At 47.6% G+C, this 64,357-nt stretch overlaps 3 protein-coding genes across 10 annotated transcripts in view; all 3 read left to right on the top strand.

Annotated features, from left to right (window-relative positions):
• Positions 1-14,530: 14,530 nt before the first annotated feature.
• Positions 14,531-49,992, top strand: MGAT3 (beta-1,4-mannosyl-glycoprotein 4-beta-N-acetylglucosaminyltransferase). 5 transcript variants are annotated; one of them, XM_032779899.2, is made up of 3 exons: positions 14,779-15,382; positions 27,892-28,116; positions 42,607-49,992. In XM_032779899.2, the coding sequence occupies exons 2-3, from the start codon at positions 28,064-28,066 to the stop codon at positions 44,111-44,113; spliced, it is 1,560 nt and encodes a 519-aa protein (XP_032635790.1). In that variant the 5' UTR covers positions 14,779-15,382; positions 27,892-28,063; the 3' UTR covers positions 44,114-49,992. The 5 variants fall into 5 exon arrangements, 4 of the variants coding, with proteins under 4 accessions (XP_032635790.1, XP_032635793.1, XP_032635791.1 ...); XM_032779902.2 differs by lacking the exon at positions 27,892-28,116 and adding an exon at positions 16,657-18,436; XM_032779900.2 differs by lacking the exon at positions 27,892-28,116 and adding an exon at positions 16,654-18,436.
• A 12,251-nt stretch (positions 49,993-62,243) lies between these two features.
• Positions 62,244-63,347, top strand: MIURF (mitochondrial elongation factor 1 upstream open reading frame). The gene is made up of 2 exons (XM_075068238.1): positions 62,244-62,596; positions 63,109-63,347. The coding sequence occupies exon 2, from the start codon at positions 63,135-63,137 to the stop codon at positions 63,345-63,347; it is 213 nt and encodes a 70-aa protein (XP_074924339.1). The 5' UTR covers positions 62,244-62,596; positions 63,109-63,134.
• A 79-nt stretch (positions 63,348-63,426) lies between these two features.
• The window catches only part of MIEF1 (mitochondrial elongation factor 1), a 19,450-nt gene continuing 18,519 nt past the window's right edge, over positions 63,427-64,357 (top strand). For all 4 annotated transcript variants that reach the window (XR_004373656.2, XM_032779905.2, XM_032779904.2 and 1 more), the window contains exon 1: positions 63,427-63,515. The gene's annotated coding sequence lies outside the window, so the exon portion shown is untranslated. The remainder of the gene's footprint in view (positions 63,516-64,357) is intronic.

Here is a 64,357-nt window from a genome sequence, read left to right as displayed (position 1 = left end):
TATTCCTGCACTTGGGTTGAGTGAACATAGGATCTCGGTTTTGTGCACTTTGCCTTCTTCACCCCATCTCACTACTCATCACTGCATTATCTCGGCTCCTCCCCGCCTTTTGGTTGTTGCATTTACTTGTCATGTCTAAAATTAGGGTCCTGCAGACACTTATTACCAGGCTAAGTGTTTCTTACAATGACTAATTGCACAGAAGACAGTTGGACCATTCATGGTAGCAAGGACGGTGGCTGGTCGTCTTTTGGCATCAGGCCCGAGTCTGGAAATTCTTTGAGGTGGGGCTATGACTTCCTGTGAGTTCTGTCAAGTGCTCTGTTTATATATTTAAAAAAACACCAAAACTCCTAATAATATTTAATGCAGCAATGGTGCATGCCACTGAAATGAATGTATTCAAATAAGCAAACACAATAGCGCTCAGAGTCACCTGTGACGTGGGGGTTCATCCAGGACAGATTGAGGCAGTGCCCTGACTTTGGCGAGTCAGGACTCACTTCCAAAACCTCTTGGAAACATGCCCTTAGCGAGAGCCAGCAATCAGCTGGCAAATGAGGCCCTAATTACACACTTAAAATGCCAAAATCTTTTGGGTCTGGAGCAACACCCGCTTCCTTAATTGTACCTAGGTGCAGCCCAAGTGGCCAGAAATCAAAAGCAGTTTGCCTCAGTTCTAGGTTGTGCTGCAGCCCCTTTCAGTTGGCTCTGCTGTCCCAAAGGGGCCTTAGAACCAGCCATCTGGGAGTCTCACTAGCATAAAGGAGAGGGGTCCTGAGGATACCCAGACCTTGAGGAATGGCGATTTGCCACACTCCTGGCAGCCCTGGTGCTGGAGGGCAGTAAGGGGAAGGCCAGGGGACTGGTGCACCTTGGTACTCCCTCTGTTTTTGGCTGCTGGTGCTTTGTGACTAGTTGCAGCTGAAAGGACATTAGCGTAGACTTTGGGCTACTGTAGATCAGGGTGGGGACTGGACGGATTTCCCCTACCCCTTGCCCCCGCAGATCCCACCAAAATTCAAGAGGCCACAAAGCTGGCATACAGCCATCTTCTTGCTCTTCCCTCTTCTCCCCCGCCCGTGAGTCTATGAACTCAGTTAAGCTGCAGCTTGGAACTGGGACATTGGAGACAAAAGGCAGGGAAAAGTGTGATTAAAACAAACAGGTTTGTTTGCTGGGGTAATGCCTCTTTATGTAACTGTTGTAAATGCACCTCAATTTCTGGGCCTGTGCACAGAGCCAAACATTCTGCTAATACATACTGAGAGTTCTCAAACCTGTTATTCTGCTAGAAACCCTGCCTTGTTATATTGTGGGAGACGTGCCCCTTAATCATCAGGTCAACAGCAGATAACAACACTTCGAGTATTAACAGCTGCAAGGAAATGCACCAGCATATTATGTATGGCTCATGAAAGAGAGCCACAGTTTAATTGTAGTGCTAAAGAAAAAACATGAACAAGGGAATAAATCCCAGCTGGACTCAGACGATTCCAAGACCAGTTTGGAGACCACTGAGCTCCAGCTAATATCAATTTCGTAACCTGCAAGAAGCAAAGACAAATAGGAATGGCCCTGAGCTAAAGTTACCCTGTGCTGCACCCAGATGAGACACCAGCCCCACCTCTGTGTGATCGTAGGCAAGTCACTTCATTTGTCAGTGCCTCATCTGTAAAGCAGGGATAATAATCCTTCTTCTCACCCATCCTTTGCCTATTCAGACCATAAACTCTTTGAGGTAAGGACTGTCTCTTACTACGTACAGCACCAAGCACAATGCAACTTTGAACCCAGTTGGGCTCACTGTATGTAACCATAATACACATACAATTGTTAAATGTATTTAATTCATCTGTAATATTTTTCTTATATGCCTTTGTTCTTCCTGCTTGTATATCTGCCTGTAGGTGTCTTTCTTACTGTACCTATTCATCTATGTATGTCTTTTGAAACATAAATCATTTCCTACTTTTTCCAGATTGAATCGCTTGCCCCTTTCCTGGTTGCTTTCAGTCCCTTTTGTATTACTTTTCTATGTGTTTCCAATTTGTGACTATCGTTAATGAGCTCTTTCTTCCCACTTCCAGATTATTAATTAACATAGTAAATACCATGGGACCTTGCACCAGTCCCGATGGCACCCTCTCCAGATACCTTCCCTCCCAGCTCAACGCATTACTGCTTTGTCATTCTTCTTTAGTTATGGCCCTCAAGTTAGTCCCCAGTCCTCACTACAGCCTCCGTATTCAAGCCTATACAAATGAATGTTTCCAGTGAGAGTCCATGAGCTCTGTGTCCGAGGGAGAATAAGGGGCTGATAAAAGAGGCAGATTGAAAGAGCTAAATGTACAGTAGAACACCAGAGTTACGAACTGGCCAGTCAATCACACGCTGCATTTGGAACTGGAATTTCACAGTCAGGCAGCAGCAGAGACCAAAAAAGGAAAAAAGCAAATACAGTACAGTGCTGTGCTAAAAGTAAGCTACTAAAAAAATAAAGGGAAAGCAGCATTTTCCTTCTGCATAGTAAAGTTTCAAAGCTATATTAAATCAATGTTCAGTTGTAGACTTTGGAGAGAACAACCATAACGTTTTGTTCAGAATTATGAATATTTCAGAGTTACAAACAACCTCCATTCCAGGGGTGTTCGTAACTCTGAGGTTCTACTGTAGTAGGAATGGGATGAATTGTTGATTTGGATGCAGTCCCTTCAAGATTCCTGCAGTTTATAAAAAGAACTGGAGTACTTGTGGCACCCTGGAGACTAACAAATCTATTTGAGCATAAGCTTTCGTGGGCTACAGCCCACGTCACGCGGATACAGACTAACACAGCTGCTACTCTGAAACCTGCAGTTTACAAAGTATTTGGCTCTGTCAAAGATAAACAGATAACAAGCTTCAAGGTCAGCCACCCAGGTGAATAGTTGGAGGAGGGTGGAATGAAAGACAGAGAAGCCTGGTCAATGGGACTGCAAAAGTATTAATAAAAGATCAGGCAACACACCTGCATCTCCTCCGAAGGCCTGATCTAAAGCCCAGTGAAGTCAATGGGAGTTTTCTATTAACTTCAGTGGCCTATATTTGACATCTCTGCACAAGTCAGCCAGCTCTTCAGCTGTTTGCATTTGCACTGCTGTGTTCTATAGTCTTTTGGATGGAAGTACAGGGGGGCAATTGTCTCAATCACTCGGCTTGCAGGCTCCTGCTGTTCTGGGACCATAGGCTCTTTTGGATACCCTCCTTGCTTCTGGTCCTCCAGCCATCCTCTCTTCTACCCAGGTGAGGAAAGATGCTGGTCAATCAACTCTTTTGTAGCAGACATTATTGTATGAATCAAGCAGCTCATAAGCTATTGTATTTTCTTTTTTTTTTTTTTATGGGAGAGGTCTGTGATGGATGGTCTCCCACACTCACCCTCACCAGTGTCTTGCCTCAGGTGCTGTGTTTCTTCCCAGTTTCCTATGCATCCAAGATGTTTCATGCTGCATTTAAGCCAGCTGCTAGTTGACTCCAAATCTCAGTCAGGAGAGCCTTTGCTATTAAGATTGCTTATCCAATCCTGAGAACCATTCCCTGGGATGCTATCAAAGGGTTTGTCTACACACACAACTTGCACTGGTTTAATTTAAATTGATTTAAAAACTGATTTAGTTACACTAGTGCAGACCCATGCGTGGACACTCTTATGTTTAACAAATTTATTTGGGCATAAGCTTTTGTGGGCTAAAACCCACTTCATCGGATGGATGCAGCGGAAAATACAGTAGGAAGATGTATATATACAGAGAACATGAAACAATGGGTGTTACCGTACCAACTATAACAAGACTGACTAATTAAGGTGGTCTAAGTTTTTGGTTTTTTATTCCTGCTGATAATAGTGAACCTTAACTGATTCGTCTTGTTATAATTAGTATGGCAACACCCATTGTTTCATGTTCTCTATGTATATATATATCTTCCTACTGTATTTTCCACTGCATGCATCCGATGAAGTGGGTTTTAGCCAACGAAAGCATATGCCCAAATAAATTTGTTAGTCTCTAAGGTGCCACAAGTACTCCTCATTCCTTTTGCTGATACAGACTAACAGGGCTACCACTCTGAAACCTGTCACTCTTATGTTTGTTGAAGGTGCAAGCATGACTGATGTCAGGTTAAAATCAGTGTAAGTGTGGTTGCACACAAAGTGGTACCTGTTTAGCTTAAATCAGTTCAAAATAACACCTTTTAGTTGAACTGGTGCCACTTTGTGTGGGGACCAAGCCAAAGAGTAAACAAATGGATTCAACCCATTGCTGATACACAGTTTAGTTAAACAACTGTCTGCAAGTATCCTCAGAGTGTAAACAAGGAGAGAGTAGAAGAGTTTGGGATGGATCAAGGTGCTAGAGCTAGGAGTAATGGGTTAATATTGTGGAAGGGAAATTTTGAATAGTGTATCAGGACAACCTTCCTGTTTGGAGGATCTAGACTCTGCAATAGGCTCTTAAAGGAAGTGGTGGAAGTTGTTGCAGATACATAAAACAAAGCATTGGAAAACATGCTGCAAGGGAACAATTTTGTAATGGCCAGAGAGGGAGGATCACTAGATAATCTAACAAGGCTCTTCCATTGATGACAGTCCTATGAGTGCAAGGATGGAGGGCCCCCAGCACCCTCCCTGTTTCTAGGGTGACCAGATGTCCCAATTTTATAGGGACAGTCCCGATTTTGGGGTCTTTTTCTTATATAGGCTCTTATTACCCACCACTCCCTGTCCTGATTTTTCACATTTGCTGTCTGGTCACCCTGTCTGTTTCCCATGCCATTGCAGGCAACCAATCATCTGAGATAAATCCACATGGTCCTAACAGGCAATGTGTGCTCAGTGGTTCAGAAGAAGGCAGGAAATGCCCAAGGTCCCTCCCTGCCAATGTGCCCTGAGGGAAAATTCTTTCCATTCCCCAATCTGGTGGTGATCATTTTAACCCTATAAGTGTATGTCTTCACTGCAAAGTTAACCCAGGAACCTATCCCTGTTTTACCTCTGCCTCACCTCCCTCCACACACACAACCCTCTCATCTGGGGTTTGGCGGTGCTTTAAACCTGGACTAGCTGATCCAGCTAAGGCTATAAGTTAGAGCTTGCGTTCTGCTTTAACTCAGGCTTTAACTCTGAAAATTGAGGCGTGTCGCTGCAGGCAACTCAACTCAAAGTGCTGCTAGTCCTCCAAAGCCTTCCCATAATTCCCCAGGACTGTATTTTCATAGCCTTATACCAACTGTCTTCTTCTGCACTAGAAGTCAGCTGGCAGTGTATAGATATTGGCTTGACCTCTAAACCCCACATTCCATGTGGCCTGCTCCATTTCTACACAGCACTTGAGCAGAGAAGCAGTCCAGGAGATCCCCATCCCAGCAAGCTGCTAGCTGGCCACGCTTCTGCCCCCAGGCACCGCCCCCTGCAGCATCCCATTGACCACAGGGGCACTTGGGGTGGGGGCAGCATGTGAAGGCACAGCCCCACCCCACCCCTGGGCTGGTAGCCACTGGAGCAAGCAGGCAGACGCTGCTCAGCTCTGCTGTGCTGCCGGGGCCCGTGAGGGGGGAGCACCTGGAGGCAGCAGGTGGGACCAAGGGAGAGACTCGGCCCCAAAACTGCTGGAGCCCCACAGGCCACACAGGGGAGACTTGCGGTCTGCAGAGGAGCCGGGAGTTTGAGACCCCTGCACTAGGTGATCATGATGGTCCCTGCTGACTTTAAAGTCTATGAGGCTTTTATTAAATGCTAACATCAGTGCCTGTGGTGCACTTCTTTACCTTCCAATTTTCTGATAAATAGAACTGGTGATCTCCCGTGACCTTAATTTCTTCGTCTTTGAGGCCTCATATCCAATGCGGAAGAAATTAATATTGTTTGCATAAGGTGTTAGTCTGGTGAGAGAGATGCCAGTTGGTTGCTGTTTTCTTAACGGTAATGAGCAGTTCATAGTGGATAAATGCATCAGATATTGAAATCCTAGCTCAAAGAGGCTTTGTTTCAAGATTCTCTCTCAAAAGGGCATTAAAATGGCTGAAATCCCAGAAGAAAAGCTGATGACCTTTTGGTGAGCATCAATAGCAAGGTCAGTGGTGAAAGTCCAGCTTTGGGATTTTAACTGACTTCAGAGGCCCCCAATGAATGAGTTATCCCACTTCAAGATTCTAGCTCATGGAGACCCAGGGTTAGCTAGACACCCCTTTTCGAGGGGCTGGTATTATGTTAGGTGGCGCAATAGCTATCTTACAGTGAAGGGTGGATTATTCCACTTCCCAAGTTAAGGGACCTGCACAGGCATGAGCTATGTGCAAATAAAATCTAGGGGCCAGCTCCTTGGGTGTGCCAAAACCGCACTCAGCACCCTTGAGGAGTGGGAGGTGTGACGGTTCTCTGTGAGTCACCTTGTTACCCCCTGCCTCCAGGATGAGGGATCCTTGCTTTTGGTAACTGTGTGTTAGCTCCCTAATACAATCAGCCTATTAGCCACTCGAGCACTCTAATCTGGGCTATGCCAGCCCTGTCTTCACCTTGCAGTTTAGCACTAGGTGCACCCCAGCCCCTAAGTCCCTGTGAATCGTTCCCCTGGCCTATCCAGCCCCCGACACTGGCAGAGTCTCTGCTACCCAAGAAACAGTGTACCCCAGTGTAATGATGCTGCCTCTGCTGAGACACAACTGAGAGTATCAATTCAGGACAAATTACTTAGGGCAGAGCAGTTACAGGCAAACCAAACCAGCCAAACACAGAGGACTTTAGTTTTACCTCACTGGCTAACCATAAGTCACACAAGCAATTCCATTAGACACTCCAGTTTCCCAGTATCACCACCAGCACCTATCTCATAAAGTAGGTTTTCACTTCAAAGTTCAGATTGTTGTGGAGTTGGCTGGCTTCAGAGCCACCAGGATCCAAACTTTCACATAAAGCACTCCTTGCTCCACAAAATGTTTCCTCAGTGACTGAATCCTGATTCTTTCCTCCCTCTGTTATATTGAAACAATCTTTTGTCTTTATTCCTAGGCAGGGTGATTCTCTGTCTGCTTTAATATTCCTTTTTTTGCAATTGTCTCTGATTTTCCATTGAAAGTCTTGGGAAAGAGCAAGGCTAGACTATGGAGCCATCGAGATATATTCGTTCCTGGTGACTACTCCAAGTCCACAAAAACACTTTCCATATAGTTACATTATTCCTTAAATATTACCCGTCCATACATCTCACAGTGATAACAAGTCTTGATAAGTCACAAGCTTTTTATAGATATCTTACATGTTACTGTGAAGTTGCACTCTATATGATTTTTATCAAAGTATTTTGATGATTGTGAATATAATGAAACTAAAATATGCTTCATGCAAAAAGGTTTCTTGTAAGGTATCATTACAAAGCTTGTAATCTACTGAGTGTGGTCATCCTATTTATATAAACGTACCACTCTTGTATCTGGGACTAGAAATATGAAATATTACTCTGAGGGCCTATTGTAATTATGCAAAGTGTGGGCCATTAATGGTGGTTTGGAATCTTGATGGCTCCCATTAACCAGGACAATTGACTACAGATGGCTCTGTTTACCTGTAAGTCTTCCTGTATATGTGTGTGCTAGCAACTGGGTAATAAAGTCTTACAGTGACATGTGATCATATCACCTGAACTGGAATCCATCTTTAACCTGGTGCTTTTTCATTGAGAAGGAGCGGGTGGGAACCCAGAGAGGGACAAAGGATTCCTGCCTTGTGCAAAAGATATAGAAGTGGGTGGAACAGAACAAAGGCGGGCTGCAATCACAAGAAATCCCCTAGCTACCACCTGAGCTGGAACAATGGCTGTACCAGGGGACAGGATTGTGCCCAGACTAGAAAGGCATCCAGTTTGTGATAGAAACTTATTGAAACATCTCTGAGGATGAGATTTTATCTGTGTTCAGTTTTCTTACTGGATTAAGTATAGGCTTGCATGTCTTATTTTATTTTGCTTGGTAATTCACTTTGTTCTGTCTGCTATTACTTGGAACCACTTAAATCCAACTTTCTGTATTTAATACAATCACTTTTTACTTATTAATTAACCCAGAGTATGTATAAATACCTGGGGGGGCAAACAGCTGTGCATATCTCTCTGTGTTATAGAGGGCAAACAATTTATGAGTTTACTCTGTATAAGCTTTATACAGGATAAAACGGATTTATTTGGGGTTGGGCATCTGAATGTTAAAAACAGGAACACTTCTCAAGCCGCTTTCAATTAAGCCTACAGCTGTTAGGGGATGTGATTCAGACCTCGGTCTGGGTTTGCACCAGGCTAGCGAGTCTGGCTCAAACCAGGTAGGGTGCTGGAGTCCTAAGCTGGCAGTGAAAGCAGGGGCAGAAGTAGTCTTGGCACAACAATTGGCAGCCCCAAGGGGTTTTCTGTGATCCAACCTGTCACAGTTACCTGTTATGGATAAATACCCTGCAATACATGTGTTTGGTGTAGTGAATTTGTCAGATCTGAGATAAGTTATTTGCAAAGAACAGGGACCCTTTACCAAGGAGTCTCTGTGTCACAGGTGGGGTTGGCGGCTTTCCACCCTTGATCTTCGGGGGAGCCTCAAAGCTGCTCTAACTTGTACCAGCAGTATTAGCTTTTGATCACTAGCGTTCAGTGTGCACCAGCCACATTCTCAAATGTTTCCTACGTAGGGGGGAACTGTGGCAGGAGAAGAGGGTATGCCATAGAGACAGCTAGACCTACACCACCAGGCCATTCCCCCATTCTATCACTTCTGCATTCTTCTGGCAGCATAAAAGGAACTGAGTGGGGCCACAGAATTGGCCCTCAGACTCCACAGCTAATATAAAAAAGAAAGTTAATATTTGTACTTCAAAGACTTCCACCAGGCTGGGGTTGAGGGTGGGAGGTGTCTCTTACTAACAAAGAGATGGACAATGTCTAGCAGCGGTGGGCTCTGAAATGCTATAGTGCTAACAACAGGAGAGAGAGGAAGGCCTTGAAAGAATGATGTAGACATGGTGAATGCTTGCTTAAACTTCTGTCAGGAATTTGCCTTATTTAGCTATGCTGTTATTCAGTGTGTTTGAGATGAACAGGCTGGTCTACACTATGGCGGGGGGTCGATCTAAGTTAGGCAACTTCAGCTATGTGAATAAGGTAGCTTAAGTTGACATATTTAGATCTACTTACCATGGTATCTTCACTGCAGTCTGTCAACGGGAGACACTCTCCCATTGAATCCCCTTGCGCTTCTTGTTGAGTCAATGCTAGAGTGATTGGCAGTTGATTTATTGCGTCTATATTAGACACAATAAATTGACACTCCCCCCCACACACACTGGATCAATCACTGCCCATCAATCTGACTGGTAGTGTAGACAAGCCTGAACAAAATCAACTTTTCCTCTCTGGGAAGGGGCAGACGGGGGCTGTCATGGGATAAGAGGGAAGGTCCTTTCATGGACTGGTAACTGGTTAAAAGATAGGAAACAAAGGGTAGGAATAAATGGTCAGTTTTCAGAATGGAGAGAGGTAAATAGTGGTGTCTCCCAGGGGTCTGTACTGGGATCAGTCTTATTCAACATATTCATAAATGATGTGGAAAAAGGGGTAAACAATGAGGTGGCAAATTTTGCAGATGATACAAAATTAATCAAAATAGTTAAATCCCAAGATGACTGTGAAGAGCTACAAAAGGATCTGACAAAACTGGGTGACTGGGCAACAAAATGGCAGATGAAATTCCATGTTGATAAATGTAAAGTAATGCACATTGGGAAACGTAATCCCAACTATACATATAAAATAATGGGGTCTAAATTAGCTGTTACCACTCAAGAAAGATCTTGGAGTCATTGTGGATAGTTCTCTGAAAACATCCACTCAGTGTGCAGTAGGAGTCAAAAAAGTGAACAGAATGTTGGGAATTAGTAAGAGATAGATAATAAGACGAAAATATCATATTGCCTGTATATGAATCTCTGGCATGCCCACATCTTGAATACTGCATGCAGATGTAGTCACCCCATCTCAAAAAAGATGTATTGGAATTGGGATAGGTTCAGAAAAGGGCAACAAAAATTATTAGGGGTATTGAACAGCTTCCGTATGAGGAGAGATTAATAAGACTGGGACTTTTCAGTTTGGAATAGAGATGACTAAGGGGGGATATGATTGAGGTCTATAAAATCATGACTGGTGTGGAGAAAGTAAATAAGGAAGTGTTATTTACCCCTTCATATAACAGAAGAACTAGTGGTCACCAAATGAAATTAATAGGCAGCTGGTTTAAAACAAACAAAAGGAAGTATTTTCGTCACACAACGCACAGTCAACCTGTGGAACTCCTTGCCAGAGGATTTTGTGAAGGCCAAGACTATAACAGGGTTAAAAAAGAACTAGATAAGTTCATGGAGGATAGGTCCATCAATGGTTATTAGCCAGGATGGGCAGGGATGGTGTCCCTAGCCTCTGTTTACTAGAAGTTGGAAATGGGGGACAAGGAATGGATCACTGGATGATTACCTGTTCTGTTCATTCCCTCTGAAGCACCTGGCATTGGCCACTGTCAGAAGACAGGATATTGGGCTAGGTGGACCTTTGGTCTGACCCAATATGTCCTTCTTATGGGTTAAGAGACACATCTGATCTAGAGCACTCAGTCAAAATGAAAAGACCATATCTGTGACTAAGGTCTGTAAAGCACAGGAGGAAATCTTGCAAGAAAGGATGGGGCAGTGATTAGATTACTAGCCTGAGACCTGGCTGAAATTTTCTCCTCTTCTACAGACAGTCTGACTGTAGTAGGAAGTTTGCCTGGGACAAAATTCCCAGAGGCCTGGTATGAGGCAGCACCTGCTCACAGAATCTGTCACAAACTGACCCCAAAGTCTGACTGGTATTACCAGGGAATTTGTTTACTTGATCTGTAGTTACTATGTAACCTAATTTTTTTACCAATTTGTTTTTTGTGAGGATTTGCAGGGAGGAGTTAAGGGGGTTCCCTAGCTCATGGTTTTCTGTCATGTTAGATCGCATTTCCTACAGAGGACAGCTTGGTTACTTACAGATCAGTAGCTGGGGGTCACCTGTGTAGTTAGGTGTTTGGCTCTGTGTGTGTGTGTGTTCTCTCTGTGTGCTGTCTCAGCTCTGCACAGACAGCCAGCACAGCAGACCTCAAGTAAACTGTCCAATGACCACAAGATTTGTAAAGGTGAAAAGGTGCCCGGCCAGGTTTATTGACAAGGAAGCATGGTAATAGCACCTGGCAAACTCTATGAGGTTACTAAGACATGTATGCCAGTGACAATGGACGCAGCTCAGTGAATGGCAGGATTTTCATTCCCCCCTCCTCAGCTGGCCGGAGATACTCCGTCTGAGATACCTCTTTATACCCTGAAACAAACAAGTTATGTACTGCCTCTGACATAGTTAGTTACTGCCCCGACATGGCTAGTTATCACCCATCACCTTGTACGTGTTTATCAAAATATTTCTATTACATACTGTCATCCTGACCTTATCTTTTAGAAGGGGTCAGTGTGTTTCTGTTATCCTTGGGGAATGTTCTGTACCATCCTTAATAGTGGGATGTTCTGGTACCACTTGATATCAGGATGTGTTTACATGAATACTCTGGGCTTAGCACTTCTTAGAAATGTGTATTTCTGCAATATCAGCCCTGTTGTTGCCAGATTCTGAGAGTGAGTCCTGCCTTATACCAGGCATCTGTGGCTTATGTCTCAGGCTCTCTTCCTACTACAACCTTCAACGAGCCATATAGATTCCCTCTGCTGTAGTGCCCCATATGTAAAACAGGGATAGTAGCAAGGGGATATTGTGAGGATAAATGCATTGCAGATTGTGAGGCACTCAGACGGTCTGGTAATGGGGACCAGATAAGTGCCACAAATAGATGGTCTAGTGACTATGAGGGAATGATTATTAGGAGCCTGGGACCACATGAATTTCTGAATAAAGTCCTGCTGAATGTGAGTTAAAGGTAACGGAATTTGGCTCAGTCTTTTCTCCCTTCAGGAAATTTTAAACAAACACCTGAACCACACACCCCACCCACAGGACATATTTCTGCCTCAAATGTTGTGGCTGGCTTTAATGTCCATAAAAGTTAGTAATCTCATGAGTAGTGTGGCTATATAGTCTGGAAAGTAGTCTTGTTCTGTATATTGTTGATCTTCTTCAGCCAGTCAGAGGATAGGGTTTTGCATGCGCACAGTCTCCAGAACAGTTCCTGATGCTGCTGTCATGCGAGCATGAGTGTCAAGGCATCACTTAATTTATTCGTCAATTTTTCCCACCACCAATTACAGCCATCCATCATAGAAAAGTTTTGAGGTTGGATGGCTCTGTGGATTGGGGATAGGATGTGGAGCCTTACACCTGCAGGTCATCTGTTGCAGTCTATCCCCAAGTTAATAGTAATTCATGAATGCCACCATCTGATGGGCATTCACTGGCCTATGTGAAATGAATTTGTGCTCTCTGTCCATTCCTACTGGGATTTATATTTGCATAGCTGAAATCACCAACATGAGCAGGACTAACTTTTTGACAAAAGAGCAATCGAGGATTAAATGAAAGGACCATGAAAACTGACTCCCCTCTGCCTTCCTAGAGGTCATTCCTACAAGCCAAAGGCTGATCTTAGTTCAGAATCCATGTGTGTAGAAAGCTTGCACTTCTGCTACCCATGATGTATCTCTGTGCTGTGCATGAAGGATCGAATCCTCAGTCAATAGAACAACTTCAGTTTACCACCATTGCTTCAGGTTCTCATCCAGAGATTCCAGCCACAAGACCTGTCAATGCAGCACCTTTCAGCAGCACTAATTCACTTAACATGAAGCAGCATATTTCCAGATGGAGGGTTTTTAATGGTGTGTTTGTTTTTTTGTTTTTGTTTTTTGCCTCCCCCACTTCAAGTATTCCCTCTAAGCAAAGGCTCCTTTTTTTTCAGTTCATCCACTTTGTGATGAAGAGTTTTAATATTCTGGAAGATTTGTGTCAATATGGCATTGTATTCTGCCACAGTATTACCTAAATAATTTTATATATAATCATAAATATTACCTAAATGCAGTTCTAATTCCTGGAGCTCACTTTCTCCTTTGTAAAATTTTAAAGGCACCTTTAATTTTAAGTTTCTTTTTCATCTGTTTACTGTAATCACCACAGTTGAGTGGGTGGGGTTGTCACTCTTTTAACTTATATTGTCAAGTTTTCTATTTGCACTCTAAGACTCTCTAGATCTTGCCTTTAAATCTCTGGCTCCTAACTGCATTTCTCTGGGAAGGATTTTGTGATGCTGGGAATGAAGGATGTTCCATAAAAAGACTCTTATTTGTCATCAGAACAGAACTGGCTCATGGGTCTTTTATCTATGTGCATTTATCAGTGTGCTATTTAGTAACTTCTGAAGAAAACAGGAGCAGGTACTTCACCAAATTCAGCCTCCTCCCTCCTCTCTGTCTCCTTTTTTCAACACTCTCCTCCACCTCCACCCCACCCCTTTAACAATAAGCACAATGTTTGATGGGAGTGCCTTGTTTTGTTTTTCAGGTACTGGTTATCTAAAGTAATGTAAAACCATAGAGGAAGAATATGCCCTTGTTTTCTCCCAACTTCACTTTCATCTGACCTTTAACGTTTTTTCATTTGCAAGAGGCATGATTAAATTACATTCTTACATTTCTGCTTTTTGGGGGCAGTTGCCAAAAAAAAAGGTCACCATGACAAGGGAGAAAAAGTAGAGGAAGCAGAATCTTGTGTTTAAGTCACAAAGACTGCAAGTCAGCAAAGCATGTTAAATTTATCATAAACTTCTTGTTTACAGTGGGCCAAGTCAGTTAGTGTATCTGTGTTTCATCTCGCCTCTCTGTAAAATGGAAATAATAATACAGTATATGATTATAATAACCTCCTTACAAGCCTGGGGAGAGAGCTAATTCATTATGGGCCTATGAAAGGAGGATGCCTTAAAAGCAGAGAGTTTTATTTATTATACTGCATGGAAAATTATTGGCATGATCTGTGTTTCATGGATTCTATTTAGGTCAGCAACCCTTTGGGGGACAGGACTCTCTTTGCATTGTTTATATGCATAATGTCCAGCACTGTGCAACCCTGATTCCTGCCTGGGCCTTGTAGGTGCTACTGCAGAACAAGTAATGCATTTGCCTGCATTTAGAGATGGTGAAGCCCTACTAGGTCATTACATACTCCTTCCTCGCCCCCTGTCAATACCAGATGGTTCCCTATAGTATATTCCAGGTGCAGGCAGGTGCCCTGAGACAGCTGTTGCCACCAATGCCCCAATCCCTTTTCTTGCGGGTTGTGCTTGGCTTGTACTAATGGCTGCTCATTTAAGGCACTCCCCAAAGCCCACCCATCAGTCTCCTCCTTCCACCCCTCCCTCCTCTTTCCCCTCTCCCCCTACCCCTCAGTTCCAACACAAGGCATTCCTTTGTATTCCCGTCCATTGCAGAGGGAGAAGGGAGCAGAGACAGCGCAAAGCACTCTCCGATTGCTGGGGGTGGGCTATGTTCAAACGCAAAACCACCCACGCAAGGAGGGGCCACTACCTGTAGTTTTAATCTCCAGCCCCTCCCCCCGGCCCTCTCCAGCTCAAGGGCTGCGTGTGCTCGTGATGATCGTGCCTGGGTGACTTCATTCCAGCACCACGATCTGGTCTTCACACCCTTTGGGGGTGGCGGGGGCTTCTCTTTGAAGAGGAGTGGGGAGGCGGGTTGGATGATGGTTTTGGTGCTAGATTTGGGGAGCGGGAGCCCTGTGGGCAGGGTGCTGAGCTGATGGGGACGCACACGGCTTTGAATGACTTGCTGCAGACCGCACAGACCTGCCAAATGTTGCCAGCAGAGGGAAGGAGAGACGCTCTCCCGGAGCTGATCTCTGCAGCGCGCTAGGGCTCGGGTCCCTCCCTTTGGCCGCAGGACTGATTCAGGGGCCGGGGGGGGGGGGAGTGTTGTTGTTAATTTTATTTTCTTGGCTGGCCGCTGCTGGCTCCCTCTGCTCTCTCATCTCCGCTCAGCTTTACCCCGCCCCAACCAGCGCGCACCCCCCCCCCACACGTCCTCCTGCTCTTCCTGGGCTGCCCCCTGCATAGGGAAGCGGCTGCGGCTGCCGCTGGGGGTGGCGGGTTGCAGGGGCGCCGCGATCGGAGCAGCGAGGGAGGGAGGCCGGGGCTGAGCCATGCCGGGGGGCGGCTGCCGGAACCAGGGATGGGGCGAGAGGCTGCCGAGGATCCCAGCATCTCCCCGCCGGGGGCCCAGGAAGCAGAAAAGCCGCCGCCGCCGCTGCTGAGAGCCAGCAAAGGGCGGCGATGGGTGAGTAAGAGACGCCCCCCGACTCCCCCTCCAAACACGCCTAACCTCCCCCGGCCTCCCGCTGCATCCCACCGCCTCTCCTTCCCATGCCCACCATCCTCCCCCCTCCTAGCTGCCCTCTCCTCTCCTCTCCCTTTCCGCCAGCATCCGTCCTCCCTCTTTCCCTCTCCTCATCTGCCCTATCACCTTCTCCTACATCCCTCTCCTTCCCCATCCCACCTCCCCCCGTTCCCCTTCTGTCATCTCTTCCTTCCTGTACCTTCTTCCCTGGTCCCTCTCCTCTCACCCTTCCCCTATCACCCTCTCCCTCTCCTGCATCCCCTCTGCCCCCCGCACCTGCCCCCAATCTGCCCATTCCCATCCCAGTCCCCACCTTCGTGTGTATGTGTTGGCAGGAGGTGGGGGGGGAGGGAGTTTAAAGGGCTGATCTTGAAAAATGAACAATTTAGAGCAGGGGGAAAGGGGCTGGGAAGTTGTTTGTTCACATGGGGGCTGAGAGATTACAACTGGCCTAGTCTCTGTCCAAACTGGGCCAGCTCCTAGTTCCAGCATCCCTGCTCCCTCCTCACTACCTATCCCGGGGCGGAGGTGAGGGCTTTACCATCCCTCTTGCTCTGCTTTTAGTCTTTCATTTTCTTTCCCTTTATGTGTGTGTCCTACAGCCCCTACCCCAACAACAGCTGTAGCTTCTGCAAGGGGAAGGAGGAAATTGCAGCCCCCGCCTCCCCAAGCATCCATAAAAGCAAAGCAACCTGTGTATGCAAGAATGTACAGTAATAATGTCTTATATAGGCTGCCAGCGAGAGAGATGCTTCCCCTGCAAACACCCGCTGAGCCCAGCATCCCACGCAACAAAGTGTCAGTGCTGGGGAGACAGAAGAATATGTCACAACTCCCTTAGCCATCTCTTTGCCACCCCCACAAAACACAGCCACACCAAGTGAGGAGGGGAGCCTGCAGCCCAGGCACTGCAGCAGGAGGCCCATCTGCTGCCCGTGTTCTCTGTGCCAGGAGGGTACTGACTGTGCATGTGTGTCAGCCCTGCAGCATGCTATAGGGAGGAAAAGGAGTATATGCAGGAGAGATGGGAAGGAATATAAAAAATAGATAATCAAACATCTCCCCTCAGTCCCCATGTCAGACTGATATAATCCCCCATCAAGAGCTGAGCACAAAGGGACATGGGCTCTAAGTCCCTCCCCAATTCTATAGGGCTGCTGGTAATGCCTGGGGATTTGTTAGCTATAAATATCTCTATATTTGTTCTAAAGCAGTGTATGTGCGTGCAATTTTGTCATCGCGAGATCTGTTTCTCCACACAAGCTTGACAAAGGTGATGGGGGACAGAGTGTGTGCTGCAGCTGCAGACCTGCTGAGACAGCTCACAGAGATGAGAGAGAGACAGAAAGAGAGGCAAAGCAGGAGGGATGGAGACAGTACTGAGCTCTGTCAGCCTGTGTTTTTATCAAGGGGTTTCTGGTGACAATGCTCGAGAGCAGAACTTGGGTCACCAGAAAGTCCTTCCACATCTACCAGAGCAGAATTCAGGTTACCAGGATCTCACCCTTGGGAGCGGAGCTTGGGTCATTAGGAAAACTGACCCCAAAAAGGGCAAAGCTTTGGTCACTGAGACTACCCTTCAGAGAATGGCACTCCAGTCACCAGCAAACTCCACACCAGAGCGTGAATTCAGATCACCCCAAACACCCACCACTACTGCTGCTAGGAGCACCGCTTGAATCACCAGGAACCACCCAGTCCTGTGAGCAGATCTCCAGTCATCACAGACTTCCATCCTGGACTGCAGAGCTGGAGTCATCACAAACCCCCATCTTCAGGAATGAAGCTGAAGTCACCTTAGCTGGAACTTCCACTCCCCCTCCGCACTCCCCCCCCAAGAGTTCGTGTTATCTGGGTTCCTCCCTCAGAACACCAGTTCAACTCTGAACACCTCTCCCATCCCCCAAGAAAAAACCACTTGTAATTCCCTGTGGATGGAGCCTGAGTCACTACCAGCTTCTAAGAGCAGAGCTCAAGGCAACCTAGGACCCAAAATCAGAGCTCAAGACAGCTGAGACCCACATCCTGTGAGGGGGAGCTCAAGCCAATGGAAACCTCATTCAAGAGCACACCTCTGGAGTCCCCACTCCTGAAACAGAAAATAGTGAGTGTGGGGACAGGTTTTTTAAACCAGGATTGGACAAAAGCAGTCCTCTGGGTCTGTTTCTGGGGATCCCCTGATTTTCCCCTCCTTTACATCCTTACAAACATCCTTTAGGCACTGAAGTAATCCCTGTCCTTGTAAACAACAGACAGGGAATGAAACCTTGAGTCTAATGGGTGTGCATCACAGAGTTCCTGCTCCAATCTTTGGTCCTGCCTCTCCACCCTGAGATGGTTTTGCAGTAGTGACAGGAAATCAGCTGCAGGTGTGAGATTCCCTCCTGCAAGGATGCTCTTCTGTACCTGCATAGCTGGGTGTTAATCCTTTGGATGTACAAGAGACCCTGCTGGAGACAGAATGCCCATCACCAACAGAAGTGAGAGATCCTGACCTGGGGCAGGGGGAGGGGGCAGGCGAATGCCTGAAGGCCGGCGCCTAATGTTGTGACCTAGCTGATGCCTCTGGTGTGTCTGGAGACACAGAGTGCCTTTGGTCCATGATGCTCTTGAAGCCTGCCCAAGTCTGGTGTACTGAGCACTTTGAGCCATTTTGACTGCAGTTTCAAAGCTGAGCCACGGCCTCTTCCTTGCAGCAAATGTCAGTAAGGTTGGAAGAAGCAGTAGTTCCCTGTGCTGTATGAAGTGACTTTCTGAGCAATGCAATCAAGAAGAGTTGGTCTAAACTGGGGAACGGGGTGGGTGTGTGTTCAGGGCAGGCCCACAGTCATTCGGGGTCTGCCAGGAGTTTTGAAATAGAGGCCCTTGTGTCCTGCACAGGACTGTGAAAACTACACCAACTTTGTGGCACTTCTGCTGAAGATCCCTGTGGAACTGAATCTTTCCTGTGGCTGCAGAGTCAGTGGATACCTATCACTAGCCAGGTGTGCATGGGTGAGTGTGACTGGACTGGTCACTTGTGCAGACAGTGTACATGTGAGGTTTGTGTTCATTGTGCGTGTGTGGTATTGTGTCTTTGTGAACACTTGTGCCTGTTTGTGTAGTGGGTGCATGCATTGTGCCTTTGTGCATGTCTGGGTGTGTATTGTGTGCCTGGGGCAGGTATGTCTGGGCAAAGACTGGGAGTGTCCAATAATGCATGCATTTACTGTGTGTTTTCATGTTCAGGGTATGTATTTGTATGTATGGTTTAAGTTCGCAACCCACGTGGTGTCTCCGTGTGGCTGAGCGTACAGCACATGTTCACAATTGTGTATAAAAGTGTAGTTGTGCATAGGCAGTGTGTGAAGCACACACTGGTACACACAACTCTCTCTTTCTCTCTCCCCCACTCCTGCATTAATTTGTTAGCCAGGCAATAAACTCTGCATTGGGGTAGGCTGCCTTTTCTGCACCCTGTGCCTGGATTTCTTGCTCTTCTGAGAATAGCGGCTTTAAGATAAATGCACCTTCCTTCCTCCCCTCCTCAAATGATGTCTGTCTTCTCCCCCACATCAGAGCAGAGGGAGGGAAGGAGAAGGGGAGTGTGTTGGTGGTGGTGGGCAGGGCAAGGGAGCTCATGCCAGCATTCACCAAGGCTGGTTAGATTGGAGATGGGGTTATTTGCTCTGAAATGAGCCCTTTGTACTTTGTTGGAATCAGTGACCCAATCAGAAAGGGATGTGGCTGGAGGAGGAGGAGGTAGTGCTGAAGAAGACTGGTACAACTGACATTAACTCCAGGGCAGGAAGGGGAGGGGAAGATAGTGAATTACCAACTGGCCCAGGAACCTGGGTAGTTTCTCTGAATTGGTCCAGGTGCCTCAAAGGTCCTGTCTACATTTCAAGCTTCCTGAGGTCACTGCATGTAGGGGTGGGATAGGTGAGCCCCTCAGCTCATCCCTGGTGCTATTCATCCTGTTGACAGGGTGCAGTCTCTGATTGGTTGGGGGCTCAGCAGGGTCCTTTTAGCAATGAGAGAGTTAATCTGAAGTCAGGGAATATGGGGAAGGGGGTGTGTGCAATGCAGCTAGCTATGCAGGTGTGTGATAAACGTTTTCCATCCAGCATTCACTTTGGAGGCTGGTAGCACTGACAGAACTATTCAGCGTGGGGTGGGGAAGGAGTCCCCCGCAGATGGGACCAGCAGGCAGTGCTGAGGAACCCGACAGAATGGCCTGGAGGGGTTACAGTGGACTCATGGACAGCATTCCAGGTTAGGGTTGTGGTGCATTGACAGTGGCATGAGAGTGCCTATAGGAGGAGGTGCTGCAGGCCAGGATTGTGGTGCATTGGCAGAGTGTGCAGAGGCCCAGGACCAGAAGAGCAGTGGTCAACAGAGCTATGATGGGCCCCTCCCTGTGGCAGAAGGAGATGGGTCTGTGTTTGAACTGTAGTGTAGTGATACACTCCTGAGAAAATAGAACTGGATTCTGACACACACACACACCCCTCGGCCCATTGGACTCTGGCCACAGCTCTCAGGAAGCCAGACCTTTACTCCACAGATTTAATCAGACTCCCTGATACCACTTTGCAATGCTAACCTTTTGTTTCCCACAAACCTTTCCTGAGAGCAACAGGTGCCTCTTTGGCTGAAACCCCCACCCCTACCACCCTGAAGCAAAGGGGATAATTTTGCCCAGACACTTACCCAATTGAGTACCCCCGCAGGAAGAGGCACAGCACTCTAGTCCTGGCTTTTCCTTTGATGTCTCCCCACTGAAGTATATAGCCTTGGGCAGGCAGAGGAAATCAGCATGAGGAGAATCAGTTTACCTGAGAGTGGAGAGGGATTTGGTTTGTCTGAGTAATGCACTAAACAGCCACCCCACCCCAGGGTGAGATCAGCCACTGATGCAGGACTCACTGTTGAGTGAGCTGACTCTGCACATAAAGAGACTCACCTTCTGTGATCAGCAGTATGGGGAGCCCAATTAACCAGTTGCTTTCTTCCTTGGCTGGCTCTGGACTAAGGGGTACCCCATGCTGTATCTGTCTGTCTAGGATCTTCTGTGATACCCATCACTGTGGTATCTGAGCACCTTACTACTTTCTACAACAGCCCCCACCCCTAGCCTGGAAGGACAGCACTTGTCATACTAGCTTTGGTTGGAGGTGGGGAGGAGTGACTATCCAGGAGGGAAAGGTGATTGGGGAAGCACCCAGGTGTCCTTTGTAATAATCATCACAATACTTTGCACTTCTGTGGCAAGTTTCACCTCATGAATTCAAAGGGCTGTACATGCATTAACTAATTTAGCCTTAGCTCAGATATTCACCTGCCTCTGATTAGTTAAGGTAAATAAGTCCTATGAGACCGTTTTGTTATCCCTCTTTTACAACAGAGGAAACTGAGGCACAGAGAGTTAGTGACTTGCCTAAAGTCTCTCACACGTAGTGTTGGTAGCAGAGTGAGGAATAAAACTCGCTGATCCTGACTGCTTCCTTGTGAATGGTTTCATCAGTGGCCCAGAGGATATTTGCAGGATATTTGCTGCTGTGTTGATTCTGAACTGTTTTACCAGATCAAGATTCCATACACCTCCCCTCCCCACGGCCTGCCCTCATCTGTCACCAGATCTGTTCACCCATATTAGCTTCCCCATCAGTGCTATTTTTTCTAAGTATGTAAATCCCTACAGGCTAGGTCAGGACTAGAGGGGTTGGAATCAGAACTCTGAATGTATTTGGGGCTGCGGTGTAACTTTAATTAGACTTTTTCTTTTCATAATGTCAGTTTTGTAAACCTCAGCAAGAAAACTTGAGATGCACAGAGCAAAAATGCAAATAAGACATGCTTCAGAAACCCTGTTGCTTCTGTGAAACCTGTGATCTATGCACAGACACGTGCTGACTCTAGCTACATTCTGATATCTTGTTGTGGCATTAAAGATATTGGAATTGAGCTGCAAATGAGAGACAGCAGGCCTGAGAGAGAAGAATGAAAAGGAGACCCTCCTTTGGATGCTGGTCTCTTTGGGAGAGGAGCCGAAGGTATGCTGCATAGTTCAGAGGCAGAAGAGAGGATTAGGGCAGTGCTTTTTGTTTCTCTCCCACCACCACCAACAGTGAGGCATCCAGCTGGGCAGCAGGTGAGAGGAAGTAGTGAGTATTTTGGGGTGGAGAAATCATGGATCCTCTGGGAGTTTGGGTTCCAGGAAGGGCAGTTCTTTGGAGGGAGGCTGAGCGTAGCATTTGTGGTAATGACAGCATGCTTGGTGCTGCATAGAGTAAGAGGAGACCCAGATCCTGCTCTCAAGGAGCTCACAGTGGGAAAGAATGAAAACATTGAGGGTGTCAGGCATCTAATTCTTCCCTTTTAGGATAAGCCTTGATACCTGTGTGCCTTGAAGGGAACATTATGGATCATGCTTGGTTATTTAATGACCCTATTGCTTGAGAGACCATTTCCCCAGGATGTATGCATTTCTGTAAGGTGGGGGGGTTGCTGCAGGGAGGGGGGGTAGAAGACACACATCCTGCCTTCAGGCAGTTCCCCCCACTCTCTCCCTTTCTGCATGCTGCTCTTTCTGGGTCCCTACTCCATTGCCTCCAGTGTGAATATGCCCAGCTGACCCCTTCATGTTCCAATTGCCTCCTCCCTGCACCAGGGTCAAACAAACTGGGACCTCCTGCTAACTCTCCTACTGTTTAGTGCAGGTTTGCAGATAAGGAAAAGAGATGCCATCACACCTGGCTCCAAAGAGATGCTATCTGCTCCCTAAACCCCAGGTGTTAATATTGAGATTCTCTGAGCATTTTGGGGATCAAGAGAAGTTTGCCACCTCTGCCATCCTCCTGCTATTTGCTGCATGCATGACTGCAGATTTGTCTGTGCATGCTCAGCTACATACTATTCATACACAGAAGTGTGGTCTTGAATCCTTGTCTAACAGCAGTTTCTGGAGCTATGAGTGACCGCACCTGCATTCAGCATGGCCTGGGGAATGATGGGATTGCTTTTGCATAATTTAACAGCCTTCTGAATAATTCCTAGGGCAGTTGTGCTGTGGAACAGTCTTCTAGTTTCCTGTAAGTGCTGGATGTAGCTTCCATCCAGCACAGGAAATTATCGCTCAACGATGAGGAAGCACGTGGCTCTTTTCTCTGACTGTGCATGTATTCCTATCTGTCACTGCAACAGCAAAAACATTGAAAGAAATCTCCAGCAGAGCACATCCAGGACTCCTATCCTAGCCCAGGCATGCTGTGCTGCAAAGCATTCTGGGGACAAGGGATGGGGTGGGAGGCCCCATTGTTGGAGCTGCGTGTATGTAATTGAAGAGCAGGATGAAGCTTGGGATAGGATATAGAGAGACTAAATTCCTTCTTACCCCTAGCAGAGGGAGGTTGCCCTAGGCCAGATTTGGGATCCAATTGTGGGGGGAAGCAAGAGTGGCCATCTTAAAAATTCTGATTGCTAGTCCAAGTCCTGGGTATGAATAAGTTCACCATCCTGAAAGCACTTGTTGGCCCACCAGAGTGTTTCCTGCCTTGGCAGTTCATAGAATCGTAGGACTGGAAGGGACCTTGAGAGATCTTCTAGTCCAGTCCCCTGCACTCGTGGCAGGACTAAGTATTATCTAGACCATCCCTGACAGGTGTTTGGAGATTTTTAAGAGCAAGTTAGACAATGATGGAGGTTCCACAACCTCCCTAGGCAGTTTACTTTCATGATACAGCAGACTTTAGATTCATGTGTCTCTCTCTCTCATAGACTCTTAAGTTGGTGACATATAATATCTTTTACTGGACCTCACTCACTTTGTGTCTCTAATATTCTGGTACCAACACAGATAGCCACACAGATAGTGTCTGAAAGTTCAGGGCTGCTCAGTGGCCAGTATGAAATGACTTGGGGACATATCAGTCGTGTTCCCAGAATATCACCATTACAGCTAGTTGGCGGGGGACCCCTTCGTGGGCCATGGCAGCAGAATTACCTTCTTACCCCTGCAGGTGGCCACCCCACTATAGGACAAGGCACACTAGCTAGGCCAGAGGCCACATCAAGCCCACAGGACCCTCCTGCCTGGCCCCTGAGCTCCTGGCCTGGGAGGCTAGTCCCTGGCCTCTCCGCCACTGTTCCTCCTCCCCTGCAGCCTCAGATCACTGGGCCGATGGTGTAATGCTCTGGGTGGTCAGGCAGCAAGCTCCTGGAGCAGCACAGCTGCAGAGACCGGCCTGACCCAGTGCTCTGTGCTGTGTGTGTGGTGCATGGTTGGCTCCAGCCAGGTGGCGCGGCTGTAGCACCGCTAGCCACTGGTGCACCAAGCAGCATGGTAAGGGGGCAGGTAGGGGGCCGGGAGTTCGGTGGTGGTCGGGGGGGTGGGGGGCTTTTTTGGAAGGGGGCGGGTGGTCAGAGAGTGGGGAATGGGTTGAATGGGGGTAGTCAGGAATGATAGGAGGGGTTGGATGGGGTGGCAGGGGGCAGTCAGGACAGGGAGAAGGGGTGGTTGGATGGGGCAGGGGTCCTGGGGGTGCCATCAGGGAAGAGGGGGGTTTGGATGGGCCAGGAGTTCATGGGGGCTGTCAGGGGGCCAGAAGGAGGGGGGGTGGATAGGAGGTGAGGGCTGGGCCATGCCCTCCTCCCCTAACCAGCCCTCCATACAATTCCCGAAACCCGATGCGGCCCTCAGGCCAAAAACTTTGCCTCCCCCTGAGCTAGACAATGTGAATGCAGATTGCACTGCTTGTGCTCTACCGAGAGGGAACTTCAGTTTCCAGGGATGTCAAGCAGTTGTTATTCAGCAGTCGTACAAACTTGCGTGCGCACACACACTTCATTACCCTCCTGGGTTTGGTTTTCTTCTTCCTCCACTTCATTTCTGCCAGGTCTTCGGTAGCTGAGATCTCACATATGGCTGGAGTTAGAGATGAACTTGTTTGTAGCATTTAAAAGCTGACGGGGGAGAAGGAGGAACCAAGCCGGTCATCAGAAATATAGGATTGTAAAGTTCCAATAGCTCCAGTCCATCGGGGCTAGCTACGCATGTGGTACTGAGGATGAAAGCTGGCCTCTATGTTTTTCAGCTGCGTTGGATTAGTTTGTAGCTTTGGTGATTTGTGAGAGATCACACAAACTCTCACTGGTCCTTTGGTCTGACAGTGCCTCTCTTTTTCCTTCCTCTTCGCACTGGTCCAGGACTCAGTATAGAAATTCAGAATTGTGGACTAGAGTGAGTTTCATGCCATGCAGGGAAAGTCCATGATACAAATCCCTTGGGGAGCAAGGGGTTTTCCAGAGCAAGGCTTAGGGAGAAGAGAAATGAAGCTCAGCCCTGTATGGAGACTGAGCTGGCTTTTGATGCTTGGCTCAGGAAGAGATGGTTTCTAAAGCTCCCAATTCCCCTGAAAGTGCTTTTGGGTGGGGCAAAGGGGCAACTTTACTCCGGTTGCATTGTCCTGGGGCCTCAAGTTGGTCTCTCACCCTGCACTGGCACAGCAGATTTTAGAGTTTAGCAGGATGTCCCTCACCTCTCCAGGAGCACTGGTGCTAGTGACGTGCAGGTTTGGTTTTAGGAGAAAAGGAGCATGACATTGTAACAGCAATTGCACTAATTCCTCTCCAGTCTGGATTTTGGGACCAGTCAACTTGGTAGAGATGAGTGGGTTTCACTAACTAAAAAAGAGGATCCTGCTTATTTGGAGGAGTGCTTATGGGGCATTCCTCAAAATATGCTTCTGAGTTAAGTGGATTAAGTTTGTTTTTTATACTGGAAAACTGCCCCTTTTCAGGATATCATATGCCTATCACCAGTGTGGATCAACTACTGGAGATCTGCTCAATATGGACCTTATTTCTAGGGGTGTGGCACTGCAACCCAAAGGCTTGGTAAGCAGGAGCCTTGTCAATAAGAAATGCCTGCAAACCAGAGCTAGACTAGATCTGCAGAGCCCATGACACTCTGACCTAGCCTTCATTTGTTATTCTAGTGCCAGCCTGGGACATTTCAAGATAAGATACCGAGGAGCTCTTCCTACTGTATTTCTTTCCAAAAGTAATAAATAAGTGAAATTACATAATAGTGAGGCTGGGATTACATTGTCAGGGTCTTGCTTAAACCCTGAAAGGGGAAATGGAGAACAAAGGAAGAAAGGAAAAATAAATAAGGCCTGTTCTTGGTCCAAGTAAAATTCCCATGAACACACACAACTCTTTCTGGACGGAATAGCACTCTCTGTGCTGGAGGTAGCTCCTGAAAAAAGAAAGAGAGGGACAGAGGGGGTTTGAGAGAGAGACTGACAGAACCCTAGAGGAAATGTCTCAGCATGGAGTCAGGTTTCTCTCTTTCCCGTGACTAGGGGGGTAATGCTTTTTACATCAGATTGGCTGATTGCTAGACATTCACAGCAGAGGAGGGGGATCTGTAGGCTGCCAAACAGGACCCCTGAGGACTGAAAGAGAGAGAGAGAGAAAGGAGGAGGAGGCAGCTGGGAAATTTATTCCAAGCAGTAATAGATTGGCTACTGTGGGAAAGTGAGCATGCTGCCAAGTCTCAAGTGGGACAGTGATGGACAGGGGCTGGGGATGGAGGCCCAGCCTCTCCTTTCCTTGGCTGCTCTAATCCCACCAGTATTGCTTTTTATTTCCTGGCCTCTCTTGATTGTATATAGGTATGTATATATGTATTTGAATTGTCTTGGAGGTTTTATTATCTCCCTCCTTAGAGATCTTTTATCTCATAGATGAAAAAAAGCAACTGACAGCTCCTCCAAAAAACCATGGCAGCTGGAGACAATCCTGCTTCTCTCTATCTAGGTTTCCATTCTATGCCCATCACCCTGGTATCTGAGCTGCTGCTTCAAGTATGTGTCAGTATGGATTCCATACTGTGCCTCCTGTGCATGAGAGCGGAGTCGTTTTGAATGGCAGTGTCCATTGGGAGCCCTATGCCTACTCTTGCTCCCATGTGAGGGCCTAAAGGTCATAGTAGCTGCAACCCTCCCTCAATTACCTCTTAGCGCCCATGGCAATGAGATGCGACCTGGACTGTCCAACCCGCTACTGTTCCTTGAGCTTCAAACTTAACCTTTTTCAGAAGAAATCGCTCATCAATTTCTCATTATTAAGTTATTCACTACTTTTCCTTGGATGGTCCACCAAAAAAAAAAAAAAAAAGGAAGACGCAGAGGAGACCCCTTGTCCCCCCACCACCTGTATGTCTCCCCCATCCACCCTCTGCAGCAGGTCAGGGCACTTCACACCAATCACTGGCATGGCAGACTCTAAACCCACAAAGTTTAAATGCTGTCCATCATGTGACAGTCTTATGCCTGGAATTGATGGGCATGGCAGATGTCTGTTCTGCCCGGTAGAAGGACGTAACCCCAATAATTGCTCTGTCTGCTGCTCCTTCTCATCTCACACCCCAAAACTGGGAGAGATGTGGCTCAAATGACATCTCAGAATAATCCATGAAGATTGTGTCTGATCCCAGAAAAGACATCCTCCAAACTGAAGTCGAGAAGGCTATTTACAGCAAGTTCCCCAGTAAATGGCCACCGTGCCTATAGTTCCAGCGGGAGGAAGAAATCTAAAAGGGTGGCAAGACTGCTGGTACTGGTGCCAGGATCCTGGGTGGTGATCACCCTGGTACTATTGGTACCGACAGCCTCTGTGCTGAGTGCATTAGCCTGACTCTGGAGCAAGGAGACTTGGAACATGCACTATCCTCTTCAAGCACTGAGCGACAGACCCCCCCTGTGCATGAACACGGTTCAGAGTGTGCAGTGTCCGTACCTCCCAAGGAGAACCTGAAGCAATTCTCCAAAGGCAAGTCCTCCAAATCCTCATAGGCAAAGGACAGGAGCAAAGCACTGGCTGTGAAAAAGGCTTGGGAGACCACAGGGCCAGCACCAATGTTTATACTAAGACCAGCCCTGGTACCAGTGCCAACCATTAACCCCTACCTCATACCAAGATACAACTTTGAGGAGCTGTTTTCACCCCTCCTGTTGGCACCAGAACCAACACCGGCACTGGCAGAATCAGCACCAAACCCACAACTATTGGTACCTCAGTTCCTGGAGATGAACTTCTCCTCATCATCTCTAAGCCAGTCCTTCTTCCCAACTGCAAGCAGGGAACCCTCTCTGTTAGACCAGAGTGGTATGTAAGGAGAGGTCTGGAGGTGCCCTCTACTGGGCCCTATGTGTGACTGTCAGTGGATGGGCCAACCACAGTCTAGCCAATACCTGTATAATTTACCATTGTGGACTTACTGGACCTACTGGGCTCACCTTCCTACAGATCTCAGAGTGGAGCCCCATTGGAGGTGCCAGGGAAAGGAGGGAGGTTTATATTACCATTGGCATCAATGGCTAGTATCCCCCCACACCAGAATCAGATGAGCCCCCTTGTGAGGGAGTGGAGGCGACTCCAGAAATTTCTCTCCCCACCTACAGGCTCCTTCTCCTCTCTGGATGAGGCCATTGTCTTGGCCCCAACACTGGCCATCTATGACTTCAGAGCCTTCCAAGACCTGCTATCAAGGACAGTGAGACAGCAGTGAGCCAAGAAAAATATGCACAAGCAGCTCAACATCCTCAGTGCTAACAAGAATTGCCCTACTGATCAATGAGGCATATTGGACCATGGCACACCCCAGCCTCATTCCTGACTGCTTCAAAGTGAGTAGAACAGTGCTATCGAGTCCTCCCAAGGGCTTTTAATATTTTTATGTGCACCCGACACTGCTGTCACTTGTGGTATCTGCAGCCCAGGAAAAGACCAGGGCTACTAAGGGGACTCCAAAAGCTGATAATCCCAAAACATTGGACCTTTTTGGCCCAAAGTCTTACTCACCAGGCTCCCTCCAATTCTGCACCATAGAAGCAGGACTTGTTTGAGGAACACAGTTTTTTGATGTGGGAGAGGGTGACCCCTTCCTATAAGGTTCCTCCAGGACTGGAGAGAGGACCTAAGACATGGGATCAAACAGGGAGGGAGGGTGCAGATGAAAGTGAAAACAGGGCTACAAGTAGCAATGGAAAAGTCTGATATCACTAGTTGATCCATGACTATGGCAGTCACAATGCACCGGTCCTCCTGATTACAGGCATCTGTGATTTTAATAGAAGTACAGGCAACAATAGAGGACCTACCCTTTGAGGATATGGAGCTCTTCAGCAGCTGAATGGATAAGGCAAGGCGTTCTGTTCCCTCCAGTAATCAAGGGCAATGCTGGGCTCTCTAAACATCTACACTCCGGTGCTGTACCACAAGCACGTCTGGTACTAGTCCTTGCAAAGATAAAAGACAGCTTTCTTATTCCCACAGTTGCCAACTGGACTAGCCATCTAGAAACTAGCCTTGTTATACCAGGAGGTACATGTCATCCTCCTCCTCCTTCATCCCACCCCTGGCTCCCTCTCAGAGGCAGGAGATTTAATGGGGGTGTTGAGAGCCATGCTAAAACCATCTCATGGCTTACCTTTGGGAATCACCTTGCCCCTTCCACTGGGCATGGTTGGCAATTACATTGACAAATGGGTGCCAGATGCTGGTGTATTGAAAACTGTGTAAAAATTACAAGTTGTCACTTTAAAAGATTTTCCTGGTCCTGCTCACAGGCTATGGGGCTTTATAGGGAAATGTGCAATTGGAGTGGGTCTGCAGAGAGTCAGTCAAGAGTGAGGTGGGGTGAGTTGTGCCTCTCTGCTTTGTGTTTCTCTAGTTTTAGGGTTTCTGTGTGTTGTTATTCTGAATTCTAAGTAATAAAGTAGTGACACGTTTCAGAGTAGCAGCCATGTTAGTCTGTATCCGCAAAAAGAACAGGAGTACTTGTGACACCTTAGAGACTAACAAATTTATTTGAGCATAAGCTTTCGTGGGCTACAGCCCACTTCATCGGATGCATGGAATGGAAATAGTAATAAAGTAGTGTTACGCTACAACCTTCCAGCAACAGTACTTATGTTCTTATCTAACTTCTCTGTGTGTATGCTGTGAACATAAGACATTACCACCCATGGTTACACTATCCAATTCCTTTCCTTACCCCCTCCCCTCCCCGCTTCCCTGTCCCTCTTCAAGGATTGTTCTCACAAGAGCCATCATAAAACACAATGACCTTGTTGCTCCATGGAGGAACTATGGAAGAGGTTCCTCAGGAGAACAAAGAAAGAGGTTTCTGCTCCTGATATGTCCTTATCCTAAAGGAGACATGGGTCCTTTATCCTATCCTAGACCAGAGGAGACTGAAGAAATACACAGAGTAGCTTAGAGGCAGGATGGTAACTCTTGCTTCCATCATTCCATTGCTTCAGGCTCAGGACTGGTTTGTGGCTCTCGACTCTTACAGGATGAATACTTCCAAATAGCCATCCATCTAGACCACCAGAAGTACCGGAGATTTACAGTAGATCCAAATTATTACCAGTACCTTTCGGACGCTCTACGGCACTAAGAGTCTTTATGACATAGCCGTTCTTGTTTCTCCCTGAGTCATCCAACAACCTCTTTGCTCTGCCTGCTATACCATTCTCAACTGTCCATTTCTCTGCTTCTCTCAGAATCGGTGTTTTGCCTTCTTCCGTACAGCACTTTCTGCCTGGAACGCCATCCACTGCTCTGTAAAGCCACTGCCCTTTTCTCTTCCATATCCCAGCTTGAGACCCACTTCCTCCAGGATGCTCACAGGAAGTGAGCTAGCTAATGTCAGGGTCATTTGAGAATTGGTGATCTTTATTTAGCCCACAATCTTCAAAATGGCCCCTGATTTTGAGTACCTCAGTTAGCGGGTGTCCAACTTGTGATCCCTCAGGCTGATTTTTCAGAGCATCCGTAGCTCACATGGACCTCAACTGGAGTTGTGGGTGCTCAACACCTCTGCAAATCAGGCCCTAGGTAGCTGTAAAAGAATTGGGAACTGTCAAAACCCAGGTTTTTCTCTTGTTGAGTCAGCTGACCCCTTGGGTTAGTTCTGTCTGAGCTTTCTCATGGAAGGCAGGGAAGTGGTTTCCAGCAGGGTTAGTTGTTTTATTTTAAGCCTTCTAAATAAGAAAATCAAAATCTTGCAGGCTCTTCTCTCAGTCTGTGCAGACCAAGTAGTTCCTTCCCCAAGTCTGTCCCTCACATCAGTAACCAAAATTTCCTGGCTCTTTCCTCAGAGCCTCAGCAATCAAGGACTTCACACAGTCTCCCTCCTGCCTGTTTGATTTCTGGAGCAATCCTTCTCTCCTGTAGCTCTAGTCCTAATCGTCCATGAGCATGGCTTCTGGTGCCTCAGGTCTCTGGAGGAAAGGGTCAGCTAATTAAGTTCCATCTCTCCCTCAGGTGCAGTGGGTGTGACTAATCAGTCAGCTGCAGTCCTCTGACCCCAGGGGAATGGCATCCTTGATACCTTCACAGTATCTCACGTTGGACATCCCAAAACAGAAGCACCCCAAATCAGCAGCCATTTCTGAACACATTGTCTTTGTTTTAAAGACATGAGTTATCTCATCTCCCTGTATATTTTGCCCTGCTCCTGCACCCTTTGTATGTGGCTTGCCATGTCAGACTGTAAGGTCTTCCGAGAGGTGTGTTTGAACACTGCCTAGCACACCATGTATAGTCCCAGAATACCAGGTGTTAAAGTCAGGGGGAGTGTGTAGAAGTGCTGCTCCCCTTTCTTTGCTAAAAGCAGAGGGACAGGTCCTGGGAAGTCAGTGAGTTCCCCCTCCTCCTGTCTCTTCACTGGCTGGGGAAATGAGCATAGGGGCTGGAACTAGGGGTTCTGCCACACTCCCTGGCTTGAAGTGGTTTCCATCATATAGAGGGCTGCAGTTTAGTTCAGTGGCTCTCAGCACCCCCACTATACAATTGTTTTAGCACCCCTGGAAATGAGAACTCATCAGGTGAAAGAATCTCTAGTGAGAGCAGCAGGAGCAGCTGGTGCTGGGTTTATGGCCTGGGACTCTGAGCCCTCCCACCAGCAGGTGGAGCAGCACCAGCACACAATGGGAGGGGAGTCATCCAAGATGGGAGTCACCAATCTGCTTCACTCCTCCACAGAATGATCCTTCCCGTTGGTGGTTCCTTGTTCTCTGCAGATGGGGTGGTGGGGAGGGAAAGTCTGCTACCTTCAGCCCTTCCTTCCCTGGAGGGGAGAAAAGGAGATGCTGCTGCCTTCCTTCCCTAGCCAGAATCCAGGGGAAACAAAATGGGCCTGCCCATTCCCGCACAATTCCCTCAAGGGTGGTTAGGAGCACATCAGTTGTTTCCCTATTCAGCACACCTGCATGCATGCACACACACACACTTTGGGCTGCCTTGGGGCCCATTTGGGGCTGTGGACTCCTTCCAGCTACCTTTATTCAGTTGTCCCCATTCTTTTCTGTGCCTTGTCTCATCACCCATTAGGATGCAGTGGTACTTCACTACATGCTACCAGCACTTGTCCCAACATAAAAACAAAGTGGCATGCTTCTCCTCCTTTTGTTGATCTACTTTAACCACTGTGGAAGACATGTAATAAGTAACTATAATAATAATTTTTCATTTGAATCCGGGGCCAGGTGTCTTTGCTTTTTCCCCACGTGATGTCGTCATCTTCTGTGGCATAATAACCATCCTCATGGGAACTGGATGTCATGAGCAGACATTGACTTGGGTTGAGGGAGCCCATTCCAGGTGGTCATTCAGACTCTTTTTCCAGGACGTCAGGTGTTGGTAGAGGGAGAGGTAGAAGGTGGGATGATGGAATTAGAATACTGGCTTCTTGCCCTTGGATGATCAGAGAGAACCAAGCAAGGAAACTAAGGTTTGTTTGGGGAGAGGTGAGGAGTTTATATAGGAGCACAGGGAATCTGCTTACACCTATGCCTTATACGTTTCTCTCTGCCAATTAAGACCCAAGTGTCTAATCCACACTTCCCCTATCTGTAAGGGGAAAGCAACTGTGGATGGGGGATTTGTCTGAGAGATTGGGAAGGTCTCATATTGGCAGTAAGGGAGCATGAAAACTGAGAAATAGTTGTGGCCAACTGGCATTGTGCTACTTTGAAACACAAAAGGGGACCTTTCCTTATCTTAGTACATGACAAATAAAGAGAAGAACCTTACTTTGATTCCAATGGGGCTTAAAAATCCATTTTAAGGTTTTCCATTGCACCCATCACTGTATCACTGTTGTGTCTAATTGCTTCCCAGGTAAATTAAATCTGCATAGCAAGGTCCTTAATGGATCCGTATTGAGTTTTGTGCTCTTCTGCAGCCCCTGGTTTAAAAGATGATCTGCTTGGATAATTATATAACACTAATTATTAGTTTTAACCTAGTTATAGTAGAAATGTGTTATCAAAGAGAAGGGACTTGTAATGAGCCCTGAAGTTGGTCAGACTTAGGGTTAGACTGATGACCTCTGGAAGATCATTCCACAGCCCCTCAACCTCCAGTTCTACCAAGACTGCTTTATCTCCAGTTCTTATGTGTTTTGTACTGGGTGTTGTGAGCTGCATTGTCCCAGAATAATACAGTTATCTTTCTGGATCCTGGATGGGGAGGTGGTTGCTAAAATAGCTGACTCCTGACCCATTCATGACTTTGAAGATCATGACCAAGACTTTTTAAAAAAGACAATAGAAACCAACTGGGAGACAATGGAGGAGCTGGAATACAGAGGTGATGTGCTCACAGAAGCCCATCTCATTGTCTGCCCACCTTCCTCACATTGTGCACAAGGATGCAATGCAGAGACTCCATCATCTTGGTCCCTATGTACAGCAAGACACAGTAATCTAGTCTGGAGAAGACCAACACATGTGCTGTTGTCAGATCTTTGTCCAGTAGGGAGGGGTGGAGTTTCCTAGTAAGATACAGGTGGAAGAAGGCATTTTGTCACCACTGGGGCTACTTGGTTGTCTAGGCTTGGTGATGAACAGAACCTAACGCTCTCACTAGTTTGACAAACAGAATGCAGAAGGGGAGGACAGCATTTTTTAAGAGTTCCTCCCCTTCCTGACAACACCACCTCAGGCTTGCCTATGATCAATGTAAGACTGTTGTTTTTCATCCTGGTGCTGATTTCTTGTGACATCCTGGTGATGGTGTTCGTTGTACCTAGGGAAAATCAGATAATTGAATGCTGCACTGCCTGCTCCAGGTCTGTCATGTTGGTAGTGAGTCAGTGGCACTTGGAGGTCAGAGGTGTCAAAGTTGCAGGGAGGATGAATGACATGAGCTTTGTTGTCTTGAAGGAGGCTTTGATAGTGTCCATTAGCAGTGGAAAACAGTTGCTCTTTGTTGATTTGTCACCAGCCAGAAGAGTCATGGATGGACTTTGAATTCAGTCCCTGAATGAAGGGGAACCTGATCAGAATCTACCTGCAGCCTTGTACTATGATCCCACCAGAATATCCTTGCTAGGGTCCTAGCCACATACAGTCATTAAAGATATCATGGTATTTTCCATAAGAGCAAGAGTGTTGAATATAGTGTCCTGAATAAATTCGCACTGGGACAATTACATTCAGTTTCCTTACATTTTTTCCCCTGCAATGTCAACTTGATAGTGTATTCTTCACTTCCTGTCCTAAAATAGTGTGTAGTGCTGCCATGGCCTGTCAAACTGTAGTTGTCCACCGTAGTGATGGCTTGCTTTCAGTTGCTCTGAAGAGATCCCTTTTATATTCCCTACCTACTTAAAAAGGTGTTTTCTGGAGCACAATTTATTCAGGGTTTGAAAGTTCTTTGAGACCTTTTTTGTGCAAATGCCATTATTCTCTTTGTCACCTGAATGGACTCTGGGTGCAGAGCCTGAGATGAGAAGAACCTGTTCTAGATGTGTGTCCACCTGGAATGGACTCAACATTTAGCCTGCCTAGGAGGGGGAAGAAAATACTGAATTGGATTTCTGTGCCCCATGGAATACACTCTGGGTGAAGCCTCTGAACTTGTTCCAGTTTGTGAGCTGCTGTTTTAAGTGTCTGGGGGACGAGTAGGTGGGTTTGTGGGTGAGTGTACGTGTTCCTGGGCTGTTGGTGCCAAGATGAGGGGTATCATACACCTGCCTGCATGCTCTTCCTCCTCCTCCCAGTGACCTCCAGAGCAGAATCTGGTGAATTGCCAGCCCATAAACTTTGTGCATTTTTCTTTTTTGTGATCCAGGATGTGATTCCAGGATGGCATAAATCAACTGATCGTTTGATATTTCCTAGGGCATAGTACAGTGTAGCAAGCGAATGGGGATGTTGCAGGTGCACCACACTCCCAGCTGCTAGTTACTGTGCAGGAGCATGGCTGTAAGTACAGGCTTATTTCTGGGACCCCAGGCATGAAAACATCTGTGAGGCCCCCCTCTTAAAACAAACTAAACCTCTGGTTCTGCTGCTGGGGATGGGAGGATGGTCTGAGAGATGCTGCTGTGATGTCTCAAGTAGTTACTCAGACCTCTCTCCCCACCTACCTTGCAGAACAAATGTAACCTTTCTACCTGGTTTAACCAGCTGTGTTCTTGTTTGCTGGGTGCCATTGCCAGGCCTACTGGATCAAGTTCATTCTTTCCCTGGAAATTGTTAGGGGAGAGGAGGCTCTGTGTTCCAGTGTCCCTGGTAACTGATCATTGCTTTGTGAGAAGCAGCTGGGGTTCTGTGCAGGAACCTGAGCTCTGTCCGTAGTAGATTATTAGGTATTTCCCATTCAGATTTCCACCATGCACAGTGTGAATGGGGAGAGTGGGGAGAAATGTCATCCTCACCTGATGACCTGTGCCTTAGCTGCAATTCCAAGATTTATCTCACACTTCAATGCTGATCTGAGGAAAGGGAAAGGAAAAGAGCACAGACATTTTTGGTCTCAGACTTGCAGACATAAGAGAGCTGGAGAGGATATTCAAGTATGCAATTTTAGGGAGCAAAATACACTTTAATTTCTGACCTATCCAGAAAGGTCAGCTAGTTTCCATGAGCTATTCAAACCTTCATCTGTTTACTGAGCCTACCACCAGGCAGGCCAGCTGTGATAGGAGTATTTATCCAATAGGAACTGGATGAAATTCCTAACAAGCATCACACAGACCAACCAACAGCAGCTGGATAAGAACATAAGAATTATGCCAAGAGTCCATCTTCTAATCCAGTATTCTGCCTTTGATACTCTGACCAGGAGGAGATGTCTCTGTGGAAGCACAAGAATACCTTGTACTGCATTATTATGTAGTTTGCCCTACCTGCAGGGGAAGTTCCTTCCTACTGAACTGAGGCTAGACTAACCTAAGAGCCAAAGGCTCACTTTTCTCGCAGACCTAGAGCCAGAGTTTGACTGGTGTCTTATAGATGAAAGGCTCTGAATAACCTTCTTCAGTTCCGTGCATAACCCTATCACCCTGTCGCTCCATAATTATAGGGCTTGAAAAATCTACTCATCTAGGACAAGTAGGTATCTTTCGTGGCTGTGTCCCATCCACTGCTGTAGTACCTATGTTTTTATTTTAAAAACATCTAGCCCTAAAGGAAATCTTCCAAATGTAAACGAAGCAGAATGGCTTCCTACAAGACCACTCCAGTGCTTCCACTGATGGGAGGAGAGAGAGAATGCGACGCTGGTACTGTTTGCCATAGGGTGGCTGATGGGGGTGCCACTCTCTAGAGCAGGGAGCCCTGGAAGGGTTGTCAACTTTCTAATTGCACAAAACTAAACACCCTTGCCCCGCTCTTGTCCCGCCCCTTCCCCAAGGCCCTGCCGCTACCCCACCCCTTCTCTGAACCCCACCTCTCACTCATTCCATCTCCCCCCATCATTCACTCTCCCCCATTCTCACTCACTTTCACCAGGCCAGGGCAAGGGATTGGGGTGTGGGAGGGGGAGAAGGGCTCCAGCTGGGGGTGTGGGCTCTAGGGTCAGGCCAGGGATGAGAGGTTTGAGGTACAGGTGGGAGCTCTGGGCTGGAGCAGATGGGTTCAGAGTGCAAAAGGGGGTGAGGGGTGTGGGCTCCAGGAGGGAGTTTGGGTGCGGGATGGGGCTCAGGGCTGGAGCAGGGGGTTGAGGTGTGGTAGGAGGTTTGGGGTGCAGGCTCAGGGAGGGGGCTCAGGACTGGGGAAGGAGTTTGGGGTGCAGGCTCCGAGTGGCACATACCTCAGGCAGCTCTGGAAGCAGCCAGCATGTCTCTGCGGTGCCCTAGGTGCAGGGACGACCTTCACTCGCAGGCGCTGCCCCTGTGGTTCCCAGCCAATGGGAGCTGTGGAGCCAGTGCTTGGGGAGAGGCCAGCGCACAGAGCCTCCCTGGCCCCTGTGCCTAGGGGCTGCAGGGACATGTCACTGCTTCCAGGAGCTGCGCAGAGCCAGGGCAAGCAGGGAGCCTGCCTTAGCCCTGCTGCGCTGCCAACTGGACTTTTAACGACTCGGTCTGGTCGGCGGTGCTGACTGGAGCTGCCAGGGTCCCTTTTCAACCATTCATTTCAGTCGAAAACTGGACACCTGGCAACCCTAGACCCTAGAGATGTCCACCACCCCAGCAGAGGGCTCTGTGTGGGGACAGGGCCTATTCCTACCAGCACCCCTTCAGCAGAGGCCAGAAGTGTGCCTCACCCACACAGTGCCTTCTGCTCGGTGTGCTGGTGTGAGCAGGGGCCCTCTGCTGAGTTGGCAGGCACAGGTATTCAGACAGGCTGGGGCCGCCTTGCTCCTTAATCCACTCCTCCATTTTTGGCAGCCCACCCCCACCTCAGCAGAGAGCTCTGTGCATGAGGCAAGTGTAAATGAATTTTTTGAGTGGAGGGCTGGTTAGTCCCAGCACTAACGTATGGGCGCAGCATTGATTTATTTGTGTGGGGGGGTGCGGGGTTACCATTAATTGGTGACATACAGTTCATCCAGCAGGAGAATGGGCTCTTTGGGCCCAAACAGTGGGAGTTGCCTGGCCAGTAGGAAATTGGACAGGAGGATCTGTGGCTTGGGAAATCAGTGCATTTGAGCCTGAGGAGCACGCTAAGTCCTTGAGCCAGGTCAGGGGTTTTCAACCTGTGGTCCATGGACTCCTGGGAGCCTGCAGACTATGTCTAAGATTTCCATGCTATTATTGGAAATGTTTTAGGGGTCGGCAAATGAAAAAAGGTTGAAAACCATTAGGCTAGAGGATGTTGGGTACATTTTTCAAGCCCTGCATTATTTACCTCTCATGTGGGATCCTGTCAGCCATTGCACCAATATCAGCCAGGAGCCATATAAATCATGAGTCAGACCTAGAAAATCATGAGGTATTAAAAATAATATTTGGGAGTGGGAGGATTTCTTCTGCTTTTGAGCTTTTAGGGTTCTGGTTTCCCAGTTTCTTCCAAAACAAACAAGCAAGCAAACAAACAAAAAAAATGAAGGCTAGAAACTTTACTTTTATTTTTTAAAAAAAATAAGATTGTTGTGGGTTCCAGGGCTCCAGGAGCAGGAACTCTAAGAAATACACCAAATATTGGAGAATCACAATAAAATCACAAGTGTTGACAATACAGCAGGAGGAATTTTACTGGTGCTAATGGGGTTAAATTCCTTGAGCTAGGCTGATTTACACCAACTGAGGATTTAGCCCAATGGAATTCTACTAGTGTCAAACCAGTGCAAACGAGAGCAGAATCAGGACAGTTTTGTCAGATTTGGGAACTCTTAAGAACGTAACAGCCATACTGGGTCAGACCAAAGGTCCATCTAGCCCGATATCCTGTCTTCTGGCAGTGGCCAATGCCAGGTGCACCAGAAAGAATGAATAGAACAGGTAATCATCAAGTGATCCATTCCTTGTCATCCATTTCCAGCTTCTAGTAAACAGAAGCTAGGGACACCATCTCTGCCCATCCTGGCTAATAGCCATTGATGGACCTATCCTCCATGATTTTATCTAGTTCTTTTTTGAATCCTGTTATAGTCTTGGCCTTCACAAAATCCTCTGGCAAGGAGTTCCACAGGTTGACTGTGGATTGTGTGAAAAAATACTTCCTTTTGTTTTTTTTAAACCAGCTGCCTATTAATTTCATTTGGTTACCCCTAATTCTTGTGTTATGAGAAGAAGTAAATAAGACTTCCTTATTTACTTTCTCCACACCAGTCATGATTTTATAGACCTCTGTCATATTCCCCCTTAGTCATCTCTTTTCCAAGCTGAAAAGTCTGTTTTATTAATCTCTACTCATACAGAAGCTGTCCCATACCCCCAATAATTTTCATTGCCCTTTTCTGAACCTTTTCCAATTCCACCTGAGATGGGGCAACCACATCTGCACGCAGTATTTCAAGACTGTGAAGCTTAGAGGCAATATATGATATTTTCTGTCTTAATGCTTCTGTCTTCTGAAGTGTTCTTAATCCTGCAGACCCTCCCCCCGCTCAAGCTTCCTGTGTCTGTAATATTTGTGCCTAACTGTAAACCATTCCGCCTCAAAGATCTTTGAAGTTAATGATCAAATGAATGCTTCACAAACATTAACAAACTGGATCAGACCCACTCTCCTTTCCTGACAATCCCTGAGACTTAGTGTCTGCTTCAAGATGCCACCTTACTCTTTGTCCTGTGAGGCAAAATAACTGGATTTTTTTTTGTCTTCACTCAATCGCACGGTTTTATTGTGCAGTGACACAGTGTCTGCCCATATCAGCTTCACAGTCTTGTGAGGCCCATAATAAACACACCATTCTCTTTATCTGCCTTGCCCAGTGCATGTGGGACGGTTGGGTGAAAATTCTGAACTGCTCTGTGAGTTTTGAGAATGGTAGCGAACATGGTGCCAGTCACAACCATTTGAGGTGTAAATACTCAAGGAGTATCCCAGGATCATTCTTGGAGACTGAAGCAGTACAGTTAGGAATGGGGGATTTGAAGTCTTTGGGGGCTCCTGAAAACCCCATAGGGCTTGCTTGATATAGGCTATGAGGGGTAGGGGCTTGTGGGGGAATCAACCTAAATGTATGGAATGAGACAGCTGTGTGTTCTGAGGGACCATAAAGGGTCCAGATCCCTTTAAACACTGGCATATAAAATAACACAGTCAACGAAATAGCCTCCTAAACCTTTTATTCCAACTATGATGCATGCATTCCTCTTCTTTCTTCCTTCAGCATCAGCTTCCATCTATGTATTTTATATTCCTTACTGCTGTAGTAGTCGGACTCTGGACTTGGCATTTGGCCCTGATTGTGGTAATATCAGTGCTCCTTGCCTCTAGCAGAAGTGCCTTCCATAGTCTAGGGCAGTCTCCTGCACGATTGGCTGAGTCTCACAGGTCCATGTAGCTATGACAGAGGGAGAAGTGCTCTCTCAGGTGGCAGTCTCAGGCAGGACTTTCACTGCTTAAACAAAGAGATCGAATCAGACTCAGTATTCCAAGGAGGAGCCAGTGTAAACTGTGGAGCAGCAAGATGACGTTTTGGCAAAGAAGGCACAGGTCAGGAGCGACCATGGATCTAATTCTCACTCTTGCCCGGGGCTACTCAGCAGGAAGCAGCTGCAAACCTGGTCTCATCTAGTCTGGAGACAGGTGTCTCTGCTGGGCCCGCCGTTTATTGCTTCTCTTACTACAGAGAATTTTTTCCTGGATGGTGGCTGGTGAGTCTTGCCCACATGCTCAGGGTTTATCTGGTCGCCATATTTGGGGTGAGGAAGGAATTTTCCTCCAGGGCAGATTGGCAGAGGCTCTGGGGAGTTTTTCACCTTTCGCTGCAACGTGGCATCGGTCACTTGCTGGAGGATTCTCTGCAGCTTGAGGTCTTCAAACCACAATTTAAGGACTTCAATAACTCAGACATAGGTTAGGGGTTTGTAACAAGAGTGGGTGGGTGAGATTGTGTAGCCTGCGTTGTGCAGGAGGTCAGACTAGATGATCATAATGGTTCCTTCTGACCTTAAAGTCTATGAGTCTATGATGTGCTTGTGTCGGTTTACAATGACGCACCAGCTTGTCTGTTCGCCTTTTTGTGAGTTGAAGTTTTTGTAAATGGTTTGGCTTCGTTCTGCTTTGAGCCTGAGTTTCAGAGGTAGAGGCGATCCCTCCTCCACCCCCAGCCCCACCCTGGTGTTCATCTAGTGGGGAATGTGCTTTTGCATAAGAGTTTCATGCTGTAATGAGGGGTCCAGTCCCTTTATCATGATGGCAGGTCATCTGCTCCTGGCCCATCCCTCCCATCCCCCCCACCCCAACCTGCTGACCCTTGGGGAGAGGATATACTTCCTCTTCCACATCTAGCAAGAGTGACTGCCTTTTCCTGTGTGGAATGGTGGGGGATCAGGGAGGTGAGGTGGGAGCTCATATCTTTTGTCTGGATTCTGCTCCTTGCTACTTTCCCATCTGACAACAACTCTCCTGTCCCACTCTTAGACGGGGAGATTAGCAGCTGGATAAATGAGATGGCCAACATATTTTCTGTTGCCTGGAGAGAGGGGGTGAGCACTTCTAGATTCCTTTGTGGTCTGTCTTTCAGTCTCTTGGACCCATCACCTTGACACGATGGTTCTAGCTGTAACAGCTGTTTTTATTTTTACACTGCCTTGCTCCAGAGGCAACATGTTCAGCCCCTAACTCGTAGGGGATGGAAGGCAAAGGAGTTGAGTAACAGTCCACTAGCCCAATGAACTTTAGGTGGAAGGGAGAGAAAAGATGAGTCTAAATTAATTTTGAGACTCTCCCTGCTCAGCACTGAGTAGCTTTTCCTGGAGCGAGAGGATTGCTTTAGGACATGTGTTGTGGATGACCCTCCAAATGGTTTTGGGGATTCAGGTATCTCCCATACCCCAGAAATTGAGATTATTAGCTAAATGTTTTTAAGGCCCCTTCTCCCATACCAGAGATGGGCAAACTGTGGCCCGTGGGCCACATCCAGCTGTGGTGACCAGATGTCCCAATTTTATAGGGACAGTCCCGATTTTTGGGTCTTTTTCTTATATAGGCTCATATTACCCCCCACCCCCATCCCGATTTTTCACATTTGTTCTCTGGTCACCCTACATCCGGCCTGTGGAACCGTCCTGCCCGGCCCCTGAGCTCCTGGCCTGGGAGGCTAGCCCCCAACCCTCCCCTGCTGTTTCCCTTCCCCCGCAGCCTCAGCTCGCTTGCTCGGCTGCGGGCACAGTGCTCTGTGCGTTGGGGCTGTGAGCTCCTTGGGCAGCACAGCTGCAGAGTCTGGCCTGATCTGGGGCTCTGAGCTGTGTGGCAGCGTCATGGCCCAGCTCCAGCCGTGCGGTGCGGCTGTAGTGCCACCGGTGCTCCAGGCAGCGCGGTAAGGGGGCAAAGAGCAGGGGGGGTTGGACAGAAGGCAGGGGAGTTTGGAGTGGTGGTCAGGGAGTGGGGGTGTGGATAGGGGTCAGGGCGGTCGGGGGGGAACAGGGGGTTGAATGAAGGCAGGGGTCCTGGGGGTGCAGTCAGAAAGGAGGAGGGGTTGGATGGGGCGGTGGAGGTCCGGGAGTGGTCAGGGGACAGGGAGCGGGGGTGTGTGAATGGGGCAGGGATCCCCGGGGGGGTTAGATGGGCAGGAATCCTGGGAGGGGGAGCAGATAGGAGGTGGGGGCCAGGCCACGACCCCCTCCCTAACCGGCCCTCCATACAATTTACAAAACCCGATGTGGCCCTCAGGCCAAAAACTTTGCCTACCCCTGTCCCATACACTACACTCCAATCCAATCATGTCATCTTTTCAGCCTCAGCCTTCTGTTCTCCTTGCCCCTCATCCTGACCACTCTCTAGCCCTCTCTTCCAGCAGCCCCTGTAACCTTTTGGTGATATACCATATGAGCAAGCTCTCTGTATTTTGTCCTTACCTTGCCATCTGCTCTTATCAAATCTGCTGAGCTTGGAGACTTCACTAGATCAGAGGTGCCCAGCATTCCCTGCTTCCCATCCCCTTGCCGGGACACTAATGGAATGTTCTAGAATGTATCCGGTCTAAAGACAGCGCCCAGGCCTGGGGAGGTCAGATTTGCTGAACTCCAGAGGGAACTTAGCAAAGGTGGCAGGCCTGGTGAGAATGGGAGGGAGGGAATTGGATTGGATTAGCCTCCCCAAGATTTGAGGGAAAGATTCCAGCTGGAGCCTATTCTATCTGAGTTTGGACCTCACTCTGGTTATATCCTGGGGTCCACACAATACTCTTTGCCCCACTGGTCCAGGGACCTTTTGCAGCCAACTAATAACTGAATGCTACTTTTCTCTTTGGCTTTTCCTCAGGATGAAGATGAGACGCCACAAGCTCTTTCTGACTCTGTGCATGGGTGGTCTCTGCCTCATCTCCGTCTTGCACTTACTCAAGGCTCTCTCTTACGTCACCTTCCCCCGGGAGCTGGCTTCTCTTAGTCCCAATCTCGTCTACAGCTTCTTCTGGAACAATGCACCTGTCACGCCACAGGTCAGCCCTGAACCAGGAGGGCCGGAGTTTCTCCGCACGCCACTGTACTCCCATTCACCCCTGCTCCAGCCCCTGCCACCCAGCAGGGCCAGCGAGGAGCTGCACAAAGCTGAGTTTTTACTGCAGGAAGACACGTCAGAATATTTTGTCCATACCAAAGCTGGCGGCGTCTGCTTCAAGCCAGGTACCAGGATGTTGGAGAAGCCACCAGCAGGCCGGACGGACGAGAGAGAAGATGGTGCTGCTTCAGGGCACCCAGCTCGCAAGCCGCTGAGCACCAGAGGCACAAAGCGGCGCAAGTGGGTGGAGTGCATGTGCCTGCCTGGCTGGCATGGCCCTAGCTGTGGGGTGCCCACTGTGGTCCAGTACTCAAACCTGCCCACCAAGGATCGGCTGACACCACGTGAGGTACCCCGGCGGGTCATCAATGCCATCAACATCAACCATGAGTTCGACCTCCTTGAAGCCCGTTTCCATGAACTGGGTGATGTAGTGGACGCCTTCGTGGTCTGCGAGTCGAACTTCACGGCTTATGGCGAGGCGCGCCCACTAAAGTTCCGTGAGATGCTCCTCAATGGCTCCTTCGACTACATCCGCCACAAGGTGCTCTACGTCTTCCTGGACCACTTCCCTCCTGGTGGGCGCCAGGACGGCTGGATCGCCGATGACTACCTGCGCACCTTCCTGACGCGAGACGGCATCTCCCGCCTACGCAACCTGCGCCCGGATGACGTCTTCATCATTGACGATGCGGACGAGATCCCGGCCCGTGACGGCGTGCTGTTCCTCAAGCTCTATGATGGCTGGACGGAGCCTTTCGCTTTCCACATGCGCAAGTCCCTCTATGGCTTCTTCTGGAAGCAGCCTGGCACCCTAGAGGTGGTTTCTGGCTGCACAGTGGGCATGCTGCGTGCCGTCTACGCCACGGATGGGATCCGCCTCCGCCGCAGAGAGTACTACACTATGCCCGGCTTCCGGCAGTACGAGAACAGCACGGGCCACATTCTAGTGCAGTGGTCGCTGGGCAGCCCCCTCCATTTTGCTGGCTGGCACTGCTCCTGGTGCTTCACACCAGAGGGTATCTACTTCAAACTGGTGTCAGCCCAGAACGGGGATTTCCCCCGCTGGGGTGACTACGAGGACAAGCGAGACCTCAACTACATCCGGGAACTGATCCGGACTGGTGGCTGGTTCGACGGCACCACCCAGGAGTACCCCCCTGCTGACCCCAAGGAACAAATGTATGCCCCAAAGTACCTGCTAAAGAACTACCAGAGGTTCCACTACCTGCTGGAGAATCCCTACCGATGGGCGAAAGGGGCTGGGTGAGGGGAGCGGGACTTGCATGGGAGATGGGAACATTAGAGCAAAGGGAAAGAGTGAGCTATGTCTTTGATTTTCCTTCTTCATTTTGTTTCCAGCTGAGGTGCGTAGTTTCTCTGCCTTTCCAGGACTGAGACTTGGGGTGGGATTCTCAGTCATGCTAATGAGGGCCAAAGGGAAGGGGAAGAAATGAGAATTGGCCCTGCAGAAGCCAAAAAGACTGTGGCACATCCCCTCAACCTTGCCTGCAGGATGGAGAGATCTTTTTAAGGGGGCAGATTTTCTTACACGAGGGTGGGCAGAGGGAGCAGCTGCCCCCACCGCAGAACAGGTTGCATGCACATGTGAGTCTGGACTTGTCAATGAGCATGTGAGTGAGCGAGCGAATGTATGATCATGTGCATGTGAGTGGATGTTTGTGTCACGCGTGTTCATGTGAGTTTGTGTGTACATGTGCAAAAGCATCTCTATAGGCATTTATTTTTTTACCTCAGTATTCTTTAAAATAGAGCCTCCTTCTGCCAACCTCCTGTCAATACATCTCTCATGGGCTCCACTCTTTGTCTAATGTGCTGCCGGTCTTGGAGCTTGCAGAAAAGGGAAGTGGGGTGGAACACAAGTGCTTGTACTCCTTCCCTACCCCACCTCACTGTCACACTGCACCCCACACCTTAGTTCTGCCCACAAAGCCTCATGCTGTGTCCCAGAAACCTGCTTTCTTCAGAGGAGCAAGCTGAAGGGGTCTTCACTAGGTTGATTGTGTGGTGTGTTCACAAGTGTGTGGATTAGTGTGTGTCCGAGTGTTAATGTGCATGGATTTGGCAGGTGTGTGGTAGAGTGCATGTGTGTGTGAGAGAGGTGGGAGCGTGGGAGGATTCAGAAGCTCTGCTATCTACTTAGGGGTTAAGGATATTCAGGGAACCTTCTACAAGCCTACTGGGTATGGGGAGCGGGGCCAGGAAGCTGGAGGCTCTGTGTGCCAGTGCTCCATAAATGGGCCTATTCAGAACCAGCTCTGGATGGGGTAAGAATGGGGACAACCTTAGGGAGGCGCTGCTGGCAATGTCTGTGGCAGGGAGCCTCCCTCCCCAATATAACAATACAAACAAGTGCTGGTTAATCCTCTTCTCCCTGGAGTAAAAGGGAGAGGAAGGGGAAATCCTAACCCACTAGAGCCTAGCCCAAGTTTTGGGGCCAGTGGGATACAGACTGCTGGGGAATTACTCCTGGAATGCTGCCACCTTGTGGCTGGGAGGATGTGCAATCCAGACTCTGTCTGGACTGAGTGGAGAGTCATGCAGTGAGGAGGGGAAGTGACCGAACTGGATTTCAGAGCTGAACCAATCAGACCCAGCAAGCTAAACTCTCCATCCCTGTTGTCCCTCCACCAGGTTTTTAATGACAGGGCTTGTTTCTTTCTTCGGCTGTCTTGGTTCTTTGGGGTGACAGCCACCTTCCCCCTCCCCCAGTTTGAGCAAATGGCTCCGTAGTGTGTATGGAGTCCAATCCATAGCATGTAGCAGGGTGAAGCTATGTTATTCTTCCAGCTGAGAGAGTACACTGAAGAGAGGGATGATGGAAACATGATTCCCCACCCTTTTGTTTGGAATAAGCATGGGGGAGAAAAGGGAATGTTCCCTATAAGGTGCGATCATCCCTCACCAGCCAGGCCAGCTGTGCTGAAGAGAGGGGGCTTTATTTGCCAATGGGAGTGTAAATCACCCTGACCATCAGGAGTCACCACCCTTGTTTTTTTCCTGGATTCCCATTTCTGCTACTCTCTTTTCCCCCATCTTTTATGTTCCCTCCTCCATCTATCTGGGGGAAAGTGACAGGTCCTAGAGCTCAGTTCTAAGGTCAAGCTTCCTGATCCTATAAGTATTTCTAAGGTTCTTATCTTGGTATCTATTCCCCTAGCACTCTGAATTCCTTTTACAAGCAGCTGTGGGTTAAAAGTACAATTGAGATAAAACAACATAAAGCACCAGAAACCCCTTGGTTTTTGACTGATCTGAGCCATATTTAATCTTATCTCACTCCTAGTCCCATGCAGGACCGGCACCAGGGTTTCTCGCGCCCTAGGCGCACGGCCATTTCGCCGCCCCGCGTGCTCATTTTCTTTCATTCTTGGAGAAACAGTGAGAGCCCAGAGCCTGCCCTCATACCTTCTGCTTTGACTCCACCTTTCCACAGAAACAACAAACCAAAGTCCAGTCCCTGCTGACTGGAGGGGAGAGAGAGACACACGCTATATATCTTTGTCCAGTGGAGCTGCCGCAGCCGTGCCTGCGGGAGGTCCACCGGAGCCACGCGGGACCAGCGGACCGTCCGCAGGCACGACTGCGGCAGGTCCACCGGAGCCGCGGACCAATGGACCCTCCGCAGACACGACTGCGGCAGGTCCATCGGAGCCACCTGCCACCCCCTCCAGCAAAATGCCACCCCCTAATAATGCTGGCACCCTAGACAATTGCCTAAGCCGCCTAAATGCAAGCGCTGGCCCTGGTCCCATGACAGGTGCTCAAAAGAGGCTAAGCACCATTTCACTTTATTCACAACTGCTACCATCACCCACTACTGTCTGCTCCCTGAGATCATTGAAGGCTGGCCCACGGAATGGGAGAAGGGGAGATTTCCACCCTCACCTCTGGGAGAAAGCTATTGCTGTGCTGCCCAAGCTGAGCTTCATCTGCATGACCCATCAGCTAGGGTGTGAAGGAGGCATGTTTCATACGGAGTGGTACCTCACAGAGCGGGGTCTACAGGCCAATCTGCCACAGAGAGTTCATGACTATGGTGAAGGAACCCCCATGACTTACAAGAACTGGAGGGTGATTGCAAAAGGAGGGGCATATGTTACTGGAGAAGACTTTGCAGCAGTGGATTAATGCAGCTGGGCAGTACTACAATCCTAGGTGGAGGCAGAGGGAGAGCACCATGCATCAGCCCAAGGGCCTGGTGCAAAATATTGCAGAGAGGTACAGAGGGACCCAGCCATTGCTCATTTTCTTTCATTCTTGGAGAAATAGTGAGAGCCCAGAGCCTGCCCTCAGACCTTCTGCTTTGACTCCACCTTTCCACAGAAACAACAAACCAAAGTCCAGTCCCTGCTGACTGGAGGAGAGAGAGACACACACATTATATATCTTTGCAAACTCCAGAGTGCTGGGAGGTGGTCAGCTGCCTTGATGGCAGGCACCATATAGCTAGAACTTGAGTCCCTTCCTTGCAGCACAGTCCTAGCCACTAGTCTGGGGTGGATTTAGAACATCTGGTTAACACCAGCAATCTTCCAAGATAGGAAGCGATGAGGGACCAAGCAGATCACAATACAACCAAAGTACTGTACCACCTCCCCTGGCACAGCACCTTTTCCCCATTTGCCTCCTCCCCTCTTCCACTCGATGGGCTCTCTGGGGTTTGCATTGCACTGCAGGGTGTGCTTGCCTTGCCTAGGGTTTTGCAGTTGCCTGTTGTGAATTTCTAATACACCCACCGCTGCAGTAGCTAGGCCTGATCCAGCACAGAGATATAGCCTGCTTGTTCCTCTTCCCTCCCTTAATTCCTCACTCCCCCTCTTTCTCTTTCAGTTCCCTCTTCTCACTATCAGCCACACCCCCCAGGCATGAGGAACAGATCCCATTGTAACTGGGTAGGAATTGAACTCCTCTGGGGACTCTGAGAGGGCTCTCCATCCCAAAGTCCCTCTCCCTGCCCCCTCCTCACTAGTTTGTTTCAAATTTCATTTCTAACTGGCTTCTGTGTTGAGGGACTTTCAGGAGAAATGTGTTCGGTTTTACTCTTCATATGAGTAATTTTTGTAATTGTTCAGTTTAAAGCCAAACCAGTTTATATTTGTGGTATTTAACTTGCATGGCTAATCCTCTCTTGATTGGGTTTAGAGAAATTGACCTCTTTTGGATTTAACATCTTCTACTTCCATCATCCCTTGAAAGCAGCCGGGTGGGACTTTTGGGAACTAGCTCTTGCTGGTTGATTTCTTAGGCCAGCAGTCCACCCCAACCAGGCCCTGAAGGAATGGGAAGCAGAGGTTACATATGTAATTTGATCAGATAGCTGGATGGATGCCTATAGGAGAGAGACAGATTAAGCTTGAACAAGGAGCAACACAAAAGTGCAGGGTCTCAAATTGTGGCAAAGGAGAAATGGGTGTGATGATAAGAATTGGTCCAGAGCCCTCATTCCTACAAACCATTGATATGAGCAGCCTGGCTTCTTTGATCGTGTCTTGATCTGGCACTGAAGATGCTGCAATGGAGTTTAGGATATCACAGCTGTTATATGCTATTTGTTGCAGCAATCATAACTGAGAATGAGTAGTACAACTCACTTCCTCCTTTGCCCACAAACTCTTCTTAGACTGCTGCTGCTTCACTCATGTCTTTTCACCTTTAACCCCTCACTACCCTTCTTAATTTGAACCATGGATGAGGCAGCCTCTGCAATTTCTGGGGCTTACACTCTGCTGCTTGTCTGTTTCAGTCTGTTGTATTAATGTCCCCTGCTCCTTTGTCATTTTCAAGGCTCTCTCACCCCATCCCCCCACATTAAGTCCTGAGAGGCAGGCTCTTTCCGGGTTATTTATAAGCGAGGGTGTGGACATGGTGTTGGAGCAGGTGGGTCCCCCTTACTGGACAGATTGACTTGAAGGGGCTTCTCCCTATCCCATTAGTGGAGCTGGTGGTAAACCTTGGTGATGCTCAGAGCCAGATTGAGTGTGATATCCCTAGGGGAACGAGAGACCAAGGATGGGATTGTTTTTACGGCTCTGTGTTTATTATGAAAAGGAAAACATCACAATTCTCTACTTAGTGTTCTTTCCTCCAATATTTGCAGTATGTCCCTGGGGCTGAGGTATTCCGTAGAACTCCTGTTTGCCTCCAACCAGGGGGGGACAGCGCAACATATCATTTATATGCTGAAGGTGGGCAAATGGAGAGGCTCTGATTCATCCAATTAATGTGACAAGACTGTTTGAGCTCAGAGCAGCATTTTTCCCAGTTATCCTCAAGCAAAGTATCCTCCTGAGACCATAGCTTCTTCTCACACCCTGTAACTACCCCATCTCATGTCCCTTTGTCACCCCCTTTCTTCATCAACTTTCATGGCTGCTGCAGATCTGCACTGTGAGGACCTTGGAGCTGGTCATTCCTGGTCCTGTTAGTAAACACTGGTTAGGTAGGCAGTGGCAAGGGAAAGGTCAGCCTGGATTTACAGACCTCTAAAACTGGGGAGGAGAGGGCAGAAGGGGAAGGGACCCAAATCCTTTCGTCTTTGTGTTCAGAGCTCAGAAAAAAAAAACAACCCACCCTTCAATCTCTCTGAGAAGTTGGAGCTCACTCTTAATGTGAAAATATAGGAGTATAAATGTGGAGTGTGAAAAAATGGGAGGGGTTTTAACCCCAAATGTCAAAAAAAGGGAGATGAGTATAATGCAATACACATACACTGGGAATGTCAGAGCTGCAATCAATGGTATAGAAAAGAGGAATACAAGGCCAAAAGCCAAACTGAGAATTCAAACCACTGTCCATTCTCATTCTTGCAGAAACGATCAAGCAGTATCCTCCATGGAGCAATGCACTGGCATTCCCATGGGACTGATGCTACCTAGGGAACTGACTTGTGGTGTTGCCCAGAGCGCCCTCTTTTGGCAAAGGAATGTGTGGACTTGCCAAAAAAAACCCCAACCCTGTAATTTATAAACACCAGTAATAATTAATTTTTGTAAGGATTAATCAAATGTACATTCTGAAATCATTTTCTCTGTAAATGGTTGGATTTCATTTCACCCTTAAAGGGATACTTAAAAAGGCGATGATAAAAATAATAATAAAAAATTTACAAAGTATGAAGGGAAACCAGATGGTGTCTGCGGCTGTCTTTATTTCAGCCTACATAGTCAGGAACCCATGGAAAAGAGGCAAAGAGGGTGCTGCCTCCAGCTGTGGCACATCTCTTCCATTCCTGAGTAACCCTGCACCACTTGGGGGCTTTATAGCAGAACCTTTGAATGCAGAAGCAATATGCTACTGTGACTTCAAGGAGCAACCGCTCTAGCTCAGCCAATAGAGGGTGCTCATGTACCCCACTGAGCAAGTCTGATATATTTCACCCAACAGAGCCCAGTGCAGGAGCATAGGCATAATCACATGGATGTTTTCTGGCAGTTGTGAGCCAGGATTTCTGTCACATCTGTAATAATATTGTTGGCTAGCAGTGTCCTTTTAAGCAATGAATGTTATGTAGTGATAGCCCAAGGTGCCATAAACAGCTATAGGGCTAGAAGCCCCTCTTCCGTTAATCAGGCCTTGCAGCCCTTTGAGGGACAGGCTGTAAAAGGGTAGGTCTGCTATATTTCCTTCAGCCAGGGCAGTGGGTCCCCAACCCCTGTTCACCCTGGGATAGCCTGTACCCAAAAGAGTGGCTTTGCTAGCTCATCCAGCTGTGGGAACTGCTACACTGTAAAAAAGTGTGACATGCTCGGGGCTGATTTATTCCAACCAGTAAGGAGAAGCAGTAGTGCACGCATGGCAGCCACTCCATCCCTGTAGCATAGACACCCCAGCCCCAACACACAGTTCAGTGATTGGAGGGACCTATTACTCGGGGGGAATTCTGCACCAAAAAATTAAAACTTTTGCGCACAATATTTTAAAATTCTGCAGATATTTTTTGTCAAAATAACACTACATAATCACTCCAGTTTCAATTATTTTGGTAATTTATTTCAAAATACCTGTCAGCAAGTATGGCTGTAACAATACAGATACAAAAATTCCCCCAGAAGTAGAGAGTTAAAGAAACCCCTATAATCACCCAGTTCCTGATTCTCTACTCCCTTCTCTCCCCGCCCGAGCCCAGCTGCAGGGCCCCCCCTTGCCCAGATACCTGCTTGCCCTCCACCCCGCCCCAGAGCCCAGGGAGCCAGAGGGAGAAAAAGCCTGATGCTCAGTCCCAGGCTTGCATGGAGTTTCCTATGTGCCACCACCCTCTTCTTCCCTCAGGGCATGCTGGGAACTGCAACTGCCAGGAAACCCTCTAGTTCCCTCTCCTCCCCCCCCGCACCCTCCCCCCACCCCGAGCAGTATCATCTATGTGCAAGCTGGGCTCTGCCAGCCCCAGCACTCCCTAGTGATGGCTAGCAGCTCCACAGCCAATTTCTGTGGCGGGAAAAGAAATTCTGTGCACACATTAATTTCTGCAAAATTCTGCATTTCACAGTGGTGCAGAACTCCCCCAGGAGTAACCTATTAAGCATTGAGCCGATCCATCCTATGGCATTGTTGGTGGCTCTCTTTTGCTGTGAGCAACAGGCTTTCATCCAGTGCAAGAGCCAGTCTGGAGATGACAGGTTTCAGCTATGCTGGGGGAGTACCCCTCTCATTGCCTGCCTGCTCCACCTTCCCACCTCCTGGGGTACAGCAGCCAATTGCAGGGACAGCTTCTTCCCACTTCCCATAGCCACCTGACTCAATTTTCACAGGAAAGGAGAGGAAGCAAAAACAGCTCAGCAGCTGGGGATGGCTCTGTTCCCTCTGCTTCCTGCTCCTTTGTGCCTCACCCTGCCCTCCTTGCCACATCCCCCCTGAGAAGGGGGCATAGGGGATGAAGAACCCTGAAGCTGCCCAAACCTAATGTGGTTGGAGACAAGACTGTCTCTGCCCTAGGCCTGGGAGAGTAGAGGTGAGGAATCCCAGGAGGAGCAGAGGTGAGGCTGGGGAGGCTGAACTGATGGGGAATAGGGGCTGGGTGGGTAGAAATGGTAGGGGGGAGCTGGGTAGATGTGTGGAGGGGATGGGCAAACCTGATGAGGGGGTAGAACTGATGTGTGGACTGTGGGGGACAGGATTGATTTGGAGGTTGGGAGCAGAATTAATTGCTAGGCAGAGGAGATATGGGGGCAAGAGCTCCTGCAGCAGGGGCCAGTCACCTCTAATACACTAGAGAGAGTGGGCCACACACACATGCGCACAATGGGTGGAGAGAGTTCAGAAATCAAAAGACAGACCAACAAAACCACAATAGAATCTTTGTTTAAAAATCTCATGATTTTGGGAACAATCATGATTTCTGGGGGGGTAGGGTCTGGACGCACGATTTTAAAAAAAAACAACAACTCCATGGCTGGCACTACTGCAATGCTGACGTTTATCAGCCCCCAGAGAAGTCAGGGCCATCCTTAGCCATAGGCAGAACAGGCAGCTGCCTACGGTATCACTAAGTCTGGGGGAACCGCTCTGCTGGGAGCCCAGACAGATGGAAAGCAGTGGAGCATGTAAGAGCAGGGCTGCTGGGTCCTAGAGAGAGATGAATGCAGCACAGTCTGAGGAAGGGGATTGGCTGCTGGGATCTCTGGGAAGAGGTGGGGGAAGGAACTCACCTGTAGGGTGACCAGATGTCCCGATTTTATAGAGACAGTCCCGATTTTGGGGTCTTTTTCTTATATAGGCTCCTATTCCCCCCCCCCGCTCCCGGTTTCACACTTGCTGTACTTGGTCCCCTTTAGGTGGGGGTATTGGTACCTATATAGACGCCAATATAGGGTGGCCCTATAAAATGGACATCTGATGTCCCCGGATCTTGGCGTCACTCTAGCTGGGGAGCGCGTCTCTCCCCGGGCTGGCAGTGATCCATTATCCAAGGGGAGTGCACAGAGCAGGATGAGCTGCTGTGGCTTCATGGGTGCCCCGTCCCTGAGTGATGCGTTGTGCTAACTTCACCATGGTCATTGGGCTGGCGGTGGTACCCACTGGCGTGTGGCAGAGCTGAGGGTTTGCTGTGCTGTTGCCACTCTGCACCCCAAGAGGTGGATTTTGGGTCCTGCGTTTTCCACCTGTCTCCTTCTCTACTGCAGTGTTGGGACCAGCAGGCTGGGGCTGAGCCAAGCATGAAGCAGTACTGTGTTTCCATTTAGATTGTCATTAACAAATTTGGTCACAAATGCTTGCTAACAATCCTGAATCTTTTCAATATTTTTTTTGAAAGAATCAATATGTTACCCAAACGAAAATTAATTGTTTGACATTATTTGTGACAAGCTTGGTGTTGGGAGGGAGTGGGCCAGTTTTTTCAGAGAAACAAAAAATGTTACTGACTTTCCTTAGCCTGTTACCTGCTAATAGAGCCTCCAACAACTGTATATGCTCCTCTCCTTTCTATGTATAAGAGGGGGTCAGCAACCTACAGCACTGTGCAGGTGGCCCGTGAGTTGATTTTTGATGGCATGCAGTGGCAGGTGAGCAGTTGAGCCTACTGCTGCTCTGGGTTCTGGTGGCTGCCCATGCCACCCGGGGTCTTGGCTGCTGGCCCACTCACCACCCACTGCTGGTCTGAGGACCCCGAAAGAACCCCGGGTTGGCAGGGGGTGGCAGGCTGGCAGCTGAGCCCTGGCTGAGCCATTCAACCGCCTGTCAGTTGGGGTTCCTTCTCTCAGCTGGTAGCAGCTGAGCAGGACTAATTATACGAAATAGGAAAACAAGAGCAACTATGACAAAGTGCAAGAACCTAGCAGTGGTCCCAACCTTTTTCGTCTGGCACCACCAAAGGACTGTGGCAGTGGACGAGCATCCGCCAAAATGCGCCAAAAGTCGCGCATTTCAGCGGCGATGCCTCTGGTGACGCCGTTATCAGCAGCAAGTGGCGTCATCCAGAGCATCCACGCTGAAATGCCGCTGAATTTCCCTGGCATTTCAGCGGATGCTTGTCTGGCCAGTGCGCAGGTGCACTGAGAGGCCCTGCGGGCGCCATGGCACCCACGGGCACCGCGTTGGGGACCCGACTAGACGCTCCTGAAACACGGCTATCGTTTTGATTTAATGGACTTGAACTGTATGAGAATCGAGTACACTGTCCTCCATGTTGCCACATGCAAAATCGATGTGGACATTGCCACGTTATTCCATACCAGCAAACTTGTTACATAATATCCTAACGTGTACATTGCCACTCGTATTCTCCTGACAATTCCTGTAACAGTGCCTCCGGAGACGGGTTTCTCAAACTAGCTCTCTAAAAACTATCTCCGCTCTACAGGGTTCAGGAACACTTGATTGGTCTTGCTATTCTTGCATCGACAAGACATCACTTTGTCTTTGTCATATGTATTTTTACTGTTTGCAGCCAAAACCAGAAAGATTGTCTTTAATTAAAAATCTTGTTTCAATACTCTTATAAATTTCCATAAAGTGTGACACATTTTTTAAATTATATTATTTGCATCATTCTGACAAATCAGAATTTTTTCTACAGTGCTACTTCTTTAGTGCTAGTCCATCAGCATTACAGTATGCTTAACTATGTTAAACTGGTTTTAATAACATGCATGTGGCAAGTTTTCCAATACTGTAATCTTATGTTTGTGTTGCTAAAAGCAAGACAGGCACAGGGGCACCAGTTTAATAATCCCGCCTAGGGCACCATAAATCCTAAGGATGGCCCTGAGAGAAGTTGTTGGTCGATATAGATGGAAGTACACTGTTCTTAGACGTCCATTGGCATCCAAATCAGCTAGCCCTAAAAATGGATGGTGCTGTGTGTCAGACACATACCTGGCCATTGCTGACAATGAAAGAGGCAGGGGCTATGGCTGGATGAGTAGAAGAGCCACCGCCTGGGGTCCAAAGCCTAAGGTGCGGGCCCAGACAGAGCCCCTGCAACTGCAGATCTTGGTGGCAGTAGCAAATATTCAAACGAGAACTTCAAAGGCCAAAGGTGAGAAAGGTTCCAGGTGCCCAGCAATTGAACAGGGTGTTTTGACCCTGGGATAGGTGAGCCTCATTCCAAAGGGACAGGTGACAACCTCTACTGTCCTTAGAAAGGGAGCCAGGTGCAGATTATCTGAGGCAGGGGATGAGACCTGCCCAGTACAGTAACCCAAGCGATCCTGGAGAAGCTGTGCAGAACCAAGTTCTCTTTTCATTATGAAGGACAGGTTGCGCTAGAATGGGCTTGCCCTGTGCCTGAGCTTGGAAAGCGGTGTGGTTCTTGTGATATCTGGCAAATTCTGCACAGTCCTTAAATATCAGCTGGAGATGGAGTAAATCTCTCCCTGATCCATGCCCATGTCAGCAGCAGGTCTCCACCAGAACAGACCTGCCTCAAATTTAACAAGCTGAACAGAGTAAATTGTATAAGTGAATGTAAAACAAAGCAGAGAGGAGGAAGGGGAAGACAAGGATGATAATACAGACAGGAACACAAGATTGGCCTATGTATAATCTGGAAGTTTCAAAGTTGTTTATTTGATTTAAACAAGATAAATGAACAAAAGATATTAATGAATCTCTAAAAGGCCACCAACTCCGTAAACCAATAAATGTAGTTGTGGATGGAAAAAGTGCTATGAAGGCACAAAGTATTATTTATTATTCCTTGTTTCTTGCCTCTTACCTTCTCTTTTTGATCAGTTATTACCATAAATATATTACTTATCTATTTCTGATCTTGGTCCTTTAGACATTTCTGTGGGGACATGAATTTCCCTCAACTCCAGGTCTGTAGATAAGTATTAAATACATTTTCAAGAGTGAAGAATTGTTTCTGATGCTTAAAGTTAGTAAATAGTTTAGCTGGTTATAGGATGGTCTGCTTCTGATCGAAAGCTCTGGAGAGCTTTATAAGATGCAATTTAGGTCTTGATCATAAGGTTTTCCTCTGCCCTGTGACAATTCCATTATATGGACAAATGGAGCTCTCTATTTTCTACTAAGCAAGTTCTCCTAAGGATTGATAGTGGAAGGTGATCAGTGGGCCCACCCACATGTTTGAAGTTAAGCATGGACTTAAGTGCTTTGGTGGATCAGGACAAGAGTGCTTGGCACCTCGCAGACTTGAGCCATGTGTGATTACTCTGGTAAAGCAAGTAAAGATTTCACTAGCTTATTTGAATCTCTGGTCATTTGCATGCACAGTTACAGACAGATTATGTGCTTCTCAACTAATATATATCATGCTATTGACACAGTGGCCAAATTAATCACTGGTGTAAATGGGGATCACTCCACAGGGGGGAAATTGCTTCTTGACCCAACATGTGATCAGTTAGAGCCTGAGCTTGTCAGCAAGAACCAGCCAGTGGTTAGCTTATTCCCAGAAGTATAAGGGGTTATATCCCTCAACATGTTTTTATCATGTGTAATGTAACTGTGGACGTTCTCACTATCCAATATCAGTGTCCAATCCCAATTAGAATCCTGCTAAGCTCTTGGCCATATCCATATCTTTGTGAGTTTCACAGGTTAATTATGCAATCATAGAAATGTAGGACTAGAACGGACCTCAATAGGTCCCCTGCACTAAGGCAGGACTAAATATTATCTAGACTATCCCTGATAGGTGTTTGTCTTAGCTGTTCTTAAAAACCTCTGACAGAGATTCCACAATCTTCCCAGGCAATTAGTTCCAGAGTGCTCAACTACCCTTACAGTTAGGAAGTTTTTCCTAATGTCTAACCTAAATAATCTTTGCTTCAATTTAAGCCCATTGCTTCTTGTCCTGTCCTTGGTGGATAAGGAGCACAATTTATCACCCTCCTTTTTATAACAGCCTTTGATGTACTTTAAGATTATCATATCCCCATTGTGTTTTTTTTCCTCCAGACTAAACAAAGCCATTTTTTCAATCCTTCCTTGTAGATCACGTTTTCTAGGCCTTTAATAATTTTTGTTGCTCTCCTCTGGACTTTCTCCAATTTGTCCACAACTTTCCTGAAGTTGGGCACCCAGAACTGGACACAGTATTCCAACTGAGGCCTCATTCGTGCTGAGTAGAGTGGAAGAATTATTCTTTGTGTCTTGCTTACAAAACTCCTGCTAATACATCCCAAAATGATGTTTGCTTTTTTTTTTGGGCAACAGTATTACACTGTTGATTCATACTTAGTTTGTGGTCCACTATCACCTCCAGATCCTTTTCTGCAGCACTCCTTCCTAGGCTGTCATTTCCACTTAGAGGAGGGGAAAGTGATCAGGAACAGTCAGCATGGATTCACCAAGGGCAAGTCATGCCTGACTAACCTAATTGCCTTCTATGATGAGATACTGCTCTGTGGATGAGGGAAAGCACGGATGTTTATCTGACTTTCAGCAAAGTTGATATGGTTTTCACGCCTATCTTCTAGCAAGTTAAAGAAAGCTATGGGGCTGGATGATGACTTAAGTGATAGGAGCTGCTAGATCGTCAGGTCAATGAGGTAGTATCCATGGCTTCATGTCTAGTTGGCATCGGTTTCAAGCGGAGTGCCCCAAGGGTCGGTCCTGGGGCCAGTTTGTTCAATATCTTCATTAATGATCTGGGGATGGCATGGACCACACTCTCAGCAGTTGCAGATGACACTAAACTGGGAAGAGGGTAGATACGCTGGAGGGTAGAGATGGAACAGAGGACTAGAAAATTAGAGGACTGGGGCAAAGAACTGATGAGGTTCAACAAGGACAAGTGTAAGAGTCCTGCACTTAGGATGGAAGAATACCATTCATGTTACAGACTAGCAACCAATGGTAGAAGCAGTTTCATGCAGAAAGCCTAGGGTACAGTGGACGAGAAGCTGGATAGAGTCAACAGTGTGCCCTTGTTGCCAAGAAGGCAACGGCATTTTGGGCTGTATAAGTAAGGCATTGCAGCAGATCGAGGATGTGATCATTTCTCTGTATTCAGCATTGTGAGCCTCATGAGTACTGTGTCCAGTTTGGGCCCCACACTACAAGAAGGATGTGGAAAAATTGGAAAGACCCAGCAGAGGGCAACAAAATGATTATGGTGTGGAGCACATGACTTATGAGGAGAGGCCGAGGAACTGGGATTTTTTAGTCTGCAAAGAGAAGATGAGGGGATTGATAACTGCTTTCAACTACCAGAAAGGGGGTCCAAGAGGATGGATCTAGACTGTTCTCGGGTACCTGATGGCGAACAAGAGTATGATCTTAAGTGCAGTGGGGGAGGTTTAGGTGATATTAGGAAACTTTCTCACTAGAGGGTGGTGAAGCACTGGAATGGTTACTTAGGGAGATAGTAGAATCTCCTTCCTTAGAGTTTTAAGGTCAGGCTGACAAAGCCCTGGCTGGAGATTTAGTTGGATTGTCCTGCTTGAGCAGGGGGTTGGACTAGATACTCCTCAGGTCCCTTCCAACCCTGATTTTTTATGATTCTATGACTGAGTATTCCTTCTTAAGTGTAGTATTTTGCATTTGTTCTTATTGATTTTAATCCTGTTTACTCCAGACCATTTCTCCAGTTTGTCAAGATCATTTTGAATTCTAATCCTGTCCTCCAAAATGCTTGTAACCCCTCCCAGCTTAGTATTGTCCACAAACTTTAAGTGTACTCTGACTGCCATTATTCAAATAATTTATGAAGACATTGAATAGAACCAAATAAGAGAATTATGTTTTATAAAACTGTATTCCCTTTTATCAGGTTGCTTTCCAGTTTCAATGAAGTCTCCTTGTTGAGAGAGGATTACTATGAGCACATAATTTACCTTCTTTATACCTTTAATCATTCTGCATACCTCTGTCATCTCCCCTCTTATTTGTCTCTTCTCTACGAGCAGTCTCAATTTTTCAGTTTCTCCTCCTGTGGAAGTCTTTCCATATATCTGAGCATTTTCACTGTCCATATCTGAACACTTTCTATTCCTGCTAACTCCATTCAGAGGTAGAGTAACCACAGTGAGCACTGTATTGATTAAATTTTCAACATTATCTTCTATCCCATCACTTATAAATCTTAATATGGATTGAATTTAAAGTAAACAATCACCATGAGGTCCAGCAATCTTCCCACCTTAACAGGGGAAAAGAGAAAGAGACAAATGCACAGTATAATTTTTTAGGCTAATGGAAATTTAGCATGACAGTTTGATGAATTAGATTTGATTGGGTCAAAAGTTCTCTTGTATATTTTTATTACCTCTAGTATAAAATATTTTATTATAACTCTATGGCATTTTATGTTCTATTATTTTAAGAACATTATGTGGATGTATATACGACTTTTGTTTTTTAATTATATGTTTTTTATTATGTTAGAGAACATTGTTTTAACAATCCCTAAAATACAACTCAAGACCTGCTGCTCCAAAAAGCACAGGCCTCTACCTTGTGAGCTAGAAGAGACTTTCCATGAATGACCTTTCCAGGACTCATCTCCATGGTGAGCCAGCCAATAAAGAACAACCTGAAATCACACAGAGAACACTCTCACTTACTTGCCCAGATCTATATTCAGTAGAGGGCAGTGGTGCATATAGGTCCCACTTCAGCCAAGTACTTAAATGCATGCTTAAGGCCTACTGAAGTCAATGAGACTTAAGAAAATGCTTACTGTGCTTTGCTGAATCAAAGCCTTATGCACATATTTAAAAGCACATAAGCAATCCCATCCCTAGCACTCAAACATGCCTAACTTTAAGCATGTTCTTAAATACCATCAGTGTCCTTAAGTGCTTTGTTGAATAGCAATGGGATCACTCATCTGCTTAAAGTTAAAAACATGTGTAAGCGGTTTGTTTATTTGGGGCCATACACATTAGCTAGAACATTAGGACTTGTTGAAAAAATTTACTTTAAATATAAAGTTATGCTACTATTTAAAGAGCTGGACAGATTAATCAATTAGCCTGGGTTCTTCAAATGTATACCTCCTTGCTTTTTTACAAGGGCACAGCTTAGTAAGATGTTTATTAATAAAGTGGAATTATTGTTTTGTTATAAATGGTCAAAAAATTTTAAACGTCTTTAAGAGTTAACTAGATTCTGTAGAGATTGTCACGGAGTTCGCGGCCAATGCTTTGGAACTGCTCCCCACAAAGTCAGGACTTTAGGGAGCCTCCTCTTCCTTGGAGCAGACTGTCTTCAGGGCAAGAAGCTCACACGGCTTCACCTTCCTGGGTCTGGTTGTGGAGCATTCAGCATATGCCCCTCCATGTGCTTCCCACAGCGACTCCGCCCAGGCGGGGTCCTGGGTAAGCCAGAGGGTCCTGCACGCACCCCCACTTTGCAGTCAGACGTGACTCTTAGCCAGCCAGTAAAACAGAGGTTTAATAGATGACAGGAACACAATCTAAAACAGAGCTTGTAGGTACAGAGAACGGGACCCCTCAGCCGTGTCCATTTTGGGGCCCAGTGAGCCAGACAACCCCATCTACACTCACTTCTTGTCCCCAGCCAGCTCCAAACTGAAACCCCCTCCAGCCCCTCCTTCTCTGCTAAGTTCCTTTCCTGGACCAGGAGGTCCCCTGACCTCTTTGTTCTCCCACACCTTTAGCTATCCCCGTGCAGGGGGAAGGGCCCGGGCCATTAGTTGCCAGGAGACAGAGCACCGGCCTGAAACTGAGGCACCCACACAGTATTCAGAGGAAACATTAAGAACAGTCCCATTTCGTCACAGGGAGTCATTAGATTTTTGTTGACCTTGGCCATTCACATAGAAGACAGCATATTAAACAGAGAGGGAGAAATTAATAGAGCCCTGCAAATCCACGGATATCCGCAGATTGCTGATCAGACACGGATACAGATTTTGTATCCATGCAGGGCTCTAGAAATTAATAACAGATTTAGAGACTATCACTAGCAAGGGTATTTGCATGCATTTAGAGAGATGGAAAAGATTGCTAAATTTTTTGATTAACTTTTCCTTCTATTGTACAGAGGTAGAGAGTGCTCTGCTTTCAGAAGCAATCTGTGTGGAAGGAATACAAAAAGCCATTTGGGACATGAACTCTGGAGCTTCATCTACACTAGAGCAGCATTTTGGTGTAGCCGCTGTAGGGTTGCTGTTGAACGTGAAGCCATATTTTCTGTATTGGCATTTGTATATGTAAAGTATAGGAATATCCTAAAAGCATTTCAAGAAAAATATTAAATTGAGTGTTTTGTTCAATGGGAGGGTTTAAATGGGAAGTATGTTTCTAGACAGAACTACAGAAAGAGCTGTTTATTGTGACTCTCACTTGATGAGCAGGTTTAATTAACATAATGTCTAAAACACTAATGGCAGCTGCTGGCTTGTGGACACTAGGGCTCCCAACATTGCTAACACTGGTGGAGCTGAGTCAGTGTTAGGAATGGCTTGCAAAATTACCCTAGTATAGACAGTCGTAGGTACCTGAACAACTACGGAAATTCTGACATTACAAAAGATAACAGGCTGAGAGGGGAGATGGTTTTAAAGTCAGACTGTTTAAAATTGCACATATTTACCTCTAATGCCTAACAAACACTTGGCTGAAAGGATTACTTTGTAAAAATGTCAACACTCCTAGCCTTTCAGTTAAGGTTTGAGAGTTCACAATAAGCACATCTGCGAACCCCCAGAAGTTCTCCTGTGAAAACAAACAAACTAACCCTGACTTAGTAACTGATATTTCTAATATTTAAAAAAGAAAAAAATTAAAAGGAAGCAAAACAATCATATATATATATATAGTCAAATACCTTTATATATTCAAAATAAGAGAAAAAGGGGTGGCAAAGGCAATTAAAATATTTATTATAAACTGAGCATATATTTATGTTGGACCCAAAGAGAGACAATAAACATGAAGCCCTCTCACACAATTTGTACAAAGTCACTTCTCAGAGCAGAACTGCACTTTTTTCAACACAAGCTAGAGCAAGACTTCAACAGCAATCCTTCAGCTGCAGTTTTGAAAGCGCATATTGCACACACTGGGACTTGCCCAAGAGTAATTTCAGAACGGAACATACAAAAAAAGAATGTTGACCTTTTGCTGCCATCTTAACCAAAGCAACAAACACTCCCTTCCTTAACCACAAAGCATTAGAGGATCAACAGCTAAATCCAGATGCAAATTTATGGCACCCCACTAGCACTCCACCCACACCTCAACAAACCCCAAATTATAAAGGATCTGAAACTTAAGAATTTGCTAATCAATTTGTTGCACTATCTGATTTGATTTGTGGGTAATTAAGGAGCCTCTTTGTTTATACAAGGCACGTCACAAAAATGACCCAGGCAGGCAGAGAACTGGACTGGCGCTCTTCCAGGGTAGAGTAGGAAACACGAAATCAATACATAGGAAGTGACAAAAAGGCCTGCACCCGAGCCTGGCAGACCAGCTCGCCCACGCGCCAGTGACGTGTAACGCCACTCAGGATAGGTCTGGGCTCTGCCACGTTCTACCGCCGGAGCGGAAGCACTAAGGAGGGATTTCAAACTGTCCCCGCTCGCGTTCCGTACAGCACCGCCGGTCTCATGGGGGCAGCCCTGAGTGTCCTTCCCTACCTCGCGCCGCGACCAGCGGAAGTTCGCCCTCCCCGCGCGTACAATCTATGCTCCCGCTCGCTCTCGCTGGTTGGTCGCCAGGGGTCGCGCCCCGGAAGCGAAGCGGCCGTGTTGCTCGGTGACCCCGGGGAAGTGGTGCTAGGGGGTGGGTGGTGTTGACCCCAGAAGCGGGATCAGGCGACAGCCAGGGACCGCGAAACAGCTCCTGCTTCCCGGGTGAGTGTGAGGGGAGCGGGGTGTCGGGACAGGCCCATCCCCCTTCCTCCCCCGCGCCGGGGATTCCGAGCCCGGCCTCCTTCTCCCCCCAAACCCTTTTCCAGCAGATTCGCCCGCCCAAGGGATCCTGCTCTGCGCTGCTCCTCGGGGCTCTTCCTCAGCCCGTCTCCGTCCAGCGCCTCGCAGGGGAAGCCTGGGCGGGGACAGGCGCTGGCGGAGCTGATCAAGGGAGTCTCGGTGCGGGGGAGGGTTAGTGTCATGCTTGGGGGGATTTTATAGTGTCTCTGTTTTGTGTTATTGCCTCTTTCTGCTTTGCTGGCAGATAAAGTGAGGTTGTTCTCTGCCCCCTCCAGCAGCTAAGTTTCCCTCTCCTTCTCTGGTGGAAATCCATTCCCTTGGGTTCCCCTTTCCCAGTGGCTTGTGAAGAAAGTATCAGGGAGACTGGTGGGGGGGAGATAGCGAAATGCAACTGGGAAACAAATGTTGACTTTCACTCATCCATTTTTCTTCAGTTTGCCTTCTCCTGGATCTGTCCCCCATGGCAGCGTGGTCCCGTGAGGCAGTGCTGAACCTCTATCGCGCTCTGCTGCGCCAGGGCCGTGGTCTACGCTACACCGACCGTAATTTCTACCTCGCCTCAATCCGGCGTGAGTTCCGCAAGAACCAGCAGCTGGAGCGGCTTGAAGACAAAGAGAGACAACTGGAGAAGGGACAGGCCTTCCTGCACAATAGACTGGGAGGGTTGGTTTAAAGTCTTTGCCTCCCCCTGCTCTTACTCTGCTTCCTTTTTTTCTCCTTCCAAAACCGTTAATCTTCCTGAACAGATGATTAATATCTTCTGCCCACCACGAACTTGAAGAAGAAAGTCCAGAAAGTGCCTGAATATCTATCCTCCCCTCACAGATGCATTAAGCCTTAGGTAGGTCCCTTTGTTTGTTTTATTGCAAGGTTTCTCAACCCATGAGTAGGAACCCAAAATTGGGTCGCTAGAATGTTTCAAAGGGTTATGTGCAGCTTTTGTGGCTCCCATCCCACAGGGCTGGTTGGGCTCGCCTCCCTGCTCTAGGCACTGCAACCTCGGATTCCAGTGCCACTCAGGTTTGGCCCAGCTGTGATGACGGAAGTCTGATTAGGCCAAATTTGAGTGAACTGTACTGCAATCACATGAGCCAGGTCACAATGCAACTCATACAAATTTGGTACAGCTGGGGTCACGGAGCTAAACCTGAGCAGGGCTGCAACCCTGGAGTTTGCAATGGCCAGAGCAGAGAATCAAGCCCAGAAACCCCCACAGAAGCAGCCACCACTGTGGGGTAAGTACTCGGCAGGATCCAGCCTCCCCCTGGGGTAGGATATGACCAAAACCATCCCAGGGCATGGCCATAGCAAGAGAGGGGCAGGTGCCGATGGCACAAAGCTGTGAGGACAGCTTGGGTCAGCCCCACACAGCAGATCTTGGCGAGGGTGCACCACCTCCATCCTGACTCACCTCAGCAGGTCACCCAGCTTGTCTGTGTTGAGGGGCTCAACCACAAAATCAGTGAGGTGGGAGAACATGACCCCACATGGTCCACTCCCACATCATCTCTGGTAGGGAGTGCAAATATGCTTGCTTGCCCTGGGCACTAAAATGTCTAGTTACAGCTCTGCTCTAGGGCCTTCATCCCCAGACTATTTACTAGTTGAGAAACTCTGGTTTAGTGGTACTGCTGTGGACAACTGCTAAATCTTCTGTATAGTGACCAAAAGTAATTCAATTGC

Source organism: Chelonoidis abingdonii, chromosome 1 (genome assembly GCF_003597395.2).
Source record: "Chelonoidis abingdonii isolate Lonesome George chromosome 1, CheloAbing_2.0, whole genome shotgun sequence".
Classification (NCBI taxonomy): Eukaryota; Metazoa; Chordata; order Testudines; family Testudinidae; genus Chelonoidis; species Chelonoidis abingdonii.
The sequence above is the reverse complement of the archived record's forward strand: the minus strand, read 5'-3'. Positions and strand labels throughout refer to the sequence as shown.

Bases quoted from the DNA above. Each gene is read 5' to 3' on its own strand.
- MGAT3 (XM_032779899.2), top strand. From the start codon at position 28,064: ATGAGGCATATTGGACCATGGCACACCCCAGCCTCATTCCTGACTGCT. The intron at 28,117-42,606 runs GTGAGTAGAACA...GCTTTTCCTCAG, and splicing joins TCATTCCTGACTGCTTCAAA to GATGAAGATGAGACGCCACA.
- MIURF (XM_075068238.1), top strand. From the start codon at position 63,135: ATGGCAGCGTGGTCCCGTGAGGCAGTGCTGAACCTCTATCGCGCTCTG.